The sequence below is a fragment of the Rhinopithecus bieti genome, unplaced genomic scaffold (genome assembly GCF_001698545.2).
Source record: "Rhinopithecus bieti isolate Rb0 unplaced genomic scaffold, ASM169854v2 scaffold_44159, whole genome shotgun sequence".
Classification (NCBI taxonomy): domain Eukaryota; kingdom Metazoa; phylum Chordata; class Mammalia; order Primates; family Cercopithecidae; genus Rhinopithecus; species Rhinopithecus bieti.
Window position 1 is genome coordinate 283169 of NW_016818573.1, and position 67012 is coordinate 350180.

At 52.4% G+C, this 67012-nt stretch overlaps 5 protein-coding genes across 7 annotated transcripts; 4 read left to right on the top strand and 1 right to left on the bottom strand.

The window, feature by feature from the left end:
- Nucleotides 1–1492: 1492 nt before the first annotated feature.
- TSGA10IP (testis specific 10 interacting protein) lies at nt 1493–12918 on the top strand. The gene is made up of 8 exons (XM_017857298.1): nt 1493–1668; nt 2751–2887; nt 2981–3705; nt 3874–4021; nt 8928–9098; nt 11835–11934; nt 12143–12267; nt 12772–12918. The coding sequence occupies exons 1-8, from the start codon at nt 1522–1524 to the stop codon at nt 12893–12895; spliced, it is 1677 nt and encodes a 558-aa protein (XP_017712787.1). The 5' UTR covers nt 1493–1521; the 3' UTR covers nt 12896–12918.
- A 1570-nt stretch (nt 12919–14488) lies between these two features.
- On the top strand, nt 14489–31861 carry SART1 (spliceosome associated factor 1, recruiter of U4/U6.U5 tri-snRNP). Of its 2 annotated transcripts, none has more exons than XM_017857299.1 (20): nt 14489–15097; nt 16812–16869; nt 17569–17624; nt 18147–18273; nt 18397–18502; nt 18759–18836; nt 18953–19052; nt 19142–19284; nt 19416–19622; nt 20315–20439; nt 20527–20642; nt 20736–20878; nt 29057–29230; nt 29310–29420; nt 29660–29747; nt 30238–30328; nt 30440–30575; nt 31237–31326; nt 31431–31552; nt 31658–31861. In XM_017857299.1, exons 1-20 carry the CDS (start codon nt 14785–14787, stop codon nt 31674–31676), a joined length of 2403 nt encoding a protein of 800 aa, XP_017712788.1. In that variant the 5' UTR covers nt 14489–14784; the 3' UTR covers nt 31677–31861. The 2 variants fall into 2 exon arrangements, with proteins under 2 accessions (XP_017712788.1, XP_017712789.1); XM_017857300.1 differs by having other exon boundaries at nt 14838–15097; nt 18106–18273.
- An 18060-nt stretch (nt 31862–49921) lies between these two features.
- Nucleotides 49922–53448, bottom strand: EIF1AD (eukaryotic translation initiation factor 1A domain containing). 2 transcript variants are annotated; one of them, XM_017857318.1, is made up of 6 exons: nt 53028–53448; nt 51802–51980; nt 51558–51666; nt 51062–51170; nt 50848–50895; nt 49922–50239 (listed from the first exon to the last, which is right to left on the bottom strand). In XM_017857318.1, the coding sequence occupies exons 2-6, from the start codon at nt 51886–51888 to the stop codon at nt 50095–50097; spliced, it is 498 nt and encodes a 165-aa protein (XP_017712807.1). In that variant the 5' UTR covers nt 51889–51980; nt 53028–53448; the 3' UTR covers nt 49922–50094. The 2 variants fall into 2 exon arrangements, with proteins under 2 accessions (XP_017712807.1, XP_017712806.1); XM_017857317.1 differs by having other exon boundaries at nt 52898–53448.
- A 46-nt stretch (nt 53449–53494) lies between these two features.
- Nucleotides 53495–55356, top strand: BANF1 (barrier to autointegration nuclear assembly factor 1). Its single transcript, XM_017857321.1, has 2 exons — nt 53495–53512; nt 54637–55356. Exon 2 carries the CDS (start codon nt 54708–54710, stop codon nt 54975–54977), a length of 270 nt encoding a protein of 89 aa, XP_017712810.1. The 5' UTR covers nt 53495–53512; nt 54637–54707; the 3' UTR covers nt 54978–55356.
- Nucleotides 55357–62565: 7209 nt separating this feature from the next.
- On the top strand, nt 62566–64570 carry CST6 (cystatin E/M). Its single transcript, XM_017857322.1, has 3 exons — nt 62566–63365; nt 63891–64016; nt 64382–64570. The coding sequence occupies exons 1-3, from the start codon at nt 63102–63104 to the stop codon at nt 64463–64465; spliced, it is 474 nt and encodes a 157-aa protein (XP_017712811.1). The 5' UTR covers nt 62566–63101; the 3' UTR covers nt 64466–64570.
- The last annotated feature ends 2442 nt before the right edge of the window (nt 64571–67012 follow it).

Sequence of the window (67012 nt, forward strand, 5' to 3'; positions counted from 1 at the left end):
GATTAATTAATAACAGCAACATGGCCCAGGGCAGTGGCTCACGCCTATAATCCCAGCACTTCGGGAGGCCAAGGCGGGTGGATCACAATTGAGTCAGGAGTGTCAAGACCAGGCCTGGCCCAACATGGTGAACCCTCTCTCTACCTAAAAATACCAAAAATTAGCTGGGCATGGTATGGGGTGGGCGCCTGTAGTCCCAGCTACTCAGAGAGGTCTGAGGCGGAGTAATGGCGGTAACCTGGGAGGTGGAGCTTGCAGTGAGCTGAGGCATCCAGCACTGCACTCCAGCCTGGCGACAGAGTGAGACTCAGTCTCAAAAAAAAAAAAAAAAAAAAAAAATATATATAGTAATTAATATAGTAGTATTTGAAATGGAGTCTCACTCTTTTGCCCCAGGCTGGCAGCTCACTGCCACCTCCGCCTCCCGGGGATCAAGAGATTCTCAGTTGCCTCAGCTCCCGGTAGCTGGGGATTACAGATGCCTACCACCACACCCAGCTAATTTTGTATTTTTAGTGAGATGGAGTTTCAGTCCAGGTGGGAGATGGAGTTTCACCATATTGACCAGACTGGTCTCGAACTCCCGACCTCAGGCACTCCACCTACCTCGGCCTCCCAAAGTGCTGGGATTATAGCCACCGCCTGGCCTGGGGTAAGCTTTCAATGTTTTAACTCCCTCCAGAACCTCATGGCCCATGAAGATGGCCAGGTGGGCCTGGGCCTAGGCTCTGAATGGCCTGCTGCCTCTCTCCTGGACACAGTGTTCGACTTCCTGGCTGGGGCTGGGAGTGCAAAGATTTATTTGTTTATTTTTTCTTGAGGCAGAGTCTTATTCTGTCGCCCTGGCTGGAGTGCAGTGGTGCAATCTGGGCCTGATGCAGCCTCTGCCTCCCAGGTTCAAGTGATTCTCGTGCCTCAGCCTCCTGAGTAGCTGGGATTACAGGTATGCGCCACCATGCCTGGCTAATTTTTTTTGCATTTTTGGTAGAGATGGGGTTTTGCCATTTTGGCCAGGCTGGTCTTGAACTCCTGGCCTCGAGTGATCCACCTGCCTAAGCCCCCCATAGTGCTGGGATTACAGGCGTGAGCCACCACTCCCAACTCGGGAGTGCAAGGATTGAAATAAAATCTTGTGAATCAAGTCCCTGAAGGAGCCATATCTCAGTTTGGCTCCTTCAGGGACTTGGCCAGGCCTGGGGCGCAGCACAGGAGACAAGCTAACTCCCCTGTACAGATGGATGGGGAAACACAGGCGGAGTAGGGACAGAGGACTTACACCAGGTTACATGGGGAGCCTGTGGATGAGGCAGGAGCAGAGGCAGAACTTGGGCCTGGTTCTCTGCACTGAACGACTCCTGGGCACCCTGCTGAACTCTCCCTTAGAAGGAGATTGGCCTCACATACCCCACTGACCCCTTCCTAGTATGCTTTTTGCCAGACCCCTTGAGACTGGCTGAGGACTGGTTGCCATAGAGATGGCCTGTTGGGCAGTTCCACGGTGGGGATGGGGGATGAGGCAGGATGGGGCAGGACACCAATATGCTAAATACCTACCAAGAGTTGGTTAGGACCCCGTTGGCGCGACCAGGGCAGGACATGCGGCTTCAGGCTCCAGGAACCAGCACCGGGCTGCTCAAGCTGCTGTCGACCATCTCTCAGGACAAGCAGGTGAGGTAGGCCCAGTGGGGGCACTTCCAGCTGCCCAGAGCCAGGTGGGCTGCCTTGGGTCAGGGAGGCCTGAGCTGGGGAGGCCCTTGAGAAGCCACGAGACCTGAGCTGAGGTCCACGTGAAAGTCAGGGAGGCAGGAGTGGGACAGGGACCACATGGAGGCCTAAAGGTCTTGGGAGAAGCCGAGGGATGATGCCCGGGGGTGACTCCCTGGGATGATGGGGTGATTTAGGGAACACTGTGGGAGGAGCAGGGTTTCAGGAAAGATTAAAACCACCTTGATGAAAATCACCTTGGTTTCTGCCTTGGCTGTAGCAGGTCCAGGGCCCAATGGGACATTTGGGAGTACAGTCCAGGGCCCAGAGGCGGCCTAGTGCAATGGTAACAAATCTGGGCTCCACCACTTCCCAGCTGTGTGACCTCAGTTACTCAGCTTCTCTGAGCCTCAGCTTTCTCCTCCAAGTGATGGGGGTGATAATGAGTACCGGCCTCCTAGGGTCCTTGGGAAGGTGTGTTTATGCATGAAAGTCCTGAACACACAGTAGGTGCTCAGCAGGTGGCGGCTGTTGCTATTTTAATATGCAGAATGGAGGTGGTGTTCAGTCGGGTTTTTTTGTTTTGTTTTGTTTTTTGTTTTTTTGAGACGGAGTTTTGCTCTTGTTGACCAGGCTGGAATGCAATGACGCAATCTCAGCTCACTGCAGCCTCCACCTCCCAGGTGCAAGCGATTCTCCTTTCTCAGCCTCCCAAGTAGCTGGGATTACAGGTGCAGGCCACCACACCCGGCTAATTTTTTTTTTTTTGTATTTTTAGTAGAGACGAGGTTTCACCATCTTGGCCAGGCTGGTCTCAAACTCCCAGCCTCAGGTGATCCGCCCCTCCTTGGCCTCCCAAAGTGCTGGGATTACAGGCGTGAGCACCACACCCTGCCCTGTTTTGTTGGTTTTTACGGTAACGAGGGCCCAGAGGGGCCCAGCCAGGCCCAGCCAGGTGCACAGAAGAGGAGGGCACCCGGGTGAGGTGCAACACAGTCCAGGAGGCTGCTTGAGCTGGCTGCTCCTCCCCTAATGTCTCTGCCCAGGGCCGCCTGGGGAGTGGTGATGGTGTGCCAAATCAGGACCTGCAGCGGAGGTCTCAGAGCTCAAGGCAGACAGCAAAGAAGGACCGCAAGTCCAGGGGCCAGAGCAAGAAAGGACAGGGCTCTGAAGAGGCTGAAGAGTAAGGAGCAGTGGGATGGGTCAGGAGGGTGCTGGGGGTCAGGGCCCTCTGGGGGCTGGTGCCGACCCTGACCCCCACCCTGTCCTTCCTCAGTCTCTTCCGCCTTTCTCCTCGGAAGCCCTCCTTTCCCTTCCAGTGGGCCTGGGAGAGCATCGCCACAGATATCCGGGCTGTGCTTCAGCCAAGTTCCCCAACCCCAGGCCACCGAGCCCTGCCCATGCCCTCCTCGTCCTCCCAGCGCCAGTCCAGGCGCAAGTCCACGGCCAACCTCCCAGAGGCCTATGGCTGCTGCCGGAAGACAGAGGCGCAAAACCTGAAGGCGAGACAACAGCTGGGAGCCTGGGGTGGTGTCTCCATCCCTCCTGGCAAAGGGGAGCTAGGACCGGAACCCCCCCGTGAGTGTGGCCTCCAGCTGCCTGGGAGGAGGCCAGGATCAGGATCGGCGTCCGACAAACAGGTCCAGCTGCAAGGCCCGGGTGCTGAGGAGGCTGAGAGGGGTCTGAGTTCTGGGGAGCTGCCCCAGTGCTGCAGGAGGGGGTCCATCTCAGAGGAGGAGCAATTCTCAGAGGCCACAGAGGAGGCTGAGGAGGGAGAGCACAGGGCTCCCTGCAGGAGGAGGGCTGGTTGTCAGAAAAAGGGGCAGATTTCCGGAGAGGAGGCCTCGGATGAAGGGGAACTGCAGGGCCAGAGCCAGGGGAGCAGGCCCAGCTTCAACAACCTCCAAAGGCCACAGAGGAGGAAGACAAGGGCCAGGGAGCTGCAGGGGCCGTGGGACCTGGAGAAGCTGCACAGGCAGCTACAGAGAGACCTGGACTGTGGTGAGCGTGCGACTCGGAGCCCGGGTTCCCCCAAAGCTACACTGTGGGGACAGGGAGCGGTCGAGGAGGCTGGGCTCAGGCAGGCTGGGCTGTGCTCTGAGTGCTGGGGGGATTGCCCGGTGGCCTGGGAGAGAGAGGCAGCACCTGACTTGGTCCCACTGTGGGCAGGCCCCCAAAAGCAGCCCTGGAAGGCTTTGAGGGCTGCCTTCCAGGCCTCCAGGCAGAATGGAAAGGCCTATGCCTCAGAAGATGATGAAACTTTCCTGTCTGCCAACCTCCCCAATCGCACCTTCCACAAACGACAGGAAGCCACCAGGTAAGAGGGAAGAGAAGGGAGTGGGAGCCCACGGTGAGAAGTAGAGATGGAGCTGGTTCTCCAAGAGATGCTTAGGCATTTGAACTCTCATTCATTTCTTTCTTTATCCATTCACCAAACTTTTGGATCATCCATCCATCCATCCGACTACTGATAACATCCATCAACCATTCACCCATCTCTCTGAATACCTGGCCAATTATCTACTGATACAGCCACTTTTATTTCCCATCTTTTCTTCTATCCATCTGTTAAACTATTAACTAAGTGATTAATCCAACATTTATTATCTACTCCTAGGCCCTTAGGATGTAACTATTAAAAGACTTGGAATTAGCTGGACACGGTGACACATGCTTGTAGTCCCAGCTACTCAGCAGGCTGGGGTAGGAGGATCTCTTGAGCTCAGGAGATCAAGACTGCAGTGAGCTATGATCCAGCCACTGCACCCAGCATGGGCAACAGAGTGAGACACTGTCTCTAAAAAAGAACTTAAGGTGCCGGGCGTGATGGCTCACGCCTATAATCCTAGCACTTTGGGAGGCCAAGGCGTGCAGATTGTCTGAGTTCAAGAGTTCAAGACCAGCCTGGGCAACATGGTGAAACCCTGTCTCTACTGAAAATATAAAAAAATTATCCAAGTATGGTGGTGCGTGCCTGGAGTCCCAGCTACTTAGGAGGCTGGGACATAAGAGTCACTTGAACCTGGGAGGCGGAGGTTGCAGTGAGCCGAGATTGCACCACTACACTCCAGCCTGGGTGACAGAGTGAGACTCTGTCTCAAACGAACAAACAAACAAAAAACCCAGTCTGGTCAACATAGCGAGACCCCTGTGTCTACAAAGGAAAAAAAGATTAGCCTGGCTTGGTGGAAAGTGCCTGTAGCCCCAGCTACTCTAGAGGCTGAGTCAGGAGGATCTCTTGAGCCCAGGAGTTCAAGGCTGCAGTGAGTCATGATCACATCACTGCATTCTAGTCTGAACAACAGAGCAAGATTCTGTTTCTAAAGCAAAGGAGATAGTGGGAGCTGAAGGGGAGACTGGAGGCCGTGAGGAGACTGTTGGCAACACTGAGGTGAGGAACCATAAGGACCTGAACAAGGAGGCCCTGTGAATGGAGGGAGGGGATCCATTTAAGAGACACTTAGAGGCTGGTTCAATAGGCCTTGGTGACTGGTGACAGGTGGCATGTGAGGGTAGGGGAGAGTTCATTCAGCATTCTTTTTGTTTTTTGAGATGGAGTCTTGCTCTGTCGCCCAGGCTGGAGTGCAGTGGCGTGATCTCCACTCACTGCAAGCTCCGCTTCCCGGGTTCACGCCATTCTCCTGCCTTAGCCTCCCGAGTAGCTGGGACTACAGGCGTCCGCCACCGCGTCCGGCTAATTTGTTTTTTGTATTTTTAGTAGAGACGGGGTTTCACTGTGTTAGCCAGGATGGTCTAGATCTCCTGACCTCGTGATCAGCCCGTCTCGGCCTCCCAAAGTGCTGGGATTACAGGCATGAACCACCACGCCCGGCCTCATTCAGCATTCTTACGCACCCCACAATTCTTTTTTTTTTTTTGAGACAGAGTCTTACTGTGTCACCCAGGCTGGACTACAGTGGTGCAATCTCGGCTCACTGCAACCTCTGCCTCCCGGGTTCAAGTGATTCTCATGTCTCAGCCTCCTGAGTAGCTGGGACTCCAGGCACACACCACTACACCTGGCTAATTTCTGTATTTTTAGTAGAGACGGGGTTTCACTATGTTTCACCAGGGTTTCACCGGGTTTACACCATTCTCCTGCCTCAGCCTCCCGAGTAGCTGGGACTACAGACACCCGCCACCATGCCTGGCTAATTTTTTGCATTTTTAGTAGAGACAGGGTTTCACCGTGTTAGCCAGGATGGTCCCTATCTCTTGACCTCATGATCTGCCCACCTCAGCCTACCAGTGTGCTGGAATTACAGGCATGAGCCACCGCGCCCGGCCGCTGGCTAATTTTTAAATTTTTTTGTAGAGATGGGGTCCTGTTATGCTGAGTTTGACTTTTTTAAGATTTGACACGTAAGGGAGATTATATGGTATTTGTTTTTCTGTGCCTGGCTTATTTCACTTAACATAGTGTCCTCCAGGTTTATTCATGTTGTTGCAAATGACGGGATTTTCTTTTTGAGGCTGAAGGATGCCATTGTGTATATATACCACCTTTTCTTTATCCGTTCATCTGTTGATGGAATCTTAGGTTGATTTCAGATCTTTGCTACCGTGAATATTCCTGCAATGAACATAGGAGTGCAGCTACCTTTTCAACATACTCATTTCATTTCCTTTGAATATGTACCCAGAAGTGGGTTGCTGGATCTCATGGTAGTTCTACTTGTAATTTTTTTGGGGAACCTTGATATTATTTTCTATAATGACTGTACTAATTTATATTCCCACCAACAGTAAACAGAGGTTCCCTTTTCTCCACATCATCACCAACTCTTATCTTTCATCATTTTTATAATAGTCATTCTAACAGGTGTGAGGTGATATCTTATTATCACTTTATTTTGCATTTCCCAGATGATTAGTGATTAGTGATGGAAAAGACATTTGTATGTCTTTTTTTGAGAAATGTCTATTTGGGTTATTTGCTTATTTTTTAATTATTATTATTATTTTGAGATGGAGTCTCGCTCTGTCACCCAGGCTAGAGTGCAATGGCACGATCATAGCTCACTGCAGCTTTGAATTCCTGGGTCCAAGTGACCCTCTCACCTCAGCCTCCTGAGTAGCTGGGATTACAGGTGCATGCCACCACATCCAGCTGATTTATTTTTATTTTTATTTTATTTATTTATTTATTTTTTTGAGATGGAGTCTTGCTCTGTCGCCCAGGCTGGAGTGCAGTGGCCGGATCTCAGCTCACTGCAAGCTCTGCTTCCCGGGTTTACGCCATTCTCCTGCCTCAGCCTCCCAAGTAGCTAGGGCTACAGGCGCCTGCCACCTCGCCCGGCTAGTTTTTTGTATTTTTTTGGTAGAGATGGGGTTTCACTGTGTTAGCCAGGATGGTCTTGATCTCCTGACCTCGTGATCCGCCCGTCTCGGCCTCCCAAAGTGCTGGGATTACAGGCTTGAGCCATCGCGACCGGCCCAGCTGATTTATTTTTTAACTTTTTATTTGTAGAGATGGTGTCTTGCTATGTTGCCTGGGCTGGTCTCCAACCCCTGGCTTCAAGCAATCCTGCTGCCTCCACCTCCCAAGGTGTCGAGATTACAGGTATGAGCCACCACGCCCTGCCTCTTTGCCTTTTTTTTTTTTTTTTTTTGAGATGGAGCCTCACTTCATCACCCAGGATGCAGTGCAGTCGCATAATCTTGGCTTGCTGCAACCTCCACCTCCCAGGTTCAAGCAATTCTCTTGCCTCAGCCTCCTGAGTAGCTGGGATTACAGACAGACACCACCAGGTCTGGTTAACTTTTTTGTATTTTTTAGTAGAGACAAGGTTTCGACATGTTGGCCAGACTAGTCTCGAACTCCAGACCTTCAATGATCTGCCCGCCTTGGCCTCCTGAAGTGCTGGAATTTCAGGCATGAGCCATCGTGCCTGGCCTTTGCCCATTTTTTAATTGAGTTATTTGCTTTCTTGTTACTGAGTTATTTGAGTTCACATATTTTGGATATTAACCCCTTTTCAGATGTATGGTTTGCAAATATTTTTTCCCATTCTATGTCATATCTGTTGATTGTTGCCATTGCTGTGCAGCAGCTTTTTGGTTTGATGCAACTTCATTTGTCTATTTTTGCTTCTGTTGCCTGTGCTTTCTGGGTCATATCCAAAAAACCATTGCCCAGACAAGTGTCATTAAGCTTTCTGTGTGTGTGTGTGTGTGTGTGTTAGGGTCTCAATATGTCGCCCAGGCTGGAGTGCAGTGGCTCAATCATGGCTCACTGCAGTCTTGATTTCCTGGGCTCAGGCGATTCTCCCACCTTAACCTCCCGAGTAGCTAGGACTACAGGTCTGGGCCACCACGCCTGGCTAATTTTTTGTATGTGTAGTACAGACGGGGTTTCATCACGTTGCTGAAGCTGGTCTCAAACTCCTGGGCTCAAGCGATCCACCTGCATCAGCCTCCCAAAGTGCTGGGGTTACAGATGTGAGCCACCACGCCCAGCCTTTTATTTTATTTTTTTTGGCTCAAGATTGCTTTGGTTGTTTGGAGCATTCCACGGTTCTATATTAATTTGAAATTATTTTTTCAATTTCTGTGGAAAATGTCATTAGAATTTTGATAGGCTTGCATGGAATCTGGAAATTGCTTTGGATAATATGGACATTTTAACAATATTAATTTTTCCAAAGCACCCTTCATTTCTTTTTCTTTTCTTTTCTTTTCTTTCTTTTTTTTTTTTTTTTTTTGAGATGGAGTTTTGCTCTTTTTGCCCAGGCTGTATTACAATGGCGGGGTCTCGGCTCACTGCAACCTCTGCTTCCCGGGTTCAAACGATTCTCCTGCCTCAGCCTCCTGAGTAGCTGGGATTACAGGCATGTGCCACCACGCCTGGCTAACTTTTACATTTTTAGCAGAAACGGGCTGTCACCATGATGGCCAAGCTGGTCTCGAACTCCTGACCTCAGGTGATCCACCTGCCTCCACCACCCAAAGTGCTGGGATTACAGGCATGAACCACCGCGCCTGGCCTGCAAGCAGGAGACTTCTAGAACGAGTAGGGAAAGGCCTTGAGCTGGGCCTGAGGGCTGAGCCTCCAGGGCAGTCTCTGTCATGGACTTCCATGACAAACCCGACTCCCAGGACACTGGCTCTGGACCCTGCAGCCCCTCCCCACAGGCTCCCATATTCCCTTATCCAGCCCCTGGCCCTCTGTGGGGCTCCTGCTGCCCATAAACCTCTCATTCCCCTTCCCTTTCTCACCCAAGGAGCCTGCTGCAGGCCTGGGAGCGGCAGCGGCAGGAGGAGCAGCAGCAGGCCGAGCTGCGGCGGGCCCGAACACAGCATGTACAGCGGCAAGTGGCCCACTGCCTGGCAGCCTACACACCCAGAGGGAGCCGGGGCCCTGGGGCAGCCCAGCGCAAGCTGGAGGAGCTGAGGTAGGGAGCCTGGGCTTGGGGAGGCCTGGCTGGGAGAAGGCAGGGAGGCCGTGCCAGGTCTCAGTCTATAGGACTGAGGAGCACCAGCCCTTGCCTTCTCTGGGGCTGGCCAGGCCACTTCACTGTGTTTCCAGATACGGACGCTGAGTCATGGAGAGAAGGGGTCCATGGAAGGTCACCCAGTTAATAATGACAATCTCTGCAGCTGTTGAATGGTCAAGGTTAAAATATGCTTCATGTATGATTACCCTTTTTCAAATCTTCATTTCCTGATTTCCAATGCCAGACATGCTTGTTATAAAATTTCAAAGATTACAGAAATAATGCCTGGAGAAGGTGAATAGCCCTGTGACTCCACTCTGGGAGAGAGCCATTGTTCACAGTCGGCTGAAGAGTCACATTTTGTTCTCTTCCTATATTGTGACCATTTTCTGTTTGTTTGTTTTTTTTTCAGACGGAGTCTCGCTTTGTTACCCAGGATGGAGTGCATTAGCACGATCTCGACGCACTGCAATCTCCACCTCCCGGGTTCATGGCATTCTCCTGTCTCAGCCTCCCGAGTAGCTGAGACTACAGGCGCCCACCACCAAGTCCAGCTAGTTTTTGTATTTTTTAGTAGAGACGGGGTTTCACTGTGGTAGCCAGGATGGTCTTGATCTCCTGACCTTGTAATCCGCCCGTCTCGGCCTCCCAAAGTGCTGGGATTACAGGCTTGAGCCACCGTGCCCGGCCAAGTGTTTTGTTTTCATAGTAAGGCAGGAAGTGTAAGGTTCAGAACTCCAAGTGGCAGGTGCAGCAAGAGTGATTTAACCTCACTCCTTTTACTTTCTATTTGAGAGGGTTAAGGCATAAGTAGATATCTCCCATGCAGTCTCTCAGCCCTTACAGCCTGTGAACTTCGCTGTCTGAGCGGAACAGGAGACTATGTCTTGCCTAGGAAGGGCGGCACAAAAGAGGTTGTCCTGTGGGAGGGAGGGATGTGTCTTCCTTCCATTCTGAGATGATGCACGGGGCTGACACCCACAGGCACCACTTCCCTTTCTGCTCAGGGCTCCTGTCACTATTTTTCTGAGACAAAGTCTCACTCTGTCGCCAGGCTGGAGTGCAGCAGTGCGATCTCGCCTCACAACCTCCAACTCCCTGGTTTAAGCAATTCTCCTGCCTCAGCCTCCTGAGTAGCTGGGATCACAGGCGCACGCCACCACTCCCAGCTAATTTTTGTATTTTTAGTAGACAGGGTTTCACCATGTTGGCCAGGAAGGTCTCAATCTCCTGACCTCGAGATCTGCCCGCCTTGGCCGGCTCCTGTCACCTCTAACAGAAATAGCATAAAGCATCCAGCAGGAAAAGTGCACAAAATATCACAGAAAAGATAGGGACTGCCAGCTCATTTCCCACCTCCCCTTGTAACTGCCATAAATTCCTCCCTAAATAGTGAAAGCCCTTTTTTGCAGTAACTTGTGTTTCTGGCCATGGGTTTTCAAATCCATGTATTTTTCTCAATGGAGGACAGTTCCCTCCCTGGCACAGGGCCAACGGGCATGGCCCAGCAAGGCTGCGTTTTTCCACAGGGCCAAGCACACTCGCTGAGGTCCCAGCACAGGTCTTGGGGTCTTATCTGCGTCTCCCCTCCCTTCCTGTCCACAGGTGCTGCCTCCACACCTCAAGGCCTCTCTTATGTGCTTCACAGATGGATGCCTGGTCCCATGTGGGGTGTGGCCCGAAGGCCCTTCTTGCTGCTAGGGTGCTCTCTTCATGAGTGGCAGTGACACTCAAGTTTGTCAAGCAGAGACATTTATGACAAGTGCACAAACTGGGTTTTGGGTTTTTTGAGACAGGGTCTCCGCTCTGTTGCCCAGGCTGGAGTGCGGTGGCACAATCAGCTCTCTGTAGCCTAGACCTCCCAGGCTCAAGCGATCCTCCCACCTTGGCCTCCCAACTAGCCAGGACTACAGGGGCACACCACCACGCCTGGCTAATTTTTGTAGAGACAGGATTTCACCATGTTGCCCAGGCTGGTCTCAAACTCTTGGGCTCAAGTGATCCACCCTCTTTGGCCTTCCAAAGCGCTGGGATGGCAGGTGCGAGCTGCCGCACCCGGCCATGCTGGGTTTTTAGAAATGAAAACTGTGCTTCCCCAGTGGAACCCGGATCTCTCCGGGGTGTGTTTTTTAAATTTGAAATATATATATTTTTAGTTTCTCTGTTCCATTTTCCAAGCTGCCTGCTTATAAGAACCAGAGAGAATGCTGGCAAGCTTGTCCGATCCCTGCTCTATAGCACAGTGAAATAAACTGAGCCAAGAGCCCCGAGAGAGGCCTCGCCCAAAGTCACACAACCAACAACCAGAGCCCCCCCTCAAGGGGAAGAGGATGGGGAGGGAAGGCTATGTAAGCAGGTGTCTAGAAGCTCAGAAGCTAGCACTGGTCCCTTTCCCATGGGGGTGGCACAGGAAGATTGGCAAGCCCTGGCTGCACAGGGCTCGGCCCCTCACTTCCCAGCTGCACAACTTTGAACAAGTCCCTCAACCCTCCTGAGCCATCAGTAAACTGGGTGAATAATTTCCACCCTGGCTGACTTCACAAGGAATCCAGGCCAGAATGGGAATGAAATAGCTTTGTAAAGGTGAGGGTGAGGACGTGAATATCAAGTCTTTAGTGAAGATGAGCCGGCTCAGGAGCGGAGATCAACAGTTGTGTCCATGGTTAGCTGCACAAAGGCCTGTCTCCCCTGCAGGCGCCAGGAGCGACAACGCTTTGCTGAGTACCAAGCGGAGCTGCAAGGCATCCAGCACAGGGTGCAGGCCCGGCCCTTCCTGTTCCAGCAGGCCATGCAGGTGAGGCTGGCACCTGGACAAGCACACAGCTGCCCCCTGTGAAGAACTGGCTGAGTGGGTTAGGGAAGCAGGATGCGAGTAGGTCCCTACAGATAGGATCCCAGGGCCGCTGCCCTCTGGAATCCCTGGGACTCCCTCAGTAAGCAGAGCCCCACCTTGCCCTTGGCAGCCCTGGTGCAGCGCGAGAAGCCCTCTTCTCTCTCCTCAGGCCAATGCCCGGCTCACTGTCACTCGGCGCTTCTCCCAGGTGCTGTCAGCACTGGGGCTGGATGAAGAGCAGCTTCTGTCTGAGGCAGGAAAGGTGGACAGAGAATGCACCCCCAGGAAACCCAGGTGAGTCTCCCTGGCAGGTCAAGAACTGGCCCTGCCATGCTGCTGTGGGAAGGGGCGCCCACACCAGCACTCTGGGCTCTGGAGGGCCCCCCTCAGGACAGGCAGAGAGCCCAGAGGAAGGCAAGGCCAGGGTTGTCATTCCTACTTCTCAACGAGGAAACAAAGGACCTGGGGGAAGGGCCATGTTTAAGGACACAGGAGCGAACAAGCAGCAGAGCCAGTCTGGGACTCTGCAACCACATGAGCAGCCACACACCAAACTCTCATTAGGGGCTGGCACCACCACGCTGGTCACCCCATGTCTTAGAATAACCTGGTACAGAGCAGGGATTATGAAGCCCACTTGGCAATAAGGAAAGTGAGACTCGAGAAGGGAGAGTCACTTTGCTCAGGATCACACAGCAAGCCAGTACAGGAGCAGGGTTTGAAGCCACATTGTCAGTGGTTTTCTTGGGCATGGGGGTGAGAACTGCAGAGCCAGGGGCCTCTATCTGTGTCTTGAAGGAGCCACAGGTCAATGGGGGTGAGAATGGAGCACTCTCCTCAGAGGCCCCCAAGGACAGAACCCACCGGCAGCCAGCCTGACAGGCACTACAAGCCCAGCCTGGACCCGGAGTGCAGTTCCTGAGATAAAATTAAAGGCTTTATGGCAAACACAGTGTGGGATTTCTGCTGGTGGTGGTGGTGGAGGAGGCTACGGGTTGGAAGTGGGAGGTGACAGGTAGGTGGGCAGCAGGCTTAGCTCTGTCCCCACACCCCCTCCCCTCCAGGAGCTCTGGCTCTTTTGGTTCCCCCCACACAGCACACACAGCCCCTTCTCTGCTCCTGAGGAGTGGGGACATCTCGAAGAGCAAGAGCTGTAACTTCTCCACCCCATCTCCAATGTATATGTTGGTTCCTATAAATTCAAGCGTGAATAAGATGGAATGACTCCTGCCTCTGAGGATACCCAGTGAGTGGGAGAGGGAGTGGGCCCTTAAACGGGTGCATACAACATATCCCAACCCACGCTCACATCCCAACACACGCTTATATCCTAACACACACTCATATCCCAACACATGCTCACATCCTAACACACGCTCATATCCTAACACATGTTGAGTTGTGCCAGGCAGGGAGCCATAGACTGAGCAACCGTTGGGTGAGGGGAGGGGTTTCAGGACAGATTGGGATTGTGTGCACTGGGCTTTTTTTTTGAGATGGAATCTCGCTCTGCTGCCCAGGCTGGAGTGCAGCGGCTTGATCTCGGCTCGCTGCAAGCTCCGCCTCCCGGGTTCATGCCATTCTCCTGCCTCAGCCTCTTAAGTACCTGGGACTACAGGCGCGCGCCACCACACCCAGCTAATTTTTGTATTTTTAGTAGAGACGGTGTTTTACCGTATTGGCCAGGATGGTCTCGATCTCTTGACCTCGTGATTCACCTGCCTCGGCCTCCCAAAGTGCTAGGATTACAGGCGTGAGCCACCGCGCCCGGCCTGCACTGGGGTTTTAAGTCCCAGTAGTTTTAAGTTAGGGCTCCTCTCTTCAAGAAAAAAACTCATACACACAGATGTGCCACATTTTGCATTCAATTTCAGGGGTTCCACGGATACACTGACGCTCATGTGGCGCTCCTTCAGTCTTAACAGTTCACGGGGCGCGGGTTTAAAAAATCCAATCCAGGGTTGGGCGCAGGGGCGCATGCCTGTAATCTCAGCACTTAGGGAGGCCAAGGCGGGTGGATAGCCTGGCCTCAGGAGTTGGAGACACCCCCCTCCCATCTACAAAAAAATACAAAAATTAAAGGGGCGTGGTAGCGTTCACTCGTAGTAGTCCCAGCTACTGGAAAGGCTGAGGGGGTAGGATCACTTGAGCCCGGGAGGTCGAGGCTGCAGTGCGCCGTGATCGCGCCACTGCACTCCAGCCTGAGCAACAGAGTGAGATCCTATCTCAAGGGAAAAAAACAAAACAAAAAAACCAGGGAACGTGGGAACGAAGCGTTCCCTGACGATACTGGTTATAGCGGGGTCGGAAACTGGGCTGTGGAATTGGAGATAACGGGAAAACAACACCCGTTGAAGCCACGACCCTAGGAGTCCACTAAGCGAGCACCCATTGTAGGAGGGAGGTGTCTACGGAAAGGCCGTGAGGTAGTGAACACCCCGTTGCCGCTGAACTGCAAGCGCAGCGATGCCGGGGAGGAACTTCCAGCCACGAAGACACTGGCTTAAGGTCCTCTAAGTCCTTCCGGTTCTGGGATCCCATCTCCGGGTTAATTCCGCTTCCCTTGAGGAGCGCATGCACAACGGGACCACTGGCTCAAAGAACCCACCCGACCTGCGACGGCGCGAATGTGCAGGGGAGCTGTGATCCCGGTTTTCCCATGAGTCTCTGGGGCCGGCTCCAAGGTGAGCGACGGAAGCAGCCGCTCTTAGTTTCCGGCAACACGACAGCGGCTGACGAGCGACCCGGAAGTATTCCCATTTTGCGTTGTCTGGGCTCGGCGGCAGCCCGGCTTGGAGTGGACGTGCCACTATGGGGTCGTCCAAAAAGCACCGCGGAGAGAAGGAGGCGACCGGGACGACGGCGGCGGCCGGCACCGGGGGCGCCACCGAGCAGCCGCCGCGGCACCGGGAACACAAAAAACACAAGCACCGGAGTGGCGGCAGTGGCGGTAGCGGTGGCGAACGACGGAAGCGGAGCCGGGAACGTGGGGGCGAGCGCGGGAGCGGACGGCGCGGGGCCGAAGCTGAGGCCCGGAGCAGCACGCACGGGCGGGAGCGCAGCCAGGCAGAGCCCTCGGAGCGGCGCGTGAAGCGGGAGAAACGCGATGACGGCTATGAGGCCGGTGAGGAGGCGGGGCCTGCGCAGGGGCGGGTCGGGCAGGGGTCCCGGAACGCGCGGGTCTGGGTGTGCGCGCAGTGTCAGCGAAGCTCTCCGGGCCAGGAAACCCCCAGGCTGTCTGTATCAATTCTTATTAAATAGTCGTTCTACGGGATCCCGTGAGCCCAGAAGTTAGAGGCTGCAGTGAGTTGCGATCCCGCCAATGCGCTCCAGCCTGGGCAACAAAGCGAGACTCTGTCTCAAAAAAGCTTTTCTACAGTTGTTTGGGATTAGAGGTAGACTGTCTCCACCTGGCTCCTTGAGGACAGAGGGCTTCCATTTTCCTCAGTTGTCTTGTACAATCACAGATTCTCAATAAATGTGTTGAATGAATGAATGAAGTAGTGTCAGCGTATGCAGAGGCAAGAAAAACCTGGTATTTGACTAATCGTATTGGACGAATCTTGTAGGGCTCATGGTAGAGAAAGGAAGGAGTAAGATAGGCAGGGATGTGAACACAAAGGACCCTGTACTGTAGGCTCTGTTAAGAAATGTAGATTGTCTTGAGGGTAGTAGGGAGCCATGGCTGTGAGTTGAGGAGTGAGTTGCTCAGATCCGTATTTTGTAAACGTTACTAGATTGAGAACTTAGTCAAAGGTGGTCAGGATTGGAGACCAGGAAATCAGGAGGGCTACAGACCAGGCGAGGGCTGATGGTGGCCTGCACCAAGGCAGCAGCAGTGGGGTGGAGAGAAGTGGACAGGTTGGAGAGGTGTTTTGGAGGAGAAATGAACAGAACTCAGCACTTGTATGAGGGTGGGAAGGAGAAGGAATTGAGGATGACTCCTTGAATTTTGGCTTGAGTAGCCAGATAGGTAGTGGGTGTCATTTCTGCTGAAATTGAGGAGTAGGGAAGAGAAGGAGATTTGGAGCGGGGTGGGGGAAGATAATTCACTTTTGGGGTTGTCAAGGTTTATGTGCATGGGGAAATCCAGAGATTGGACTGGATAAAGCCACTGGGAGTCAGTGTCTGGGTGGCCAGTGAATTCCCCTGAAAGAATGCGACATGAGAAGCCAGAATCAGGAATAGAACCTGAGAAATGTCCTTATGTTAGTAGTAGGCAGAGAAAGATGTTACCAAGAAAAGGAAATAGAGTAACCAAAGAGGCAGGAAAACCTTTGTGTCATGGGAACTTTGGAAACAGAGTATTGTTAGAAGGAGGGAGTGATCAACAGTCCCACGTACCACAGGAGATCAAGCAAAACCAGAACTGAAAAGAACCCGTTAGATTAGAAACGAAGGAGACTGGTGACTTTGGGGAGCCTGAAGAGAATGGGATCCAGGGCCCAGGTGGAGGGTGGAGCCTTTAAGATACAGGATGGGAATGCAGGAAAGGAAGAGGTTTTTTTTTTGAGACAAAGTCTTGCTCCATCTCTTTAAGACACCTTGTCTCTTAAAAAAAAAATGAAAGAAAAAAGGAGAGGGCAGAATGGTGACTGTAGCAGTTTGGATCTCTTGGGTCAGGAAAGGAAGGTGCGCAGAAGAGGCAGGGCTCTGAGACTGGACTCGGGCAGAGGAGCTGCTGGGGAGCTTGGGTGGAAGAAGCTGCTGTTTTCTGCTGTTTCATCAGGCCCAGGTGCTGGTGAGGGGCCCTCATCTTTGATCCTGCAGTTGGAGCCGACGATGCTGGCTTCTTGGCCCTATGTTCAGCTCCTGAGCCATGCTTCTTCTTCTTCCAGCTGCCAGCTCCAAAACTAGCTCAGGCGATGCCTCCTCACTCAGCATCGAGGAGACCAAGTGAGTACTGTCTCCCTTGTTTCCACTTTGTTTTCTTTTCTTTTTTTTTTTTTTCTGAGTATACAATGCTTTATTTATTTATTTATTTATTTTTTTACCTGAATATGCNTCACTGCAAGCTCTGCCTCCCGGGTTTAGGCCATTCTCCTGCCTCAGCCTCCCGAGTAGCTGGAACTACAGGTGCCCGCCACCTCGCCTGGCTAGTTTTTTTGCATTTTTTAGTAGAGACGAGGTTTCACCGTGTTAACCAGGATGGTCTCAATCTCCTGACCTCGTGATCTGCCCGTCTCGGCCTCCCAAAGTGCTGGGATTACAGGCTTGAGCCACCGCGCCTGGCCCCACTTTGTTTTTCTAAGATAGGTGGCTCTGGGGCCAGCCCTGGGGAGGCTTTCTCACATGAAAGTGTGCTAATTGGAGTTGGAAAGTTTGTATAAATAATTTTAGCCAACAGTAAAGTTATAGAAGAGGAAACTAATACCTAAGAGTAAGGTGGCATTCACCAGTTAGATGCAGACCAGGCTGGCGCCCATGTTTCCTGCTTTGGAGGCCAGGGCCCTTCCCAGTGTCCTAGGCTTCCTGGGGCAGACCGTGTGTTTGGGACCGCTCACTCCCACCCTGTTTCTCCTCCTGTCTGTCTGGAAATGCACATGGCGCCCTGTGTCTTTGATAGCCCCTAACACTTGTATCTCTTGTTCTCAGTAAACTCCGGGCAAAGCTGGGGCTGAAACCCTTGGAGGTCAATGCCATCAAGAAGGGTGAGTATGGGGCTGAGGATGGGGTTTGGGAGAAAGGGCTATCTGAAGGGGTCTTTGAAGAAGGTGGGATTAGAGGGCAGGTTCAGCACGGTTTAGTGGTCTTACACATGCATATTTGCCGGAAGGCACGAGGTCCCTTCTTGCTGTTATAATGGGGACCTGGGACTCTGCTTGTTCTCTGAGTTAGAGCCGTGGCCGTCGCATACTCACTCTGGCTGTGAGGTGTTGTTAGATGGACTGGAAGACGTGCACACTTGCTGCAAACTGGGCTGTGCGGGGGTGGGTCTGTTGTTTTTCTTTAAAGCACGATTTGAGAAGCTTTGGAGCCACAGAGGGTCCTGTTGTGCTGCGTGGGTTGGCCAGGAGTGTGGGGACGAAGTGGGAGCAGGGAGGTGAAGGATTGTTCCTTCCTGTCCTGACCCCTTCTGGCCCCCTGAGCTGGAAGGGGGCAGGGTGAGTGGCTCCCTCCTCTCCCCACCAGCCATGGGCGGGCATAGCCTCACGTCTGGGCCCCCCTTCCAGAGGCGGGCACCAAGGAGGAGCCCGTGACAGCCGATGTCATCAATCCTATGGCCTTGCGACAGCGAGAGGAGCTGCGGGAGAAGCTGGCGGCTGCCAAGGAGAAGCGCCTGCTGAACCAAAAGCTGGGGTGAGGGGTCCTGGCCAGGGCAGGCAAGGGAAGGGCTGGGGAGGCCACCATCCTTGGCTGCCTTTTGAGTGGGGTTGGGAGCAGGAGCTGGGCTCCTCGAGCATCACTTTCTCCCCTCTTCAGGAAGATAAAGACCCTAGGAGAGGATGATCCCTGGCTGGACGACACCGCAGCCTGGATCGAGAGGAGCCGGCAGCTGCAGAAGGAGAAAGACCTGGCAGAGAAGAGGGTGAGCACCTGGGCAGCATGGGGTGTTTGCCCAGTGCTTCTGGTGGCCTGACTGGGCACTGAGGCAGGGGCCGACCCCAGAGAGGTGAGACGGGGTTCGGAGAGAGGACGGGCTGTGGTCGGTAGCATCCGCTTTGGATTCTCAGCAACTTTCCTGCAAGACCTGCTCATTTTGCACTCCACGTGGTTGAGCCCTGAGTGTTTTCTGGTGATGCTGAGTGGCCTGGGGTCCTAGGTCACCCCTCCCTGTCCCATAGGCCAAGTTACTGGAGGAGATGGACCAAGAGTTTGGTGTCAGCACTCTGGTGGAGGAGGAGTTCGGGCAGAGGCGGCAGGTGAGGCTGCGGCAGCCGGGGCAGGTGGTGCAGGGCGCACTGGCGGCCTTGCTACCTGGAATCCCAAGGTTGGGCGCATGGAGGGAGGTTCCTTACTCGCCTGATTCTTCCGTTAGGACCTGTACAGTGCCCGGGACCTGCAGGGCCTCACCGTGGAGCATGCCATTGATTCCTTCCGAGAAGGGGAGACCATGATCCTCACCCTCAAGGACAAAGGTGACGCGAGCTGGGTGCCTTGGGTCGGGGCACAGCCTCTGCTGAGTTGCGGACAAGTGTGAATGGCCACTGCTCTGTGCTGCCCGCAGGCGTGCTGCAGGAGGAGGAGGACGTGCTGGTGAACGTGAACCTGGTGGATAAGGAGCGGGCAGAGAAAAATGTGGAGCTGCGGAAGAAGAAGCCTGACTACCTGCCTTATGCCGAGGACGAGAGTGTGGACGACCTGGCGCAGGCACGGCCTGAGCAGGCTGGGCGGCGGGGGCTGGGGTGGAGAATGTCGGGAATAGGGGCTCTGAGGAGGTGGTGGCTCAGTGGCTTTTCAGGAGCCACCCTAGGTCCCAACCTGTACCTCTTGCCTTGCAGCAAAAACCTCGCTCTATCCTGTCCAAGTACGACGAAGAGCTTGAGGGGGAGCGGCCGCATTCCTTCCACTTGGAGCAGGGGGGCATGGCTGATGGCCTGCGGGAACGGGAGCTGGAGGAGATCCGGGCCAAGCTGCGGCTGCAGGCTCAGTCCCTGAGCACAGTGGGGCCCCGGCTGGCCTCTGAGTACCTCACACCTGAGGAGATGGTGAGCCTTCTTGCACCTTATACTCAGGGTCACGATTCTCTCTCCCCCTGGGGCTCCTGCGCTGCCCGCAGGCACTGGGAAGAGAGGGCAAGTATTTGTGTTCACAAAGCGCTTGGCCTCGCCGGCGAGCAGTAAATGGCAACCTGGGGAGGCACCAGGTGTTGACGGGTCAGTGCTGCTGAGCCAGATAGGCCCCAGTTAGTGTTTCCGCTCTGCCATGCTGCCAGCTTGTGCCTTGGGTAAGCCATCTGTGAGTCTGGAGTGCCCCATCTGGAGTGGCAGTGATAGGAGCCACTTCCTGAGGTTGCTGTGAGGAGTGACAGCATGGGTGAGGGGTGACTGGAAAGGTGTGCCTGGATTCTGTCTGCAGAGTGACTGTGTGAACGTGAGGTAGACAGCTGGTGTAGTAGGCGTCTTGCTCAGTGGGTAAGAGCAGGACTCTGGAGCCAGACTGCCCGGCTCTCCCACCTAGGAGCTGGGCGACCTTGGGGAAGGTACTTAACCTCTCTGTGCCCCAGTTTCCCTAGCTCATCAGTGGAATGGAGATAGTAACCACCCCACGTGTTGCTCATGTGTGAGAAGTGCCCAGGACACTGGCTAGCACAGAGGAACACCAAAGAAGCGTTCATCCTCGCGGGCTTGTGGTGGCCTGCGTTTCCCCGCCCCACCCCACGCCTCCCTCTTCCCCTCAGGTGGCCTTTAGAAGGACCAAGCGGAGGGTGAGGAAAATCCGCAAGAAGGAGAAGGAGGTCGTAGTGCGGGCAGATGACCTGTTGCCTCTTGGGGACCAGACTCAGGATGGGGACTTTGGTTCCAGGTGGGCTTGGACACCGTGGTGGGGCAAGAGGGCTGGGCTGGGGTGGCCCGGGGGCCAGTGCTCACCAGAGCGGCCTCCTTCCCTCAGACTGCGGGGACGGGGTCGCCGCCGAGTGTCTGAGGTGGAGGAGGAGAAGGAGTCCGTGCCTCAGCCCCTGCCGTCGGATGACACCCGAGTGGAGAACATGGACATCAGTGATGAGGGTGAGGGCCTGGCCAGGGGATGGGAGGGGGCAGGGACAGGAGCCCCAGGTTGGAGAAGATGGTCTGAGCAGGCATCCCCTGTGTTTCCCCCAGAGGAAGGTGGAGCTCCACAGCCGGGGTCCCCGCAGGTGCTGGAGGAGGATGAGGCGGAGCTGGAGCTGCAGAAGCAGCTGGAGAAGGGACGCCGGCTACGACAGTTACAGCAGCTACAGCAGCTGCGAGACAGTGGCGAGAAGGTGAGGCTGGGCATGGGCAGGCCTGGGGCTACCAGTGCATCGGCAGTCACCTGTCCTCACGAGCACATGTGTCATAGAGAACAGCCACATTCCTGTCTGAAACCTCTTTTCCATTTGTTTTTTGTTTTCTGGGTTTTTTTTTTTGAGACAGAGTTTTGCTCTGTTGCCCAGGCTGGAGTGCAATGGCGCGGCCTCGGCTCACTGCAGCCTCCGCCTCCCTGGTTCAAGTGATTCTCATTCCTCAGCCTCCTGAGTGGCTGGGATTACAGGTGCCTGCCACCACACTGGCTAATTTTTGTATTTGTAGCAGAGACGGGGTTTCACCGTGTTGGCCAGGCTGGTCTCCAACTCCTGACCTCATGATCTGCCTGCCTTGGCCTCCGAAAATGCTAAGATTACAGGTGTGAGCCACTGCGACCAGCCCTGGTTAAAGTCATGTTTTCTGTTTAAAAGTCATGTTTTGCAAAAGTTTGTAGATGCCTGCTTTAGTAGGGGATCCTTTCCTCGCCTCTCTCTTCCTGTGCATGTTTGTTGAATGCCTGCTGTGAGTAGTGCATTGTTCTTGGGCCGAGAAGGGTGAACAGGACAGCCACGGGGCCCTGGACTCAGGGAAGTGGCTTTCTAGAGTGTGTGGGGGAGAGCTTAGGGAGCAGCAGTGACCTTGTGAACGCAGGAACGGTAATTTCTGATGGTGACGGGAGCTGGGCACTCAGTAGACCAATATAATGTGTTGGGGGTTGGGATCTTAGACGGGGGAGTGCAGGGAAGACCTTTCCAAGGTACTAGTTCAGCTGAGACTTGAGTCACACAAAAGAGCCAGCCTTGTGAGGGATTAGGGGTGGCAGCAGGTGACAGGCTGACGTTTAGGCGGTAGACCAACCAGCAGGTATCTCAGGAGAAGAGACCTTAGAGTGCCTGAAGGCCAGGGAGGCCAGAGCAGAGCAGAGAGTGAGGGGGTGGTGTGAGCTGAGACGGAGAGGTCAGGAGGCCAACGCAGGGGGAGTCTTGAGCCCATGGTCATCGCTGCCCCACAGGCACAGTGTGCCAGGCACTGCCCGCATGCTCTGTATTTGTTGATTCATTCCATCCTCCCAGCAACACTCTATGAGGAAGGTTCTGTCACCTCCGTCATTCCAGAGGCCACATTTTTAGCCCGACCCCACACTTCTCACCTAGGAAGAAGCCAAGAAAGGGTGTCCAGGAGAGGGAGCAAGGGAGGTAGGCTTCTGATACCACTGGGAGGCAAAGAGGGAATAGTTGCAGTGGATTCAAGACCGGGAGGACAGGGGAGTTGAGGAAGTGAGGGCTGCACCTGGGACAGAGGCTGGTCCGGACTGGAGAGGACATATTTGAGGTTTAAAGGGCTGGAGAGGGCGTATTTGAGGTTTAAGGGCTTATGGTCTCTGTCTGGCACCTTGGGTGCTCTGCTGTTGTAGGGAAAACAGCCAAGACAGTCTGTAAATGAGTGGGCGTGACTGGGTTCCAGTAACACTTTATTTCTAAGAACAGGTGGTGGGACATAGTTTGCATGGCCTGGCTCTAAAAAGGAACAGATAAATGGGGTGATAGGCTGACAGGGCTGTTTTATGACTGAAATGAACATAAGGGTTATTAGTCCCATGGATCTCAGCCTGCCTGAACATTAGACTCACCTAGGAAGTTGTTTCTGTTGTTGTTGTTTTAAGAAACAAGGTCTCGTTCTGTTGCCCAAGCTGGAGTGCAGTGGCGTGATCATAGTTCACTGCAGCCTTGAACTGCCGGGCTCAAGGGATCCTCCTGCCTCAGCCTCTCAAGTAGCGGAGAGCACAGGCATGCGCCACCACACCTGGCAAATTTGCAGAATTTTTGTAGAGGGTCTCAGTGTGTTGCTCAGGCTGGTCTCAAATTCCTGAGCTCGAACAATCCTCTTGCCTCCACCTCCCAAAGTACTGGGGTTACAGGCTTGAGCCACCAGGCCCGGTCTAGCCTAGAAAGTTTTTGTTGTTGTTTTTTGAGACGGAGTCTTGCTCTGTTTCCAGGCTGAAGTGCAGTGGCACGATCTCGGCTCACTGCAACCTCCACCTCCCGGGCTCAAGCAATTCTCCTGTCTCAGCCTCCTGAGTAGCTGGAACTACAGGTGCACACCGCTACACCCAGCTGATTTTTGTATTTTTAGAAGAAACGGGGTTTCACCATGTTGGTCAGGCTGGTCTCAAACTCCTGACCTCATGATACACCTGCCTCAGCCTCCCAAAGTGCTGGGATTACAGGCATGAGCCACTGTGCCTGGCCACTTAGAAGGTTTTTTAAACATATGAGCCACACCCCACATACTGTGCAGGCAGAAAAGTGGAAAGCCTATCACAGTGAACACCTTTGTCTTCTAGAGTCAGTAATTATAAATATTGTTACAGTTCTTTCTCTTCTTTTTTTGCTGACCACTGCAAGTTGCAGATATCACGATACTGCATCCTTAACTACTTCAGCAGGCATCTCACGAAATCAGGGTCTTCTCCCGCATAGCCACACTGCCCTAACAAGCCCATAAATGCTGTAAAACAGCAGCTCGCATGCCCAGACTTTCCAGTTATCCCCCAAAATGTCTTTTTAATTTTTTGTTGTAAGCAGCATCCAATCAAGTTTCACACCCGCAAAGGAGCCTTTTTCTGACTAATGGAGATTCTAGAGTATGTGGGAGAGACAAATTTATGACGGAAGAGGAAAAAGATTTTGGCAGGCAGTGGTGGAGCCTAGAGTACAAATGGAGGGTGGGCTTGAGCGAAGCCAGCTCGTGTCGTCATTTATTTCGGGAGGGAAGGTGGGGAGGGCACGGCAGCTGTGGTGACCTTGGTTAGGGGAAGTCAAGGCAGCCCATGTCCGATTGCTCCGGTGTTCTCGAGTGACGAGGAGGCAGGGGTGGTGGTGCGAAGAGACGGGAGATACTGTTCTGGAGAGTGGTGGGCAGACATACCATTGGAGAAGAGCAGGCCTGCCAGGCAGCGTGGATGGTGGGATTAATGGGCTGAGGAGGGGGATGGTGGGATTAATGGGCTGAGGAAGGGGATGGTGGGATTAATGGGCTGAGGAGGGGGATGGTGGGATTAATGGGCTGCTGAGGAGGGGGGTGGTGGGATCAATGAGCTGAGGAGGTTGATGGTGGGATCAATGAGCTGAGGAGGGGGATGGTGGGATAAATGAGCTGAGGAGGAGGATGGTGGGATTAATGAGCTGAGGAAGTTGATGGTGAGATTAGTGAGCTGAGGAGGGGGATGGTGGGATTAATGAGCTGAGGAGGGGGATGGTGGGATTAATGAGCTGAGGAGGAAGATGGTGGGATTAATAGGCTGCTGAGGAGGGGGATGGTGGGATTAATGAGCTGAGGAGGAAGATGGTGGGATTAATAGGCTGCTGAGGAGGGGGATGGTGGGATTAATGAGCTGAGGAGGAAGATGGTGGGATTAATGGGCTGCTGAGGAGGAGGGATGGTGGGATTAATGAGCTGAGGACGGGGATGGTGGGATTAATGAGCTGAGGACGGGGATGGTGGGATTAATGCCCTGAAGCAGTAGATGGTAGGATTGAGGATTGGGTTTTCTAGGGAGGAGGGACAAGGCAGTTAAGCGTTTCACAAAGGAGAGGTTCTGTTGTTTTCCCCCGAGTCTAAACTGGGTACTGAGGGACATAACAGAGAGTGATGGGTGTGAGGACAGGGCCTGGAGTCGTGATGTGGTTGAAGAATTACTAGATTGAGGTTAATACAGTCAGTGAACTACAAAGAAAAGATGGAGAGGACAGAGAGGATCCTTGGAATTGAGGGATTGTTTTGTTTTGTGACAGTGTCTCACTTTGTCGCCCAGGTTGGGGCGCAGTGGCTCCTATTAGCTCACTGCAATCTCCACCTCCCTAAAGGTACTCTGTCCACATACAGTCATTGGGGGTTAGGGCTTCCCCATATGAATTTAGGGGCTACACAGTTCCTAGATAGGACAACATATTGTCAAGATGTCCATATCATGTAGTTCATTTCTAGGTTAAATGCAATTCCAGTAAAAATCCCAGTAGGGACTGTTTTCGAAGCTGGCAAACTGATTCTGAAACTGGATAAAGTAGGGGCATTGTGGCAGTGTGAGATTGCATAAGGATAGACTAATAGGACAGAGAGACCAGACAGAGGGGCCCCGAGACGGAACTGTGTCCCGGTGGAAAGAGATGCTCATCAGTGCAGTGAGTGGGCTTGGGACAGTCAGTTATCTGTTTGGGGAAAAAGTGAAATTGGGTTTGTACCTCACACCTCGCAGATAGATTAAGAACTTCAAAGTAAAAACATAACATTTCGGAATCAAACTAAGGAAATTACATTTCTAACTTTTTGGTAGAAAAGATGTGTTTAAGGCCGGGCGCGGCGGCTCACGCCTGTAATCCCAGCACTTTGGGAGGCCGAGGCGGGCGGATCACGAGGTCAGGAGATCGAGACCATCCTGGCTAACCTGGTGAAACCCCGTCTCTACTAAAATACAAAAAACTAGCCGGGTGTGGTGGCGGCGCCTGTAGTCCCAGCTACTCGGGAGGCTGAGGCAGGAGAATGGCGGGAACCCGGGAGGCGGAGCTTGCAGTGAGCTGAGATCCGGCTACTGCGCTCCAGCCTGGGCGACAGAGCGAGACTCCGCCTCAAAAAAAAAAAAAACAAGATTTGTTTAAGTCGTTAGCATAGCCAAAGCAAGAGAATTGCTTGAGGCCAGGAGTTCGAGACCAGGCTGGGCAACATAGCAAGATTCCCCCCTGCCCAACCCATCTCTAAAAATGTGTTTTTAGTTTGCTGGGCATGGTGGTGGGCACCTGTAATCCCAGCTATTTCGGGAGGCTGAGGCAGGAGAATCACTTGAATCTGGGAGGCAGAGGTTGCGGTGAGCCGAGATGGTGCCATTGCACTCCAGTCTGGGTAACAAGATTGAAACTCTGTCTAACAACAACAAAAAAAAATACAAAAAAGAAAACAAAAACAAATAGCTGGGCATGGTGGTGGGCGCCTGTAGTCCCAGCTACTTGGGAGGCTGAGGCAGGAGAGTAGTGCGAACCCAGGAGGCGGAGCTTGCAGTGAGCCGAGATCGTGTCACTGCACTCCAGCCTGGGTGACAGAGCGAGACTCCGTCTCAAAAAAAAAGAAATTGGAACATAAGGTTTTTTTTTTTTTTTTTTTTTTTTTTTTTTTTTTTTTTTACAAAACATATGAAGAATGTAAAAACACAGATCAAAAAAAGAAGATATTTGCCCATATATACAACCAAGAATGGGTTGATGTCAAGAGTATACCAACAGACAAAACAAATCAACAAAACAGAAAATAGGCAAAAGATGTAGGTAAGACAGGCAGTTCACAGAAGAGAAAGCCTAACTGACCACGAAAATACCCGGTGAACCCAGCTTCAGGAGGGATCACGGAAAGCTGAGCCAAAACAGTGAGGCACCTGCCACCCCCAAACAATTCTGCAGAAAGGTCCAAGCCTGACAGTAGCAAGTATGAGTAAAGACGTGGAGCAGCCAGAATCCTCAGCCACGCTGCTCACAGCCACAGGCAGGAGTCTAATCAGACAAGAGAGGGAACGTGTGTATGCCCCGGGCTCACCCCACACCTCTCCTGAGTGTGCCCACCTGCACCAGGACACAGTGTCAGTGGGCCTGCAGCTGCAGTACTTGTGACAAAAAAAGTCCGTCCTTAGTGGGCTGGAGATCGAGGAGCATCCAGCTCACGGGCTGTGATTCCATAGGGGAAACTGATGAGCTACAGCCATGTGCATCAGGGTTACTTTCAGAGGCACGGATTTTTTTACAAAACAAATTACAGAAGAGTCGTACAGTGTGGCTCAGGTTGTAGAATACTTAATACACAACAAAATAACTGTTCAGGGGCAGGTCCTTAGGTGCCAAAGCCATGAAGACAAGCCAATGAGTCATGACCACAGATGGGGAGGGGACGCTCAGGTCTGAGCAGGGCGTTAGTGATGCTGCCCCAGCCCAAGGCAGAGGGACATGGGTGTGTGTTTAGTTACTGTTTTAAAAAGCATATCAGCGGCCGGGCGCAGGGGCTCACACCTGTAATCCCAGCACTTCGGGAGGCCGAGGTAGGTGGATCACGAGATGAGATCGAGACCATCCTGGCTAACATGGTGAAACCCTGTCTCTACTAAAAATACAAAAAAAAAATTAGCTGGGCATGGTGGCGCATGCCCGTAATCCTAGCTACTCAGGAGACTGAGGCAGGAGAATCACTTGAACCCGAGAGGCAGAGGTTGCAGTGAGCCAAGATGGTGCCACTTCACTCCAGCCTGGCCAACAGCGAGACTCTGTCTCAAAAAACAAACAAACAAAAAAAACCGCATAGCAGCTGGGTGTGGTGGTTCACGCCTGTAATCCCAGCACTTTGGGAGGCCAAGGTGGGTGGATCGCTTGAAGTTGGTTTTGGGACCAGCCTGGGCAACATAGTGAAACCCTGTGTCTACTAAAAATACAAAAATCAGCTGGTCGTGGAGACATGCACCTGTAATCCCAGCTACTCAGGAGGCTGAGGCAGGAGAATCACTTGAACCTGGGAGGTGGAGATTACAGTGAGCCGAGATCACGCCATTGCACTCCAGCATGGGTGACAGAGTGAGATGATCTCAATAAATAAATAGCATATGATGCGGCCGGGCGCGGTGGCTCAAGCCTGTAATCCCAGCACTTTGGGAGGCCGAGGCGGGCGGATCACGAGGTCAGGAGATCGAGACCATCCTGGCTAACACGATGAAACCCCGTCTCTACTAAAAAATACAAAAAACTAGCCGGGTGATGTGGCGGGCGCCTGTAGTCCCAGCTACTGGGGAGGCTGAGGCAGGAGTATGGCCTGAACCCAGGAGGCGGAGCTTGCAGTGAGCTGAGATCCGGCCACTGCACTCCAGCCTGGGCGGCAGAGCGAGACTCCGTCTCAAAAAAATAAATAAATAAAAAATAAATAAATAGCATATGATGCATTAGATGTACCCCCTTTTATGTTTACAATGAAATTCATTAAAAAGTAAATGTTCCTGGATGTCCTGGAAGATTTTTTTTTTTGGGGGGACAGGGTATTGCTCAGCCCAGGCTTGAGTGCAGTGGCAACATCACGGCTCACCCTAGCTTCGACCTCCAGGCTCAAGCGATCCACCCACCCCAGCCTTCCCAGTAGCTGAGACTACAGGCGTACACCACAATGCCTGGCTGATCTTTGTATTTTTTGCAGAGACTGTTTCACCTTATTGCCCAGGCTGGTCTCAAACTCCTGGGCTCAAGTGATGCTCCGGCCTTGGCCTCCGAAAGCGCTAGGATTACAGATGTGAGCAACCATACCCAGCCCCTGGAAGATTTTTTTTTTTTTTTTTTTTTTGAGACAGGGTTTCACTCTGTTGCCCACTCTTGAGTGCAGTGGTGTGATCTTGGCAGCCTTGATCTCCCAAGCTCAAGCAGTCCTCCCACTTCAGCCTCCCAGTAGCTGAGACTATAGGCGTGTGTGACCACAATGGCTAATTTTTATATTTTTTGTAGAGATGGCATTTGGGCATGTTGCCCAGGCTGGTCTCCATCTCCCAAACTCAAGCAATCCACCCGCCTCAGAAGTTTTTTTTAAAAAATCAATGTAATATAAAATGGAAGAGGGGTGCAGAAGTGGACATAGTGACTCGAACCTTCACTAAGGAGTGAGGAGTTTGCTGTTGGGGCTGCAGGGTTGAGGGAGGAGTTTTTTTAAGAGGGGAGATAGTGGGTAATCGTTGTGTGTGACTGGGCATCTGCGACAGGGGGGATAGCAGAGGGTGCTGGTGCCTGTGTGGGGGTCGCTGGATTCAGTGCTGGCAGCACGAGTGAGTTCTCTTCCTGTGTCACGGAATCTGCTTTCTTGGTGAAGCAGGAAGCAAGAAGCTAGGCTGTGGGAAGTCAAAAGAGTGGGCCACCTCACTGCCCTGCGGGTTCTAGAAGTGCTATTCAAGTCCCATTGACAGGTTTGGAGCAGAACAGTGACCGCAGTGAAAGAGGTGCAGAGTGGAGTCGGGAGGCAGAGAGCAGCTGGGCCTGCATGGGCTGTGGGCGTGGCCTGTCTTGCTGCTGCCAGGGAGGACCCTTGGGTTCCTGGGTCTCAATGGCATCACCCCAGAAACTGCTGGGTTTGCCCACAGCTGCTCCCTCCCCCAGGTGGTGGAGATTGTGAAGAAGCTGGAGTCTCGCCAGCGGGGCTGGGAGGAGGATGAGGATCCTGAGCGGAAGGGGACCATCGTGTTCAACGCCACGTCCGAGTTCTGCCGCACCTTGGGGGAGATCCCCACCTACGGGCTGGCCGGCAACCGCGAGGAACAGGAGGAGCTCATGGTGCGTCTGGGGCGGCCCCACCCTGCGCTCCCCTGGGCTGGCTGGGTGCCTGCACCAACCCTGGCCTTTTGTGCCCCAGGACTTTGAACGGGATGAGGAGCGCTCGGCCAACGGTGGCTCCGAATCTGACGGGGAGGAGAACATCGGCTGGAGCACCGTGAACCTGGACGAGGAGAAGCAGCAGCAGGATGTGAGGGCTGCGCCGCTGGCGGGTGGGCGTGGGGGTGGCGCTCAAGCTGGGGATGAGCACTGGGCTCAGTGTCCAGAGCCTCAGCCAGAGTGGGCTCTGCAGAGCTCCCAGGGCGATCTGAGGAGTAAGTGAGGAAATTAAATGTTGTGGAGGCCTGGTGCCTGGCGGGTGGTGACCAGTGGGTGGGGCTGAGAAGAGCCAGTATGGCCTGCTAACCACCCCTGTCACGTGTCCCCTAGTTCTCTGCCTCCTCCACCACCATCCTGGACGAGGAACCCATCGTGAATAGGGGGCTGGCGGCTGCCCTGCTCCTGTGTCAGAACAAAGGTAGGGAGCTCAGGGCAGCCCTGACTTGGGTGGGCCTGGGTGCTGCAGCAGGAAAAGGGCTGCTGAGGGCCTGCGGTGCGGCAGGTGCAGGCAGGGTCCCCTCCGGTCCCCTCTGCTGCCCCTTTCAGTTCCAATGCTGGAGCCAACTCCCTGGCCCAGAGCTACTCCTTCCCCTCCACCCCGGCATCTGTCCGTCTGCTCTGCCTTGGAGGCTCCACACCTGCTCCAGGAAGGAGAGGGGAGTTGAAACTGTTCCAGCTGTGGCGCAGAGAGCCCTGGTATTAGGACCCCAGCTTTGCATTTCCCTGGCCAGTGGCCCTTGGCATGGGGCTCATTTCTGGCATCTTTGCTTTGCCTGTAGAACAGGCCTGATGGCTTTCTAGAGACAAGGAAAGGGAGGTGCCCCCTCAGGGCCTGCTCTACCTTCTCAGGCGGCCCTGGAGCTGTGGCCCTAAAGGGGTTGGGAGTCTCACAACCCCTCTGTCCCTAGGGCTGCTGGAGACCACAGTGCAGAAGGTGGCCCGGGTGAAGGCCCCCAATAAGTCGCTGCCCTCAGCCGTGTACTGCATCGAGGATAAGATGTGAGTGTGGCGGGGTGTGTGCAGGGCTGATGGGCCTGTGCCAGCTCGGAGCTGCGGGAACACAGCAGGCAGCAGCTCCTCACACTAAGACCCCCCTCTGTCTCGGGCCAGGGCCATCGATGACAAGTACAGCCGGCGGGAGGAGTACCGAGGCTTCACACAGGACTTCAAGGAGAAGGACGGCTACAAACCTGATGTGAAGATCGAATACGTGGATGAGACAGGCCGGAAACTCACACCCAAGGAGGTGAGCAGGGCCTTTTGCAGGCGGAGGCCCAGCCTGCCACAGGAGGCCAAGCCCAGGGCCATGCAATGCCCCAGGGTCCTGGCTCCATCAGCCTCTGGCTGGGGCCTGGGGAAGTGCCACGGGTGGGGAGGGGCCTCAGGGCCGAGAAGGGCTGTGCCTCAGTTTGTCTCTAGTGGGCACAGCAGTCCTTTCGCAGGCCTGGCAGGAGGGTCCAACAGGCACTCGGGACCTCTGCCCTCCTGTCCCCACCCGTGTGAACCCTTCAACAGCTTTCCTGGCCTGCAGGGCCATTCCAGCATCCAGACCCTTCCATCACTCTTGTAGGCTGCCCGACCCTCCTGCCCCACCACTCAGCTGCCCCCATGCTGTCTGCGGTGTCTCCCTCCAGCCCCAGCGTCCAGGCCCCGCACCTGCGTGGCAGGTCTCCAGGTTCCCTGTACTCTGCCACCATGGCAGCACATCCGCTAGCCAAGCTGGTCTCCCGGCCTCTGCTGGGGCCCTGCAGAGTGCCAGGGTCTGTGCCCTTTTCCTATCCCCTTCCCACCACCCCAGGCCTGGCATTGGGGTGAATCAACACCTGCCCTATTACACACCTTGTGGGCACAGGTGGCTCCGGCCCCAGCCAGGGCTCTGCAGCTCCCCTCATGCCCTGTGTCCCCAGGCTTTCCGGCAGCTGTCCCACCGCTTCCATGGCAAGGGCTCAGGCAAGATGAAGACAGAGCGGCGGATGAAGAAGCTAGATGAGGAGGCGGTGGGTGCTCTTGGGGACGTGGGGGGGCCTTGCGCCTGCCGGGGCAGGGGTGGCTGGTGTGTGGGGCCTGCTGCAACCCTTGTTGAGTGGCCCTGACCCCGCAGCTCCTGAAGAAGATGAGCTCCAGTGACACGCCGCTGGGCACTGTGGCCCTGCTCCAGGAGAAGCAGAAGGCTCAGAAGACCCCCTACATCGTGCTCAGTGGCAGCGGCAAGAGCATGAACGCGTGAGTGACTCGAGGCTGGTGGGGTGGGGTGTGTGGGGTGGGGAGGGGAGGGGTGGCGTGGCCTGTGCCCCCCTCTGCAGCCTCACGCCCTGTTCTTCTCTGCAGGAACACCATCACCAAGTGACAGCGCCCTCTCTCCCCGGCCCCACCCCAACCTTCATATTAAATAAAGCTCCTTCCTTATTTTTTCCTCCCTGGTTGTGGTACAGATTCCAGGGTTAGATCCTCGGTTGGGTGTGGCACAGAGTCTGGCTCCTGCTAGGTGAGACCCGGCCATCAGATGACACAACTAAACGACGGAAGAGAGAGAGCGAGAAGGGTCCTCTAAGGCTCCTTCCTTCTTCCCTGGCTGTCGGTCACCTCTCTGCAGGGCTGGCTCTCTGATAGAAAGTGGAAGGCGGTTTTAGAAACTCATCACCCTGCTCTCTCCTGGCCTTGGGGGCTGCACAGGTCACTGTCCTGTAATCTCTCCCTGTCAGAGAGCCCAGGGTAGCCCAGGACTGCCCAGCCTGGTGGGCTGGGGATTGGGTTTTGGGCAGGGTACAGGTGCCACCTTCTGTCTTGGCTGTCCTGTGCCACTCTGGTCTATGTCTAGAGGAGTGAAATTCCCAAGGTTGGACTGGGAGTGTTTTGTGCACGTGGTGTGGGGAGGGCTGAGCCCAGTGCCTCCTGGGAGACTTGCCCCATGTGCAGTGACCCAGAGAGATGGGATCCTTGGCCTGAACTCTGTGATAGAGCTTGACCGAGCTGCTGGGGGACATGCGAGCCTCAAATCCATAGAAAGACAAACGGCCACCTTGGGTGCCCAGGACACTGGTGCCCGGTCCCATGTACACTCACATACTTCCCAGGTGGCTCCCACGTTTTAAGATTTTAAAAATGAAACCAAAAAATAAATTGACGAAAACTGTGAACTTTAAAAAATAATCAGCTGGGCACAGTGGCTCACGCTTGTAATCACAGCACTTTAGGAGGCTAAGGCAGGAGGATCGTTTGAGCCCAGGAATTTGAGACCAACCAGAGTAATGTGGCAAAACCCCATCTCTACCAAAAATACAAAGATTAGCCAGGCGTGGTGGTGAGTGCCTATAGTCCCAGCTACTTGGGATGCTGAGGTGGGAGGATCGCTTGAACCCGGGAGACAGGCTGCAGTGGGCCCTGATTGAGCCACTGCACTCCAGCCTGGGTGACCCTGTTTCAAAAAAAAAATAAAATAAAAATTTAAAATAATCTTGGGGTGAGAAAACTGTAGACAAGGTGCAAAACCCAGTAGCCTGAAAATGCACAGTTGGCATTGACGCCAAGTGTGTTTGTGTGGCTGGAGCTGCAGGGCTGAGTCTTCGGGTGCCCTTCCTTGAGCTGTGTATTCTCTGTAGTTTGACGTCTGACTCTTGATTCTGTTTTCATCTTGGCTGCTTCCTGGGCTTCTTTAGGAAGGGTGTCCTGGGGTGTCTAGGCTGGGACTAGGACTTGGGGCAGTTTCAAAAGCCTAGGAGGAAGCTGGGAACACTGGCGCACGCCTATAATCCCAGCCCTCTGGGAGGCTGAGGCGGGTGAATCACTTGAGACCAGGAGTTCGAGACCAGCCTGGCCGACATGGCAAAACCCCATCTTGACTAAAAATACAAAAAAAAAAAAAAAAAAAAGAACATGGTATGATGGTGGGTGCCTGTAATCCCACCTACTCAGTAGAATCGCTGGAGCCCAGGATGTGGAGATAACTGAGCCGAGATGGTGCCACTGTACTCCAGCCTGGGCAACAGAGTAAGACCTTGTTTCAAAAAATAATAAAGGAAGCCTAGGAGGTGCTTTCAGGGTTGGGACCGGGCAGTCAGTTGTCCCTGGCATGGACCCCAGGCCCCGGCCTAGCGTTCAAGTCACACCTTGACATCTGCAGGAAATGGTCCTTTAGGAGGCTGTCAAAGCTGCTGTCACAGCTGAAAATGACCGCAGCGTGGACTGGAGCCCAGGTGGAGCCAGGGTAGAACAGGCTAGCTTCAGCTCTGAGGCTTTCTGGGCCTAGTAACTGGGCAGAGTGCGTGGTGGGCCAGGGGCCGCCTCGTTTGCGCCATCTTGTGGTGGACCAGGGGCCGCCTCGTTTGCGCCATCTTGTGGTGGGCCAGGGGCCGCCTCGTTTGCGCCATCTTGTGGTGGGCCAGGGGCCGCCTCGTTTGCGCCATCTTGCTTCCTCTCTGCATCTCTGGCTCTTGGTCCCAGTCCAGAGACTTCCCTTCTCTGCCCTGGCATACTCTACTCCGCTCCCCAGCTGTGTCCTGCCCATGTGCCCAGGGCTGGGAGTGGCTGGGAACTACCAAATCCCTGGAGGCCTGAGCGCCCGGGGCAGACAGAACCCAAGGCGGCTTCCCAGCTCTGCTGCTCAGTAGCCGGACACCAACAGTGCTTCCCCTGCCCTCAAGTACCTGAGGGGCAGTGAGCCCTCAGCCAGGACCTCAGGAGCCAGGCGGGTGGCACTCAGGGAGGAGAGGGTGCTTATGTTTGCCCTCTGCGTTTCCCTTCACTGCTGCCTGACCTGGGGCAGGTCATCAAGTCTCTTGTCTCACCTACAAAATGGCAGGGGGAGGGGGTCGTGATCTCAGACTTCTAGGGCCACCCTACTGTACAGTTGAGGACCGATCCTTCCACAACTTCAACAAAAATGTGCTTAGCATTGGCAAGCACTGCCTAAGAACCCAGAGCAAAGCCGGACAGGCTACCTGGGCCCGTGGGGCTTGGTCCTAAGAGCAAGCAGCCACTGCGCAAGGGCATAGCCAGGTGTGAAGGATGGGAGGAGGCCCAGCTCCTGCCGTCCCAGGGCCCGTCTCCTCCAGATGGGCCTTCCGGGTTGGTGATGCTGACCCCAGCCCACAGGCCAGTGGTCCAGTGCTGTGTGGCCTTGGTTTTGAGCAAGGCCAGGACAGGGCCCCCCTCTTGCTCTTTGGGCCTGCCCCCTCCTATGCCCACATCCTACCCGGGTCCTCCAGGCTCCTCCAAGCCTCAGCCTGTGGCCCCAAACCTGCCCCACCCAGCCCCAGGCAGGGCCCTGCCTCTTCCTCCACAATTCAGAGATGCTCTGGAGGGCCCAGGCAGGCTTCCTCAAGAAGGGCTCAGCCCAGGTGTACATTGGGCAGTGGCTGAAGGTGACAACCAGGGTGAGGACCTGGCTCTGCTGGTGTGGGGTCTCTGGGCTTCAGTGCCATGGGTGGGAGGGGCAGGCTGGTCCCAGGAAAGTGGGGATTTCACAGTAAGAGTCCCGGAGGAGCAGGACTGATTGGCCGGAGTTCCCAGAGAGATCCACCAGCAGTCATGTGGACAATGGAGAGCAGGGTGGGGCTGAGGACCCTGGCAATGCAGAGATTGCTAAAAAGAGTTTCCGAAACTGTGATACTGTTTAGAACCCATAGGAAAAGTTGCAAGCAATACAAGGTGTTCCCCTTGAAGCATTTGACAATCACTGGACAAGGGGATTCCGTACTGCCCCAACCAAGTGTGTGTTTCCTGCAGACAAGGGCGTTCTCCCACATAACGCCACCCAGGACATCGGGAAAAGTACCACTGATGCATCACTTCCACCTCATTTTAGACCCCAACTGTCCTAATGTCTATTTTTTTTTGAGTCGTGACCTTATTTATTTATAAGCACTGGGTGAGTCCCTGGCCACCCCCAGGACAGAGCAATCCTACCCAGCCCCAGCCCAGTTAAATACTACAGTTGGGAGCTAGGGGGCTCGAGGGAGGAATTAAGGGAAATACAGGCCTAGGGACACGTACTCTGTTAAATGGTCACATATAGGCCAGATCCTGTGGTCTGCAGAGCCACGGCTGTCACCACCCCCACACCAGGACGTGGAAGGTAGGGAGAAGAGCCTGAGGGAGCCGAGGCAGGCCCAGGGGTGCCCACCTGTCGTGCTCTGGAATGTGGAAGGGACAGGAATGGCTCTCGGGGAGTGTATGGGAAGGACGAGGTTAGAACTGTCTTCTTGTGGGACTCAGTGTTAGGAACAACACCTGGTTTGCTTCTCTGTAAACACAGCAGCCTTGCGGGAGCGGCTGGCCAGCAGAGGCTCTGCCTACCCCAGACCCAAACACAGCCCGGCTCCTTCCCACCTCTACCCAGAAAGGATGGCAGCTGCTGGCTCCCTGCTCCGTTGAAGGGGCCAGGCACAGTCTGTGAGTCCTCGTGGGGCTCAGGAGAAGCTCTGGACAGGGTGGCTGACCTTTAGGCAGGCCCAAAAGAGGGCCAGGCCCAAACACAGCACAGCCAGCAAAATGACAGACACCAGGCTGTGTGGAGGCCTCTGTGTCGCCCTGCGTGCTTCCTTGCACCAAAGTAGGCAGCAGATATGTCACTTCCATGGATGTCTGCACCGGTAGGTGACACTTTCCTGCAGCGAGGGTGACATGTGAACTCTGTCCACGGAAGAGTATTCCTGCAGTGCCCATGGATGGCCCTGACACCCACCTGAGGTTCTGGACCCCACAGTGATGATTCCTTTGCAGCAGGGCCGAGGTCAGGTAACCCTCTGGGAAGTCACTTTGCAGACGAGACAGCTATGATGACTTCAGACATATTTCTCCCCGGGGTGCATTCTGGATTGGAGCAGCTTTGTTGCCGGCCACTGCATTGACTACAAGCTGATGAGTCCTGCCTTCCACCTTGATGAGCAGTGGGCACGCTTGCTTGCCGGGCTGGGCAGTACCTCATAGAAGGGGGTATGCCTGGGGTGGGGCAGGTTTACTGGCTTCACTCAATGGTACAAAGGGGGTCAGTTCCTCTGGGCCCAGCCCCACCCCCATCCCACCCCACTAAATCATTGCCAAGGGAAGCCTCTCCATCTGCAGCCACCATTAGCAGGTCACCAGCCTAGTAATGTCCTTTTCACTTTTTTTTTTTTTTTTTTTTTTTTGGACGGAGTTCTGCTTGTGCGGCCAGGTGGGGTGCAGTGGCCGGATCTAGTCTCAGGCAAGCTCCGCCTCCCGGGTTCCGCCTTTCCTTTGCCTCGCTCCCGAGTGCTGGGACTACAGGCGCCGCTGCGCCGGTGTTTTTTGTATTTTTGTAGGACGGGGTTTCACCGTATTAGCGGAAATGGTTCATGCCTGCCCTAATCGCCCGTCTCGGCCTCCAAAGTGTGGTTACAGGCTTGGCCCAACCGCGCACGGCCGTATGTCTTTTTCTTTTTTTAGAAAGGTCTAACTGTTGCCCAGGGTGGGTGCGTGGTAGTACTGGTGCTGCGCTTGACCCTCTGGCTCAGGTGTCCCTCCCACGTCGCCTCCTGGTGTGGGACCAGCCACTGTGTCATGGTCTGGCTAATTTTTGTAATTATTAATATTTTTTTTTAATTATTTTTATATTTTGGACGGAGTCTTGCTCTGTTCGCCCAGGCTGGGTGCAGTGGTTGCCAAATCTCGGTTCACTGAGCTCCGGCCTCCCCGGTCGTTCCGCCTTCCTGCTCAAGCGCTCCCGCGTGCTGGTACAGGCGCCGCCCCCCTGGTAAATTGTTTTGTATTTTGTGGCGGGGTTCAACCTGTGTTGCCGGTGGTATGATCTCTGACCGATCTGGCCCGGCCTCGCCTCCCAAGTCGCTGGTTGGGCATGGCCCTACGCCTGGCCTTGTCTGGGCTATTTTTTGCAAGATAGGTCTTTGCTATGTTGCCCGGCTGGTCTATTCTGGGCTCAGCATTCTCCGCTCAGGCTTCCCAAAGTGCTGGGTTGCAGTATAAGCCACACCCAGTCGATATCTTTTTAGAAAAGGATTCAGTTCAGGCAACTGTACCATTGCAGTTCTGGGCCGTGGCCACACATGCAACCGATTATCAAAAGATTTTACGATTAGATATTTTGCTCACATCCCTAGTAGACTGTTATGATATTTTGACCTCAATCCCTATTTAGAATGTCTATTAAAATAATTTTTTAAATTAAATAATGAATTCTTAAAACATTTATAGTCTTATTGTTAGTAATAATGATGATGGATATTGGGCTGTGGCATGCGCGACTCGTGATGTATTGCAGCAATTGGGAGGCTGAGCAGGGGGGTTGCTTGAGGCCAGGAGTCAAGGACCAGCCTGGGCACATTGTGAGATCCCACTCTACAAAAAATTTAAAAATCAGACAGGCGTGGTGACATGCACCTGCAGTCCAGCTATCATGAGTTGAGGCAGGAGGAGGAGTTGGAGGGCAGTGTTTAGGATCATGCCAGCCTCACTTCCAGGCTGGATGACAGAGCAGGACCATGTCTCAAAAAAATCCCCAAAAAATACAAACAAAAGAAAACTGGAAGCTGGGTAACAGGTACAGGGGTTCATTATTCCATTCTGTCTGATTTTGAGTATGTTTGAATTTCCATTTTAGAACTTTTGTTTAAAAAGACGAGAGCAGAACCATGTTGGCTTGCAACAGAAAAGTATAATATGTTCAGCAAAGACATGAACAGAATGTCTTACGCACTATTTATAACAGCCAATGGAAACAACGCAGATGTCATTAACAGAAGAAGAAATAGCCGGGCATGTTCTGTGCTGGTGAATCCCAGCAACTCGGGAGGCTAAGATCCCTTGAGGCCAGGACGTTCAGACGCGGCTGCACCACCTCTAAAATAATATATATTTTTTTTTTTTTTTGAGACGGGTCTGCGTCTGCTCGCACTCGGGCTGGAGTGCAGTGGCGGATCTCAGCTCACTGCAGAGCTCGCCTCTCCGGGTTTACCGCATTTCCTGCCTCAGCCTCCGAGTAGCTGGGCAACTACAGGCGCCGCCGCCTCGCCCGGCTAGGTTTTTGTTTTTTTTAGTGAGACGGGTTCACAGTGTTAGCAGGGATGGTCTCGATCTCCTGACCTCGTGATCGCCGTCTCGGCCTCCAAAGTCTGGGATTACGGCTTGAGCCACCGGCGCCGGCCTAAAGAATATTTTTTAAATGTTAGCTGGGTGTGGTGGCTCTGCCTGTTAACTGTAGTCCAGCTACCCAGGAGGCTGAGGGCAAGGTGCTTGTCCTGGGATTTGAGGCTAAGTGAGCTATCCTACACTTTGAATGGCCACTGCACTCGCCAGCCTGGGTGGACCCTGTTTCTCTTAAAAAAAAATCAACAAAGGTAGACATTCATATACGAATGGTAACATGGATGAACCCACAGATGAATTGTACCTCCTGTTGCTTCCATTTAATACAAAATGGCACAGTATTTTATTCTGTTAGAAACAGTATAGAAGGCCGGGTGCGTCACTCATGCTGTAATTCCAACCTTTCAGAGGCTGAGGTGGGAGGATTGCTTGAAGCCAGGAGTTCTAGAGCTGGTCTAGGTAACAAAGCAGACCGTTTACACAAAATTTTAAAATTAACCCGGGCGGTGGTGTGTGCCATGTCCCAGTACTCAGGAGGGTGGACGGTGGGGGAGGATTTGCCCGAGCCCGGAGGTTGAGCTTGCAGTGAGCTCTGATCACCCACTGTACTCCCACTCTGGGTACCAGAAGAGACCCAGTTCTTAAATATAATAATAATAATAAATAATTATAATAATAATAATAATAGGGGTTTGGGGCAGTAGAGAGTGCAAAACCTCACAGGGCTTTCTTTGGGAGGCTGTTTTGTCTCTTGATCTGGGTGCTGGATAAGGGAGTGCTCACTTTGTGAGAATGTATTATTTGTGCACTTTCTTGTATACATAACAGTATTCAAGAAAAAAAATTGATGTTGAGTTCATGTTAAGATATAACAAGCATTGGCTGGGTGCAGTGGCTCACGCCTGTAATACCACCACTTTGGGAGGCCATGGTGGGCAGATCACTTGAGGTCAGGAGTTCGAGACCAGGCTGGCCAACATGGTGAAACTCCATCTATACTAAAAATACAAAAATGAGCCGGGCTTGGTGGCACACACCTGTAGTCCCAACTACTCAGGAGGCTGAGGCATAAGAATCACTTTAACCTGGGAGGTAGAGGCTGCAGTGAGCCGAGATGGTGCCATTGTACTTCATCCTGGGCGACTGAGTGAGGCTCTGTATCAAAAAAAAAAAATCAAGCATCATTTTACATAATGACATAAATATAAAAAATGGCCAGCATGGCTGGGCGCGGTGGCTCATGCCTATAATCCCACCACTTTGGGAGGCCGAGGTGGGCGGATCATGAGGTCAGCAGATCAAGACCATCCTGGTTAACATGGTGAAACTCCATCTCTACTAAAACTACAAAAAATTACTTGGGTGTGGTGGTGGGCGCCTGTCGTCCCAGCTGCTCGGGAGGCTGAGGCAGGAGAATGCTGTGAACCTGGGAGGCGGAGCTTACAGGGAGCCGAGATCGCGCCACTGCACTCCAGCCTGGGCGACAGAGCAAGACTCCGTCTCGGGAAAAAAAAAAAAAAAGGCCAGCATGAGAATGAGTGAAAGTTCATAAACTCTTCCTATGGTGACTCACATATGACATAAGGAACTAGCTCACTGGTTTTGCCTTCTCCTTCCTCTCTTCTCTAAAGTTCTTCATTTCCTAGGCCTGTAACTTGCTGTCTTCCCACTACAGTGCCTTCTAATAAAGAGCTATCCATTTTCCAAAGCTAAAAACAATGTAAATCTTTGCTGTGGTTATTTTTTGACACACCAAAAAAGGCACCAAGCCTAGATGTTTTTAAAACTTCAAAAGTTTATTGACCGGCACGGTGGCTCACACCTTTAATCCCAGCACTTTTGGAGGCCAAAGTGGGCAGATCACCTGAGGTCAGCAGTTCGAGACCAGCCTTGCCAAAATGGGGAAACCCTGTCTGTACTAAAAATACAAAAATTAGCCGGGCATGGTGGCAGGTGCCCGTAATCCCAGTTCCTCAGGAGGCTGAGGCAGGAGAATCACTTGGGGTCTGGGAGGCGAAGGCTACAGTGAGCTGAGATCGTGCCATTGCACTTCAGCCTGGGTAACAGAGTGAGACTCCATACCAAAAAAAAAAAAAGTTTATTATCTAAAGGCTTTACCTTTAGACAATACACCATTCAAATGCTATTTAAACTACTCCAGATCAGACAAAAAGATGGTAAGCGCTCTTAACATATTTTGTGATATTAATAAAATACTGATAGTCAAATCTTTTCATTGTTTCTGAAGTTTGTTTCCTTCTGTCTGTTGGTGATAAACTCCTATATTCTGTTGGTCTGAATGTCTTCACTGTGGTGTACGGAGGAGACAGCCGTCCTGGCCCCCACGGCTATGGTGAGAATCAGTGCTGTCCTGCCTTGGGCATGTCTCCAAAGCCCAAACACGCTGGGAAGACGGAGTTGGCCCCACTCAGGGTCTCCACTCAGGCCAGGCTGGGTCCCACTTCCCTCTCCCTGAGCCCCAGACACACCAATGCTGTCATTGCATGTTGATTCTCTGAGTCCCTGAGCCCCGTACCTCCTGGCCTTAACAAGCCTTGCCAGTGTCCTCCCCACCTCACCCCTGCCCAACAGACACAGCATGCCACCTGCTCTGCCTCGGGTCCCAGACCTTTCCCTCCCCAGGCACCTGTTCAGGGGGAGTGAGAGAAGCAACACAGCCCTTCTGTGCCAGTGCACACTCCACCTGGGGGAGGAGGCAGAGAGGAGGGGTCCTCAGAAATGGCTGATTTGTCAACCCTGGACAAAATGAAACGGAGAAGCAAGAAGCAGGAGGACAGATGGACAGGTCTCCCTGCGGCCCCACCCCCACAAAAGGAATGTGTGGGCTGGGTGCAGTGGCTCATGCCTGTAATCCCAGCACTTTTGGGAGGCTGAGGCGGGTGGATCACCTGAGGTCAAGGGTTCAAGACCAGTCTGACCAACATGGTGAAACCCCCTCTCTATTAAAAATACAAAAAATTAGCCAGGCATGGTGGCGGGTGCCTGTAATCCCAGCTACTCAGGAGGCTGGAGAAGGAGAATCTCTTGAATCCAGGGGCTGGAGTTTGCAGTGAGCCTAGATCGCAAAGCAAGGAAGGGAGGGCAGGAGGAAGGAAGGAAGGGTGTGGCCACAGATCATGAGTAGAATCGATAAGACAGACCTCCATTCCCGAAAGCTGAATTATGGCAGACATGAGGTGCCTGGGGGACCCATGTGAAAGAAGGCACTTGGAGCCTTCAGAGAAGAATGCAGGGAGGCAAAACCCCCAAAGGCCTGAAAGCTTCAGCAGTCACTAGAAGAGGAGCAGAATACATGTGCTGAGGGGCGCTGGGGAGAGGATCCCTTCAGAGGCCACAGTTCTTAGGTCTCACCAGCCCCTCCTTGCTGCCAACCTACCAGGTCCCAGGCTCCCTGAATCCTCAGACAATAACTACAAGGGTACCTCATCCTTGTCCAGATACCGATACCGCCACGTGAGTCCTCCTGCACCTCAATTTGGGTGCTTTCTAACTGAAAGACCAGGGCAGCCGGGCACAGTGGCTCACGCCTGTAATCCCAGCACTTTGGGAGGCTGAGGCGGGCAGATCACCTGAGGTCTAGAGTTCGAGACCGGCGTGACCAACATGGAGAAACCCCATCTCTACTAAAAATACAAAATTAGCCAGGCGTGGTGGCACATGCCTGTAATCCCAGCTACTCGGGAGGCTGAGGCAGGAGAATCGCTTGAATCCAGTAGGCGGAGGTTGTGGTGAGCCATCGTGCCACTGCACTCCAGCCTGGGCAACAAGAGTGACACTCAATCCCCCAAAAAATAAAAAAAAAAACAAACCAGGGCAGTTCCCCACCACCCTCCAAGCACTGTACTCCAGCTTATAAATGCTGCTGGGGAGGAAAGCGACTTCTGACCATATCCGGTGAGTGAATCCATCTCTGAGTGAATCCATCTCTGCGGGCATGGAGCTTGTGTTCGCAGTGTCCTAACTGCTGCTAGGGCATGTGGTTCACCACAGTTAGGACGCTAGTGGTTCACCAGCGTCCTAACTGCTTTTAGGGCATGTGGACCTTTTGATTGGACCAAGGATGCAGCTCCCTTAGGAGACTGTGTTACTAGGTTCGATATTTTAGGGTTCTGTAGCCCGAGGCAAGGTGCTGACTTGCTGGTTTTACGTGCTTAGGGTGACCTCTGCTGGTGGCTTCTCTAAATGTCAGTTGAATACACAGCCAGGAACTGCCTGTACCTTCTTACATCAGCCAGCAGTTGGAGCCACATTGCTACCAGGAGGAAAAGACAGTGCTCTTCTCATACAAGAGTTATTAAAACAAAGTGATGCCCCAATGCTGTTCAAGAACGAACAGCCTGGTCTGGTTAGTAACAAAGGATTCTGGTACTTGGCAACTTTTTGTGGATTAGCAAGGATTAAATAACAAAGTGAGTATTCTATCGTCATGAGAATCTATCACAATAACTGAAAGAATTGCTGCCAGTACTGGCACCTGCTGTACAGCCCTGGGCACTGCTATTTTTTTTTTTTTTTTTGGATGGATTCTTGCTCTTGCCCAGTCTGGAGTGCAGTGGCGTCATCTCGGCTCACTGCAACCTCTGCCTCCCTTCCTGGGTTCAAGTGATTCTCCAATCTCAGCCTCCCGAGTAGCTGGGATTATAGGTGTGCATCACCACACCTGGCTAATTTTTGTATTTTTTAGTAGAGACAGGGTTTTACCAGTTGGGCAGGCTGGTCTCGAACTCCTGACCTCAGGTGATCCACCTGCCTTGGCCTCCCAAAGTGCTGGGATTACAGGCGTGAGCCACCACGCCCAGCCTCTACCGCTAATTCTTCATTCTTCAGTGTCACCAGGTGAGGCATGCCGCATGCCTCCACACCTCCCACAGGGACTTTTGGATTCTCTTGCAAATGTCGCCATTTGCAAGCGACAAACACTTTGTGGATCAAACACACACACAGCATGAACCGCTGGTGGTGTCCGTGGGCAACTAGAACAAAACTCCATCTCAAAAAAAAAAAAAAAAAAGTAAAAACTATGCATGTGTGCATGTGTAGAGAAATAGAACATGGCAAAATGTTCAACTGGTGACCCTGCTGAAAGGCAAACAAGACTTACTTCACAATTCTTTCACCTTTTTCTTTAGGTCTGAAAATTCTCTAAAATAGTTTGGGGTGAGGGGGAGGTAAAGCTGAAAAGTAACCAAAAGGGTCAGAAAAAGAACCACAGGGGTTGGGCGCAGTGGCTCACGCCTGTAATCCCAGCACTTTGGGAGGCCGAGGTGGGCAGCTCACCTGAGGTCGGAGTTCGAGACCAGCTGGCCAACATGGTGAAACCCTGTCTCTACTAAAAATACAAAAATTAGCTGGTGTGGTGGCAGATGCCTGTAATCCCAGCTACTTGGGAGGCTGAGGCAGGAGAACTCCTTGAACCTGGGAAGCAGGGGTTGCAGTGAGCTGAGATCACACCACTAAACTCCAGCCTGGGTGACAGAGCCAGACTCTGCCTCAGAAACAAAACAAAACAAAAGAAAGGAGAAAGAGGAAGAACTACAGGATAAACCCAGAGGGGCTGGTTTGTTTCCCACTGGTTATGAGAGAAAAACAAAAACAAACAAAAAACAAAGGGAGTATAAATGGGAAATATGGTAAGAGCAGCAATTAATGAAATACCAATGACAAAGAATGACAACAAAAAGCTGGTGCTTAGAAAAGACTAATAATGACCTTCTGCCAAGATTGACCAGGTATAACAGAGAGAAATCACAAATAAACAATATTACATATAAAAAGGGGGACATAACTTTGGATACAGCCAAGATTACAAACATAAGGCAATCATACAAATAACTCTGTACCAGAAAATTTGAAGCCATAGCAAACATGAGAAGATATGGGGGCTGAGTGTGGTGGCTCATGCCTGTAACGCCAGCACTTTGGGAGGCTGAGGTGGACAGATCACCTGAGATAGGGAGTTTGAGACCAGCCTGGCCAACATGGTGAAACCCTGTCTCTACTAAAAATACAAAAATGAGCCGGGCATGGTGGCGCACACGTGTAATCCCAGCTATTTGGGAGGCTGAGGCATGAGAATCACTTGAACCTGGGAGGCGGAGGTTGCAGTGAGCAGAGATGGTGCCACTGCACTCCAGCCTGGGCGACAGAGCAAGATCCTGTCTCAAAAATAAATAAATAAATAATATAAAAATTTTTTCCTTGAAAAGATGACTGAAGAACAGAACACCTGAGTAATCTATCACCACTGACAATTTAGTTTCAACCTACCTACCCACCCACCTAAAAAAAACACCAGGCATGGTTGGTTTTACAGCAAGCTTTACCAAAAATTTTAGAAATGCAAAATTCCAATCTTATACAAACTCTTGTAATGAAAATAAAGGGAAAACACTTTTCAACTTATTTTATGAAGCTGGTATAACCTTGATACAAAACAAAGGGTGGGGGCACTACAGAAAAGGAAAAGCTTAAACCATTTCACCTATACACCTGGATGCCAAAATACCAGAGAACCAAATCCGGCAGTATAGTAACAAATCCATCATGACTATCTTCTTCCAGGAATGCAAGGATATTTTAACGTGAGAAATTTATATTCCACCACATTTACAGATTAGAGGAGGAAATCCATGTGGGGAGCTCAGATTGCCATCTGTGCTCCTTGGCACACACACAGGGGTGGCTGGGTGGCAAGGGAGGAAAGTGCACTGGGCCACACGGGGAAGCCGTGGTGGAAATGACCTGGCTGTAGAGGTTAGTCCTGAAGTGACAGAGGTGCAGGGTCTGAAGGGCCACAAAGTCTCAAGCATAACTGCAAGAGAAGCCAGTAAGTGCTATTAGGCAGCCAGTCACAGGGACTGGCCATGACATCGGGACAAGGGGCTCTTAACGTCAGATCTCAGCTCACTCTGGGAGATCTACTCATACATGGTTGGATCCCACCATTCCGTTGGGAGAACAGAGGTGGAATTCAGCTTCAGAGAATGACATAGGAAAGTATCGTGCAGACTACAAGGACCCTGCCTCCATCAGGACCCTTAGTTACAGCCCACAGAAGCTGAATGGCTGGTAAGAGATGAAGTGGAAACAAAAAGGTTTTAGGGGAAAAGAAAGATGTTACTACGTAGATCACAGTATCACTGAGACAGCTAAAGAAAAACATAAGACCAAGCTTACAGATACAAGGCCAAAAAAAACACACACAAAGTGGGCAACAGAGGACTATTCAGAGGAAAACGTATAGCCCTGAATATATTAGAAAACAAATTGAAATTAAATTAGCTAAGCACACATCTCAAGAATCCAAAATGAGCAAATAAACCCAGGAAACGAAGGAAAAGGCCAGTAAGGAAGACCTCTTGCAAAGCTAGCCAAATAAAATACAAAATATAAACATGTGTTTCTTGATTTCACCTGCCCTCACCCCTTGCCCCACTTTTTATGGTAATAGAACCTCTCTATTCCATGGGAAACATATAAGAATTACTTGTGGCTCATCCTGCCCCACCCCAGTCCTCCACACCCTCCTACCCCCAGCCCTGGCTGCAGTGACTGCTCCAGCACAGCAAGTGACCTGAGGAAGACCCACTGCTCTTCACTGAAATACAGGGATCCTCAATTAGGACCTCTGTGTATAAACTCAAGCTTCCTACAGAAAACATCTGTAGGAGGGAAAGACATTGATCAGCTGGGAGCAGAGATGACAGAGATACATGAGAGAGCCTGGGGAATCGTGCTGCTGGCATTGGCTTACCCTGTCCGAAGCGTGCCACTCAGAGACCTCAGGTCAACGAGCCTTGTTTACTTCTAATTTAAGTTCAATTTTGTCATTTAGAAGAAAGTTCCATATAGGCCAGGCATAGTGCCTCACACCTGTAATCCCAGCACTTTGGGAGGCCAAGGGGGGGCCAATCACCTGAGGTCAGGTGTTCAAGACCAGCCTGGTCAACATGGCGAAACCCCATCTCTACTAAAAATACAAAAATCAGCCGGGCGTGGTGGTGGGCGCCTGTAATCCCAGCTACTCGGGAGGCGGAGACAGGAGAATCACTTGAACCCGGAATGTGGAGGTTGCAGTGAGCCGATACTACACCACTGCACTCCAGCCTGGACAACACGGCGAGACTCTGCCTCAAAAACAAAACAAAAACAAACAAACAAAAAAAGAAAGTTCCAAATAATACAAATATTATGGAAGACCTTTTGCCCAAAAAGTTTAAATATATATGAAATACGATCCTAGAATGATACGAATTATCAAAATTGACTCAAGGATAGAAAACTGTAAACAGAACACAACTGAATAAACTAAAAGGCAAAGATCAACCCCTGAAAAAAGTATCCAGCACAGATGTTTTTGTAAACAAGTTCTACAAAACGATGAAGAAACAAATGCCTGGTCTATAAACAATTCAAGCCTGAAGAAAAAGATGTCTCCAAACCCATTTGCAAGGCTAGCATAAAGCTAATACCGAAATAGAACAGGAAGGTCATTTTTTAAAACAAGGGAGGGGATTGGCCCAGGGACAGAGACAAAAACTCCCAAGTAAATAAGTAATATACTGTAAAACTAATCAAGGTTTATATCAGAATGCAAGGTGCGTTCAACATTAGGAAACCTATTACTGTAACTCAGTACAATCACACAATAAAATCTTTTGATTTGCTCCATAGACATCAACATTCATCACTGTTAAACAAAAGGGAAGGGGAAAAAAAGAAAAAACCCAATAAGCTAGAACAGAAGAAAACATCTTCAGCCTAATGAAGATCATCTACTGGAAGCCCAGAGCAAGCGTCCTACCTCAGGATGCAACGTGAAAACCATTCCCACTGAGAAAGGGGCAATCAAGGGTGCCATGCAACCTCACACTGGAGGTCCTGGCCTCCAAGATTCACAAGAAATAGACATGAGTGTAAAGGAGGAGATGAAACTGCCATTAGTGGGATACGATTTGGCCATCTAGAAAGCCACAAGATCAACTGAAGAACTGCGCATTCAACAAGGTGGGCAACACAAAGATGGACACACAGGTGGATGCCAGGGATGGGCAAAGGTGATTTCCACAGATCCTTCATTACCAGTAACTAGGACTTTCATAAAACTCCGAAGACTAAATCAAATTGGAAGTAAAAGCCCATTTGAAGACCACACCACCTTCCCAAAGAACATATCTCATTTCTGAATAGGAAGATGAAAACCGCTAATTTTCTACAATATTTATTTAAAAATAAAATAAAATAAAAAATAGGGCCCGGCATGGTGATTCACGCCTGTTATCCCAGCACTTTGGGAGGCCAAGGTGGGCGGATCATGAGGTCAGGAGATCGAGACCATCCTGGTTAACACAGTGAAACTCCATCTCTACTAAAAAAATACAAAAAATTAGCCAGGCGTGATGGTGGGCGCCTGTAGTCCCAGCTACTTGGGTGGCTGAAGCAGGAGAATGGCATGAACCTGGGAGGCGGAGCTTGCAGTGAGCCGAGACTGTGCTACTGCACTCCAGCCTGGGTGACAGAGCGAGACTCTGTCTAAAAAAAAAAAAAAAAAAGGTATTTCCAGTGAGCAAAGAATGAACCATCCAAGAAATAGTATAGGGACAAGTGACTTTCCCTTTAGGAGAAGTTTGCTACCTCTCAGAAAAAACAACTTCAGATGAATTATAGATACACACACATACATATCTTTAACCCATATCGTCTATTTTTTGTATATACATCTATATATTTTATACATGTATATTCATACATACTACATATATACAGATGTATATATGTTTAAAGCCACACTATAAGAGGAAGTAAATGAGAAACAGATAAATGAAGTGATAGCTGGAAGACGTGGGAATTAGTACAGGTTTTCACGCCTGTTTCTGAAATGGGAGATTCTACAGCACGCTTGGCACTAACACATCATATCCAGTAGACAGGATGGCCAAAAACACAAAACAAAAAAACAAAAGAATCAAACACCCAAATCCAAACAGAACAAAACCCAACAACACATATACCTGACCAAAGTCTTTAAGAAAGCAAAAGAGGCCGGGCACAGTGGCTCACACCTGTAACTTCAGCACTCTAGGAGGCCGAGGTGGGTAGACCACTTGAGGTCAGGAGTTCGAGACCAGCCTGGCCAACATGCCAAAATCTTGTCTCTACTGAAAATACAAAAATTAGCCAGGCATGGCGGCACGCACCTGTAATCCCAGCAGTTTGGGAGGCTGAAGCAGGAGGCTCACTTAAGGTCAGGAGTTCGAGACCAGCCTGGGCAACATGGCAAAACACCATCTCTCCTAAAAATACAAAAAGTTAGCCAGGTGTGGTGGTGCATGCCTATAGTCCAAGCTACCTGGGAGGCTGAGGCAGGAGAATTACTTGAACCTGGTAGGTGAAGGTTACAGTGAACGGAGACTACACCACTGCACTCCAGCCTGAGCAACACAGGTAGAATCTCTCTCAAAAAAAGTAAGGTTTAAGTCCCACTGGCTTACAACAGGAAGGTATGTGAGCACATCTGCAGAGTTGGTAACGGGGAGGCAGGTGTTCCCTCTGATAGCTGCTGTTTCTTAATGAGGCATGGGTTGTGGTAACTACCACAAGAAGGGGGAATTGATAGATAAGACAGAAGTTTTGAAATAGACATCCCAGAGTAGATCCACTGGGCAGTGCTTAGTGTCCATCTGAGGTTTGTAATGATAAACTTAAGGTACAACGGGTGGCCAGGCTGGCTGTTTTCTCACCTAATGACGGTGACTTGGGTTTGGGCAGAGGTGAATGACTGGGTTTACCCAGGGTTAGGGTTTTACTAGCTGAACAGAATGGAGGGAGACTGGGGTGTAGGGTGGACCATGGAACTGATGCTACGCAAGAGGGAAGTGAAGACAGAGGTTAATCATGAGAATGTCAGGGCTGGTTAGAAGGATGAAGGGTGAGGGTGGAAAAGCAGCCTCCATTTAAAAGGTTACAAGACAATCAATGTCCTCAGGGAATAATCAGGTTTCAAATAAAGTCAGATGGCCGGACCATTCAAAACAAAGGTAAGGATAGAGAGATTTGCCAGCCACCTTCTGGAGGTGATGGATGGTGAAGAGCGGTGGGAGAGACGGGATGGCATGTGGGGACGGACACAGTGGCTGGAGGTGAGCACTCCCGTACGCAGGGTGACTAGAAAGGCGGGGAGCCCACGAGGCACCATGGGCTCCTGAGCGTCTCTTAGAGGCAGGTGGGTGTTAGGTCCTAGGGCTGTCATCCTGAATGCTTGAATCGGTATGAACTGCAAGCAGGCAAGAAAGCAGGAGTGCTCCCAGCTGTTACACACATGCAAGGAGGCCCAGTGCAAGGCCTGGCACTTTCTAAGTGCCCAGTAAGAAAGAACAAACCACCTGGGAAAGACTCCAGCCATTTCCCATTTCCTTCCCATTCAGCCCATCCAGTCACAAGGTCTCTACCACGGAGCAGCTCTTCACTTCACCACAAGTCTCCGTCCCCTGAGAGAGCCACTCAGACACCAGAACAAGTCACCAACCCACCAGGGGTTTAATTCTCCTAATCAAAACATCAGTTCAGAGAGGGGCCCTGCTTTGTCCTCACCCGGGGTGAAGATCTGCAGAGCACCCTGGGAATGTCCAAGCCCAGATGAGCCAGGGGCCAGTCCCTGAGCAAGTGGAAAAGTGGATCCTGGAGTCTCAGGCGGCCTCCTCCTCTTCGCTCTCCTCCTCACTCTCATGATACTGTCTGCGGTTTGTGTTAACAAACAGGTCAGAATCATCTTCTGAGCTGGACTCCTCTCCTGATAACTGTGGCTCAGCTGGGAGTTCTGGTTGAGTTTGTCTGCACGAAGGGAAGAGAGCAGAGTTAGCCCAGCACCTTCTGAGAAAACCAGATCTACAATCAAGGAGTTCCAAAAAAAGGAGGACCATCCGGCCCAGCAGTCAGGGCCCTACAGCACCCTTTAAAGACTAAAACAAGGGACAGAGACAGAGCAAACAGTGGGGAAACTTGGCTAGAGAAACAGGCTAAAGACTGAACCCACTCCCCAAACGTGTGCCACAGCCATTTGTTTCAGTCAGGAATAATAATTCTATGACCACCAACTAATGCTTAATGAACCCGCATCACACACCAGATGCTGCACTAAGCAATTTTACAAGCCATCCACTTCTTTAATCCTCACAACGCTCCCATTTTATATATAAGGAAAATAGAGTTTGAAGGAATTAAATGACGTGCTTAAAGTCATTCAGCTTTAAGTGGCAAAGTCAGGATTTTAACCCAGAGAATCTGACCTTCAAGCCACATTCATAACTATGTACCACATACGTAGGAGCGCTCAACAGATACCCTATGTAAGGAGGAAAAAAGGCTCTATTTTTCCCTCAAGGCACCAAAGCATGAACCCCCCATTTTCCATGTGCCCCACCGCAAGGCTTGTTCCTCACCTGTTCCTGTTGTTGTGTTTCTCAGCCACTTCAGAGAAGGCCTCAGGCCTATGCCAAGAGATGAGCAAAGTCAGGGAGGACAAATCAATTTCTCACAAAAGAGCTGTTTCCAGCTGTCTCTGCCTGGGATGCCATGACCTTCCCTCCCCTAATTCCCAAGCTAGGAAAGCAATGCCTTCAGAAGCCAGAGTCAGTGATCAAGGGGACCACCTACCAAAAGCCCTCCTTCTGCAGGGAGCGCACGTGGTCCTTGCAGAGCACAAACGAGATCTCAGCCTTCACCTTTTCTCCCTCTTCAATGGGGTCAACAATGAGAAAGTCCCCTGTAGGTAAGAAGAGAAAAGGCAAAGTCAGGTCTGCCTGCAATAAGGAAAGCCAAAGCTATAGGAAGTGGTTCTATCTCCTAGAGAGGGCTGCCTCTCTCATCTCCCTCTCTTTTTTTCTTTTTTTTTTTTTTTGAGACAGGGTCTTGCTCTGTTGCCCAGGCTGGAGTGCAATAGCATGATCATAGCTGACTGCAGCCACCACCTCCCAGGCTCAAGTGATTCTCAGGCCTCAGCCTCCCGAGTAGCTGGGATCACAGGCACGTGCCCAACTAATTTTTTACTTTTTGTAGAGACAAGGTCTCATTATGCTGCCCAGGATGGTCTCAAGCGATCCTCCCACCTCAGCCTCTCAAAGTGCTGGGATTACAGGAGTGATCCTCTCACCTCTCTTGATCCAGATGTTCTTGCGGTATTTGGAGGGCATGCTCACCAGGAAGCGCTGCCCTTGGGCTGTCTCCACCTCATGCAGATTGTTCCCTGGGGTCCTGAGTACCTGGTTCAGGAGAGACCAAGAATCAGTCTCATTGGTCAAACACTCTCTCAGCCACGCGCACCCTGCCACCATCCCAGGGGCCCTCCAGGGCTGGAGGGGTGGGGAGCAGAGCAGCTTGTGCCCAAAGCCACTCACCCTGACAATCTGCTGCTGGTCGGAGGGCACGATGTGCTCCCCCAGCACCTCCTTCACCACATGCTTCCTCTTGGTGGCCTGAGACATGCTGAAGTTGTCCCAGAGTGGTTAGGAATGAAGAGACTGTCAACTCCTCCTCCTGAGTTCCTTGGATGGCAGGCTCAGAACCCAGGACTGTTCTGAAGATGGGGAGGGGCCTTTTACTGAGGGGTGACACGGTGTCTTGGTTAAGAACATGGGCTCTGAAGTCTAACTGCCTGGATTCAAATCCTACCTTCGTGTATTTCCTAACTATTCAACTTCTCTAGGTCCCAGAAAAATAACAGCTAACTCAGCACTGTTACAGAATGGGACAATACAGTGCATGTCATGTAAAAGTAACTCCAGCAGGGAGCGGTGGCTCACGCCTGTAATCCCAGCACTTTGGGAGGCCGAGGCGGGCGAATCACGAGGTCAAGAGATCCAAACCATCCTAACACGGTGAAACCCCGTCTCCACTAAAAATACAAAAAATTAGCCGGGCGTGGTGGCGGACGCCTGTAGTCCCAGCTACTTGAGAGGCTGAGGCAGGAGAATGGCGTGAACCCGGGAGGCGGAGCTTAGAGTGAGCCAAGATCGTGCCACTGCACTCCAGCCTGGGCGACAGAGTGAGACTCCGTTTCAAAAAAAAAAAAAAAAAGTAACTTCTACAATCTTACGTGCTGGTGCAATATAAAACTATAGGCATGTTCCAGAGAAATCATCCTGACAACCTCTCTGGAAGGAGTTTGAAATAAACCGTATCTTTCTCAACACGCTTGTACACCCCAAGTGTGGCATAGTCACACAACAGAGAAGTTGAGTCTGGCAACACACTACAGCCGGAGACAAATTAGGTGGCCACCGTGACGGTCCAAGCCAGGAACTAGTTAATTAAAGGTTGAGGTGAGCAGGCTTGTCTGCGACATCTGCATTTTTCTGACTTGCGTACTTAGAAGACGAGGGCCAGTACCCTTAAGACTGATGGTTTCCGAAGGAAACACTGTCATCTCTAGTTGCCGTTCTCCTTCCTCCTCCCTGTCTATCCCGGAGAAAAGACCCTCAGAGAAACACCCACACTCAGTCTCTGGCCCTGGGCTCCCAGGAACGCTGCCGGAGCAACCCCGCTGTCCAGGCTGGACGCTGAGAGAGGATCGTCCACGACTCACTTCAAGGCTGAGCCAAGAAAACACAGTAAAGGAACTTGCCGGCGGCCGCGACGGCAGCGTCACCTCGAAATCAGGTCTCCAGCGTTCCCCGTTCCCACCGGTCCCACTGCGAGGAGTGCGACGTGAGTCTGAGTCGAATCCCTCCGAAAACCGTCTTCCGGCGCTGTCTCAGAGGCCTCCCGGCCACCCGTCCCCTCCCTTGTCCGTCTTCTAACTCTTCCCCACGCCAGGTCGGTCAAGCCTAAGTCCTTGAGTTCCGGGTCCGGGCAGCACAGAAAGGAAGTTCTCTCCCTGGAGGCCTCTCTCCCTCAGAACTGCTCGAGGAGCGAGACCTTAGAAGACAGGGCTTCCCGCGAAGAACCGAAAAGGAGCGCCTACTAAGGACGCCGTCGAGGTCCGTGGCGCCTCAACTCTATAGCTCTAACTGGCTAGAAGGGCCCAACGTGGAAAGTTTTTTTTTTTTTTTAAAGGCGGCTGAGGCGACCCGGAAGCGGAAGTGGAAGAAAGTTCTAGTGGCTTGACGTATCCGCGGGAGCGGCAGGGTGGCGGGAGGAACCGTTAGGGGAACTGAAGCTGCCGGTGAGCGCGAGCCGCGGAGCAGGGCCCTGGCTGGAGGCCAGAGGGATTGCGGGGAGAAGGGGAGGAGAGGGGCCGCAGGCGCTGTGGCGGGCCCTGGGGGAGAGCTTGGCCGCGCTGCGGGGAGGGGGCAGGGTGCGGCGCGTGNTTAGAGTTATCCATAAAGAAAGGAAATGCTACGCCTGTTACTTTTGCAATTCTCAGTCGTTCCAATAGAGAGATTAAATATTCTCTTGGTTTTTCTGCAAAAGAATAGTTCCATCTCTTTCTGATACAAAATTAAAATATGTCACAAATAGAAGTAGTCATTTAACAATTATTAAACAGCTATAGCAAAGGCACTGTACTAGGCACTGGGGACACAGGCCTTACTTTTCATGAAACAGTCCAACAAGAAGGTAAGACATTGAATACTTAAATAATTACATATACAAATGCCCTTTCTCAGATGATTGAATACAGGGACTGGACCTGGGCATTTTTTAGAGAAACTCCCCAAGTGACTATAAGTTGCAGACAGGGTTGAAAACCAAAAAGATAAAGGAAACAGCATAATGCAGGAAAGAAGTTGGACACCTAAAGAATTGATAAGATATAAATAGTAGGCTGGGCATGGTGGCTCATGCCTGTAATCTCAGCACTTTGGGAGGCTGAGGAGGGTGGATCACCTGAGGTTGGGAGTTTGAGACCAGCCTCACCAACATGGAGGACTCTCATCTCTACTAAAAATACAAAGTTAACCGGGCATGGTGGCGCATGCCTGTAATCCCAGCTACTCCGGAGACTGAAGCAGGAGAATCACTTGAGCCTGGGAGGCGGAGGTTGCAGTGAGCCAAGATTACACCATTGCACTCCAGCCTGGGCAACAGAGCAAGACTGTGTCCAAAAAAAAATTTTTTTTAAAAATATATGTATATATACACACACACATACACACATACATACATATATATAATAAAAACAGACTGATAAATATGGTCCTGTAATTAGGAAGCATATGTATTCATTTCTAACATAAAATCAATTTGATAAATATTCTGTAGTTTAAGCAATTTTAAAAATGAAAAATCAGATCCGCGGGAGCGGCAGGGTGGCGGGAGGAACCGTTAGGGGAACTGAAGCTGCCGATTAAGCCTGATCAAGATGACAACCTCCCAAAAGCACCGAGACTTCGTGGCAGAGCCCATGGGGGAGAAGCCAGTGGGGAGCCTGGCTGGGATTGGTGAAGTCCTGGGCAAGAAGCTGGAGGAGAGGGGCTTTGACAAGGCCTATGTTGTCCTTGGCCAGTTTCTGGTGCTAAAGAAAGATGAAGACCTCTTCCGGGAATGGCTGAAAGACACGTGCGGCGCCAACGCCAAGCAGTCCCGGGACTGCTTCGGATGCCTTCGAGAGTGGTGCGACGCCTTCTTGTGATCCTCTCTGGGAAGCTCTCAATCCCCAGCCCTCATCCAGAGTTTGCAGCCGAGTAGGGACTCCTCCCCTGCCCTCTACGAAGGAAAAGATGATTGCTGTTGTCGTACTCGCCTCCGACGTACTCCAGGGTCTTCTGGGAGTTTTCTCCCCTAACCATTTCAACTTTTTTGGATTCTCGCTCTTGCATGCCTCCCCCGCCCTTTTTCCCTTGCCAGTTTCCTGGTGACAGTTACCAGCTTTCCTGAATGGAGTCCTGGCCCCGTCCCTCACCCCCGACCCTCACTTTCAGTCCGTTTGATACCATTTGGCTCCTTTTTGGGCAGAACAGTCACTGTCCTTGTAAAGTTTTTTAGATCAATAAAGTCAGTGGCTTTCATGACTGGGCTTTGTGCACTGAAAAGCAAGTGGGCTGGGAGTTGCCTCTCCTCCAGGGATGGACCATGTCTCTCTCATTCCTTATCAGTAGAGACCGAAACTGGCAGCTTCCCTTCCACTCCCAGAGGGCAGTCACCCTAGCCATGTAGGCCTCAGGCAGATGACTTGTGTCTCAATCTCCGAGCGATGTGGGAGAGGGTGTGGGTGGATCTTTTCCTGGGAGCCAGATGGACTGTGCTCCAGATGTCAGTTAAGTCAACAGCTGGGCTAGGCAGCACGTGGTGGAAAAGTCAGTGGGAGTCAGAGGTACCAGACAGGGTGGGCCAGATGTGGGTGAGAGTTCACCTGCCAGTCATCATATCATCTGCTCTCCTGGCCTCGGCAAGGGTGGGCAGGGCGCTTGCCATCTTCCGTGATCTCTTAGGTAGGAGAAGGAGCACAGGCATCACAGCTGGAAAGATGTGAGGGGAGTACACCTCAGTACATTTTAGTCCTGTTCTTTTTGTTTACTTTTTAACTTAATAGAGATGGCCCTTCTGTGTTACCCAGGCTGGCCTTAAGCGATCCTTAAGCCTCCCTAAGCGCTATGACTATAGGTGTGAGCCACCATACGCGGCCAGCCCTATTATGTCTTGAACGCTTAGTAAGAACCAGGCTTGAAGCTAAAATCTTTGCAAACATTTTTTTCTTTCACAATAATAATTATTTTCTCTTTTACAGGTGAGGAAACTTGAGGCTCAGAGAGGCTAATTTGCCTGTGAACTTGCTCCTGGGAAGTAGCCAGACTGGAACTCAGAACTAGCTTGGGAACGCATGGACCGGGCCATGTGTTCCTTGGTCATGTGGCTTATCCTCTCTGAGTCTCAGTTTTCCCACTTGGAAAATGAGGTGGTTGTAGGGAAAGGATATTTGCAGCAGTATAAACAACAAAGGAGTATTTCCGTAGCACAAATACAACTGTAATCAAGAAAAAGGTGGACTGGCTGGGCGTGATGGCTCACGTCTGTAATCCCAGCACTTTCAGAGGCCGAGGTGGGTGGATCACCTGAGGTCAGGAGTTCAAGACCAGCCTGGCCAACATGATGAAACCCCATCTCTACCAAAAATACACAAAATTAGCTGGGTGTGGTGGTGCACGCCTGTAATCCCAGCTACTCAGGAGGCTAAGGCAGGAGAATCGAATTTGGGAGGCAGAGGTTGCAGTCAGCCAAGATCATGCCATTGTACTTGACAAGGCAGGGTGACAAGAATGAAACTCTGTCTCGAAAAAAAAAAAAAGAAAAAACAGCACAACAGAAAAATAGGTAGAAGACCTAAGATAGCCACAGAAGAAGTTTCCCTCCCAGTAAATAAGCACAGGAAAGGTGCTCCATATTGCTAGTAGTAAGACATCACATGCCATTAACACCCATCTGACTTGCAAACACTTTTAAGTTGGACAATACCAAGTATTGATGAGATAGTGAAGCAACAGGAACTGATACCCAGCTGGTGGGAGTATAAATTGGTCTAAACAATTTGGGAAAACAGTTGGGTGTTATTTAGTAAAACTGACACACCCTGTGACCAAGCAGTTCCGCTCTCAGGACTGCTTTGAAGAAAGTTCCCCAACACCTGCAGCAGGACCGAGGTGAGTTCGCAGCTGCAATGTTGGGAGCAACACTAGCAGCTGTTAATGCTAGAGTAGATAAATACACATTCATGCCACCGGGCACTGAACAGAGGTGAAAATGATCAAATGATAGCTGTGTACAACACAAATCTCAATAGCAAATGAAGCCAAACAAATTGGTAGGAATTCCTACATAGATGGTAAAACTATAAGGAAAACAAAGGAAATGATTATGGTAAATGGTAAAGGAAAAAGTCTACAGTGATTATCTTTGGGGGAGGATGTGGAAGAGCTTAAGGGTAGGCTTGGCCTACCCTGACCTGTGTTTCTGGCCTGTGGGGTGGTGGTACAGGCATTGACCAAAAGAGTGTTTTGCACCCTTTTCTGTGTATTAGCTACATCTCAGAACAATAAAAATATAAAAGGAAAACCAAAAATAAAGCCCTGAGGCTGGAACGACCATGTGATAGGTCAGAAACTAAATTGTTATTTGTAGGGATGAGAGTTCTGGGCAAGGCTGGGACCGGGAGGTGCGAGTGGCCCAGCCTGAAAGGGACACTGGGTGGCTGCAGCAGGGCCTAGCATGTGCTTCCTGCCGCTTCCTGGGAGGCTGCTGGTCTGAGGCCTGGCTGAGGTCACGAGGGCTCTCTCTTGAGTTTCATACTGTTTCTGATGTCTTCCTGGATAAGTCCCCTCAGCCTTGACCCTCATGTTATGATGCTGTCGGAGGCCTGGTGTGCTTAGGTGGGGACTTTGTAGGGCCCTGGCCTCACCCACACCTCAGCCCTGATGCTGCCAGATTGTTGCTGGTGCTCTGTGAGGTCATGGAGACTCCCTCCTCCTCCATGAAGCCCTTGCCTGGGCTCCTGCCCACACTGGCCTCCTGATTTGGCCTCGCCTGACTCTGGCACTGGGAGCCTGCTGGAAGCCTGGAGCTCATGCTGTCTGCTTTATTTCCTTGTCATCTGCCTTTCCCAGCTCACCCACAGGCTTTGCCTTAGAAGGGGCTTGAACCTGCCTTCTCACCTCTCCTTTGGGGTGCAGGCAATGCATACACCAGGTGGCAGACCACAAACCCTTTATCAGGACTCCATATTGCATCCCACACAAGTTCTTGGCTCTGTCCTGGGACGGCAGTAGACAAAGGGTATCTAGAATGTATCTTGTGACAGTGTGGCTTCTCAGATCCAGCCCGACTCAGCCAGCAGGACAAAGGGACCACAGCTTGGAATACTGGCGCAGAAAGCAGACCTGGTGGTGAGGGGTGGGAGTCAGGTTGTCTAAGTGTCAGCCCATGGTGCCCAACAGGGCATGCCTGGCCATCCGCTAGCCTGGGACATGGGTGGGCCCGGAAATCAGCAAATACTGACCCCGTGCCCCCATGCCCTCACACCCAGCCAGAGCTTGACATCCCTCAGCCGATCTAGTCATGAGTGCTCAGAGCCAGCCTAGAACCTGGTGTGAACACAGCCCATGCACTCCGGGGTCCCGAAGGGCTCCTACTGCCCCCAGAAAGGAAGTAAGGGGAGGCTACCTGGACCACCACAAGTCCTGCCCCACGGGAGCCTGCTGAGCATGGGAGGCTCCCAGCAGGTGCTTGTGACGGCTGATCCCCTTCCAGGCTGGCCCCTCCCTGCAGGGCCCAGGGCTCTTTCCTGTCACTCCCAACCTTGACTGGTGGCAGCCTTGAAGAGCCAGCCAGGCCCGATTCTGGGCCTTTGCTCCCCATGCAATCTGGAGCAAGTTGCTTCACTCCCCTGAGCTACAGCCTCCTTGCCCGCTGGTGCAGGGTTGTGACGATTCAACCAGTGAATCAGCAGCGCTTAGGAGCGCGTCTCCCCAGGGGGGAGCTTTAATCCCTGTTGGATTACAGGTTTCCTTGCCGAAAGATCGCCTTTTCAGGATATGGAACTGCAGAGCCCTGGGGGAGGGCAATATCTTCTGCCCAACTGAAGGTTCAAGGAAGAGGGTTCTGGGGGAAGCGCCAAGGCCTTGGAGGGCCTGATCCCAGAGGGAAGGAGATGTCAAGAGCCTGCCCTGGGCATTTCTACCCATCAGGCCAGGGGCAAGAGAGAGGTGCTGTGGACAACCTGGGTTGGGATGTCTGGGCCACTGCAAAACTGGAGGCTGTGCCCTGTGGCCAGTACATTTGACCGGCACCCACCACTACCCTTCCCCTTTGACCTCCCATTTCCTCCTTGTAGGAAGAGGTAATAATCATTGCCTCTGCAGAGCTGCTATGGGAAAGAAAGAACATATATTGAATCCCTGGCGCAAGGCCTGGCACACAGCAAGAGCTCTTATCATTGTTAACCCCACCCCCCACCTTTTCTCACCAAGATACCAATTCTAGCTGTGTGACCTTATACAAGTGTCCCGACCTCTCTGATTAACTTTTTCATCTGCAAAGTGAGGATAATGTGCACTCTCTCAGGGTGCTTGTGAGAATTAGTGGGTGAAAAGTGCTCGGAAATTGCTAGGTTGTACTGCAAAAGAGTCCTTGGCATCAGCACAAAGCAGTGGCAGGTGGGGTGAGTGCCCTTGGTGAGTCGAGTCGCAGACAGGCCTTGGCTAGTTTTTGAGAGAGTGTTGGAGGTACCTGTGGCTATGGCTAAGCTCCAAGTGATGAGACGGCAGGCCTAGGGGAGCTGCCTCTCCCACTTCGCCCCTGTGGCACAATCCTGGGCCTCTTCCTCTACCCCTCCCAGGCTCTCAGCTCAGAGTCCTGGCCAGGCATCATCCTCCTGATCAACTCAAGCTTGGCCAGCACTTCCACAAACTGGAGTCTGTCCCTTTAAGCCAGAGACCCGAGGCCACCAGGAACTTGTGACGGTTCCTTGGAATCCCAGGAAGATGGCAGAGTTGGTTTTCCACAGCTGGGCTGAGGAAGTGAGGCAGGTAGCAGGCTGGCAGCTGCCCTGGGCAGTGAGTGACTGCTCTGGTCTAGGTCTCTGTGTGGGAAATCACTTCCTTTTGTGGTCCTGGAATTCTAAGGCCCAGAATCAGGAAGGGAGGGTGACACACTCGATGCCTATACACAATATCCATCACAGTGAGGGCTGCCAGCTGCTCTTTACGTACTGTGACCTAGCACCTCTTCCAAGCCCCAGTGAAGCCCCTGGAGGCTCTCTAAGCACTGCAAGATCTTAGTGGCCCAGGGACAATAAGCCTCTGCCCCCCAGCAACATGGAATTACAAGTACAAACTACAGTGAACTCTAAAATGCAGACAAATAATTCCAGCAAGGCCTGCCTATAATCCCAGCGCTTTGGGAAGCTGAGGCGGGAGGATCTCATGATCTCTTGAGGCCAGGCATTCGAGACCCACCTGGGCACTATAGTGAGACCCCCATCTCTACAAAAAAATTTAAGAATTAGCCAGGTGTGAAAAAAATTAACCAGGTATGGGGGCATGCACCTGTGGTTCCAGCTACTTGGGAGGCTGAGATGGGAGGATTGCTTGAAGCCAGGAAGTTGAGGTATAGTGAGCTATGATAGTGCCACTACACTCTAGCCTGGCTGACAAAGCTCTGTCACACATACAGAAATTTTTTTTCAACAAAATCCAGACTTTTCCTGCGTTGACTACTTCAACACTGCTTTTCATCTGTTTTTTTTTTTTTTTTTTTTTTTTTTTTTTTTTTTTTTTTGAGACAGGGTCTTGCTCTGTCACCCAGGTGGAGTGCAGTGGCACTATCACTGCTCACTGCAGCCTCAACCTCCCAGACTCTAGTAATCCTCCCACCTCAGCCTCCCAAGTAGCTGGGACCACAGGCGTGCACCACCATGCACAGCTAATTTATTTTAGATTTTTTGGTAGAGATGAGGGCTCACTATGTTGCCCAGGCTAGTCTCAAACTCCTGGCCTCAAGTGATCCTCCTGCTTCTGACTCCCGAAGTCCTGGGATTACAGGTGTGAGCTACTGTGTGATTAATTGATCACCACATGATTAACAGATCACCACCCTGATCTATTAATTATTGGAGTCTTTTTTTTTAAGATGGAGTCTTGCTCTGTCACCCAGTCTGGAGTGCAGTGGCGTGGTCTCAGCTCACTGCAACCTCTGCCTCCCGGGTTCAAGTGATTCACCCACCTCAGCCTCCCAAGTAGCTGAGACTACAGGTGTGCACCACCACACCCAACTAATTTTTGTATTTTTAGTACAGATGGGGTGTTGGGAGCCAAAAAGGCCAAAGAGATCGTGACCAACTCGGCATTCCACTGAAGGCTATATGATCAAACAGCAAACTGTTTATCACGAATGCAGGATGTGGGCAAACTCCCACATCCTGCCACCAAAAGGTTTGCTGAGGGCCTCACTCCCTTGCATTGTGCTCCTTCAAGTTATCTACTGAGAAAATTAGCGCCTATTGTTCAAAGGATGCAGTCTGGAAAGCCTGCTATGGGACAAATGGCTGACTGACAACTACCTGACATACCCGACAAACATCCCCCCTTTCTTGCTATCTCTTTTGCCTAATAAATACAGAGGGCTGGGTAAAGCTCAGGGCCCTTGTCCACTAGAGGCAAGGTGCCCCCTGACCACTTCTTCCAAATACTCTTTTGTCTCTTGTCTTTTATTCCCGCGTTTGCCTGGCTTTGTTCAGTCCCCCTAGGTCCGTGCGGGCTACAATGGGGTTTCACCATGTTGGCCAGGCTAGTCTCGAACTCCTGTCCTCAAATGATCTGCCCACCTTGGCCTCCCAAAGTGCTGGGATTACAGGCATGAGCTACCGTGCCTGGCAATTATTGGAGTCTTTAAAACTTTAAAAACACAGTCATGGGCCTTGTTTGCTGGTACCTCCAGCACATGCTCACTGTATCTACAGGAGAGCCAGATTCGAAACATCAATATCAGAACAAACTTAGGAGATAAGGTGTCTTTCAGAGGAGGACACAGAGGCTCTGTCTGGGAGGCTGAGGGACTTGCCCAAAGCCATGTGGTAAGATGGCAGACCTGACATGGCTGACACCCCCTCCTTCTGGGCAGTTTGTGTCCTTTGGGCTCAGTCTGGTTTAAGATCACAGATTTGACTTAGACTGCCAGCACACCGAAACCAGTGTCACCATTTATTTTCCACCAGTGTCTCTGGGCAAATCCATTTTCCCTTCTCTGTAAAGTGGAGACTTTTTTTTTTTTGAGACAGAATCTCTCTCTGTCACCCAGGCTAGAGCGCAGCGGCGCCCTCTCGGCTCACTGCAACCTCCGCCTCCCAGGTTCAAGCAAGTCTCCTGCCTCAGCCTTCTGAGTAGCTGGGATTACAGGTGTGCACCTCCACGCCCAGCTAATTTTTGTACTTTTAGTAGAGAGGGGGTTTCACCATGTTGGCCAGACTGGTTTTGAAATCCTGACCTCAAGTGATCTGCCTGCCCCAGCCTCCCAAAGTGCTGGGATTACAAGCGTGAGCCCTCACACCCGGCCCTCTTTTTTTTTTTTTGAATCAGCATCTAGCTCTGTGGCCCAGGCTGGAGTGCAGTGGTGAGATTGCGACTCACTGCAGCCTTGAACTCCCTGGCTCAAGTAGTCCTCCCACCTCGGACTCTCAAAGTGCTGGAATTACAAGCATGCCTAGGCACCTGGCCAGGTGGAAACATTAGTCACTCGCGCTCCAGGAAGGTTGTCAGGCAGCGCTGAGCAGTAATGTGTCCTACTCACCTGCTGTTTATACAGCACCAGGCCTCTTCTAAGAACTTCACCTGTTTCAGCTCACTGAATCCTCACAACACCCATTGTACAGAAGAGGAAACTGAGGCAGCGAGTGGTTAAGTGACTTCTCCGAGGTCACACAGCTAGGAAATAGTGGCAACAGTAAGGGCCCATGAAGAGCTGCGGTTGGTAGTTCATTCTGAACAGCCCTCCCGTGAACCGTCCCTCTACTGGCACTTGTTGCTGGGGACCTTCGTCGTCCTCTCCCTCCCTGGGCCAGGTGTGTCCCGGAGGGCAGGGAAGCGTCTTGGCACGCGGGTGCGCGCCGCCCCCTCGACCTCCTGGGCTCCCTGAACCTCGCAGGACCCCGGAAACCGGCAACTTCGAGCCCCGCCCCAGCTCCGGGCCGCGGGGGCGCACTGCGGGCGTTGGGTGGGGCGGCCCAGCAGGTAAAAGCTGCGCGGCCACGGGCTCCGCACTCACGGCTCTGATGGCTCCGATGGCACTGACGGCCATGGCGCGTTCGAGCCTCCCGCTGGCGCTGGGCCTGGCCTTGGTCGCATTCTGCCTCCTGGCGCTGCCCCGCGACGCCCGGGCCCGGCCGCAGGAGCGCATGGTGGGAGAACGCCAAGACCTGTCGCCCGACGACCCGCAGGTGCAGAAGGCGGCGCAGGCGGCCGTGGCCAGTTACAACATGGGCAGCAACAGCCTCTACTACTTCCGAGACACGCACATCATCAAGGCGCAGAGCCAGGTGCGGCGGGCGGGGTGCTGGCAGGGGATACTGGCCCAGGCGGGGGAAGCCACAGGCGCTGCCTGGGCTTGCATGGAGGGGGCCCCAAAGCGCTACCGGGATGTTTTCATGCAATATTTAAAAAATCGAATTAATGCCAAAACTCCACAATGGGCAACCATCTAAATTTCAAGGAAAGACATCATTCAATCCTGTATTGCACTACCTGCCTTCCTGGCTTGCCTGGTCCTAGTCTCTGCCCTGATGGGGTGGATCTGGGAGAAGGAAGGCAGATGGGGACAGTGGGCAGTTCCCCAGGTGGGGCATGTCTGATGTCTGCCTAGGCTGCTGGTGGGGCTCAGCCTCCAGGCCTCTCCACCCTCCACACCCACCAGAACTTCCACCACCCGCGACCCCAGGTCTGAATCATCCCTTCCCTCTCTCTCCCCACCTGAGTGCCTGGGGGCAACAGGAGAATATGCTGGGAGGTGAGAAGTGAGGATCAAGGGTTAAGACCCCCGACCTGCCCCTACCCTATGTCCCCAGCTGGTGGCCGGCATCAAGTACTTCCTGACGATGGAGATGGGGAGCACTGACTGCCGCAAGACCAGGGTCGCTGGAGACAACGTCGACCTCACCACCTGCCCCCTGGCGGCTGGGACGCAGCAGGAGGTAACAGCTGGGCTCCTCCAGCCCCAGCCCTCCCCAGAGCCTCAGGCACTCAGGTTGTCCAGCCTGAACTGGTTTGGCTGGACATGCAGATGTCTAGATGTCTGGCTGAACCTGTCGGCCTTCTGGATGAGTCAGCCTCTGGGCCAAGATGGGGTGCAGAAAGGAAGCTGGGGCTTCCTCGGGGAATGGGGAAGTTGGCTACCAAGATCTGGCATCTAGTCCCGGCCATGTGGCTTGACATCCGTTGGGTCAGTGATTGCCCTTCTCTTGCCCTGGACTGGCCTGGCAGGCAGAGGGCTGGCTATTGGGAGGAGACAGGTCGAGGCTGGGCTCACCCCTCCTTCTCCCCTATATTCTCTGTACAGAAGCTGCGCTGTGACTTTGAGGTCCTTGTGGTTCCCTGGCAGAACTCCTCTCAGCTCCTAAAGCACAACTGTGTGCAGGTGTGATAAGTCCCTGAGGGCGAAGGTCATTCGGTTTGGGACCACGGTGGAGGGTACTTCAGGTCCATGGGCCATATCTGTCACAATAAATGGCCAGTGCTGCTTCTTGCATTGGTTTCTTCTCAGTGCTTCACTTCTGCCCCATCCCCACCCCACTTCTGGCAGCTCCCAGCTCCCCCGCCCAAGCTGAGAGGTCACCCTGCCACCTGCAGCAGAGCTGCTGCTGTCCCAGCCCAGACAGTGCTGAAGGTGCAGGGCTGAGCCTCCAAATGTGGAGCCCCCCCAAACACCCCAGCATCACAGGCATAGAGGAACAAACCTTGGAGCCCCCACACACAGCCAGAGACTCCTGATATTCTCAGAGGTAAGCAGTGGGGGCAGACTCACAAAGCGGGGGCGATGCCCTGAGATAAGAACAGGGTCGGCTGCCTGGGAGCACTCCGAGGAGGAGTCTGTGCTCTGCTCCTGCTCAGCCCCAGGAGGAGCTCATGGATGGCATGTGGGGCTTCAGGCAGGCAGGGTCCTCACCCAGGAGGCTGAGCTCCCAGCCTGTAAGATTCCTCCACCTGCATATGGGCCAATGATGGCAGAGTCCCTGCAGGCCAAGAGACCATGAAGGCTAGGACAGTGCTTCTCAGTCCAGGCTGTGGGCTCCACACCACAAGGACGCCTCTCATGCCTTGCCCTGGGCAAGATGCCTGAAAGGGGCTAGACTGGGAGCCCTAGAGGTACAGAGCTTGTCTGCCGCCCACAGGAGGGGTGAGGGGACAGATTCAATGTAATGTCATTTAAAGAAAACAGCATTGTGGCTGGGTGCAGTGGCTCATGCCTGTAATCCCAGCACTTTGGGAGGCTGAGGCGGGTGGATCACCTGAGGTCAGGGGTTCAAGACCAGCCTGGCCAACATGGTGAAACCTTGTCTCAACTAAGAATACAAAAATTATTTGGGTGTGGTGGCAGGCCCCTATAATCTCAGCTATTCGGGAGGCTGAGGCAGGAGAATCTCTTGGATCCAGGAGGCAGAGGTTGCAGGGAGCCGAGATTGCGCCACTGCACTCCAGTCTGGGAGACAGAGCAAGACTCCATCTCAAAAAAGAAAGCGGCATTGCAACATTTGCACACCTGAATTTGTGCCTGCAATTCATACTCCCCCATACATATACACACGCACACACCCAAAGCACAACACACCAGACATACACACACAGACACCCACAGCACACACTCAGATGCTGGGAGATATCACACGCATACCCAGAGAAACACAGCCTAGCAACTCATGAGCACAGAAGCAACACACCCTAGAGATACAACCTGGAGATGTACACACAAAACCCAAACCCAAGGACCCACATGCCACACCCAGGGGTGTTCCTCAGATGCACCAGCACACACCCACACTTGGGATATGGGCCTTGGGGGTGCCAGGTGTCGGCATCATCAGGCCCAGGCAGGCAGCACCACAGTGGCTGTGGAGAGCATCCCACAGCCCTTCCTTTCTGACAAGGCCTCACACCCTGCTTGTGCCTGCCTAGTCCCCTGCCCAAGGCTAGGGCCTAATGAGCAGCAGCCCCAGCTCCCAGGCCCTGCCACCTGCCTTTGGAGCCCATATTGGGGTAGGGATGAGGAAACAGGAAGTAGATCCTGGGTCCCACCTGGGAGTGAGAAGCTGAGGGGTGGCATTTGACAGGAGCTGGGGACCCGGGAGACGACATCCAGCCCTGTTTCTGCTCAAGCTTGTCAGATGTGGCAGCTCAGACAGCCCAGGGTGTGTGGGGGGCCTGCTGCTTAGAAGGGCTCCCATGTGCCACCAAGCAGGGGCTCCCAGCATGGGGCAGGCACAGGGTGGGTGGCAGGAAATGCCTGCTGAATGAATGTGTGAGGTGTCAGGTGGTGGAGAGAAGCAAGGCCCAGAGACACCTGCCCGGTGACCTCTCTGCCCCGGCATCTGTTCCCAAATCCCATATGGCATTTCCTCCATACAGTCTATTCCTGGGTCCTGGGCCAGCCAGTGCCTTCAGCCAGACCAGGGAAGAGAGGTGCTTATTCTGTCCTGGGGCCCTGGAAGCTACAGCACTGACTGGTCTGGCCCAGAGATGGGAGGCTTGGCAAAAAACTACTGCCCTTCAGCTCCCACTCCTGACTCCCTCTGGCCTGAACTGCACCCTGGATTCACCTCTACTAGAGGTGAGGTGGCTATTGTAGATAATGGAAAACCCTCCACTCAAGGAGAGACCCCTGGGGCCAGGGCAAGGCTTGCACTTTACTCAGTGCTAGGTCTCCAGCACCCAGCATAAGCCAGTGTCCCACTGTCACCCCCAGCCATGGGGACAGGGGCTCTGGACATCCAGCCTAGGCTCAGGCTATCAGTCCGGGAGGTCATCTAAGTCCTAGAGCAGGCAGTGGGGCGCAGCCTTCAGCCTCATTCCCTGCTTCCCTCTCCCAGCAGCAGGGTCCTCCACACATCCCTGCCCGCCCCTTGCCCTGAGGCCAGAAGGACTTGAGAAGCCCCAACTCCACCTCCCCTCAGTGGGTTCTAGAGTCTGACAGGAA

Bases quoted from the DNA above. Each gene is read 5' to 3' on its own strand.
- CST6 (XM_017857322.1), top strand. From the start codon at position 63,102: ATGGCTCCGATGGCACTGACGGCCATGGCGCGTTCGAGCCTCCCGCTG. The intron at 63,366-63,890 runs GTGCGGCGGGCG...CTATGTCCCCAG, and splicing joins TCATCAAGGCGCAGAGCCAG to CTGGTGGCCGGCATCAAGTA. The intron at 64,017-64,381 runs GTAACAGCTGGG...TTCTCTGTACAG, and splicing joins CGGCTGGGACGCAGCAGGAG to AAGCTGCGCTGTGACTTTGA.
- TSGA10IP (XM_017857298.1), top strand. From the start codon at position 1,522: ATGGGGCAGGACACCAATATGCTAAATACCTACCAAGAGTTGGTTAGG. The intron at 2,888-2,980 runs GTAAGGAGCAGT...GTCCTTCCTCAG, and splicing joins GGCTCTGAAGAGGCTGAAGA to TCTCTTCCGCCTTTCTCCTC. The intron at 12,268-12,771 runs GTGAGTCTCCCT...TGTGTCTTGAAG, and splicing joins TGCACCCCCAGGAAACCCAG to GAGCCACAGGTCAATGGGGG.
- SART1 (XM_017857299.1), top strand. From the start codon at position 14,785: ATGGGGTCGTCCAAAAAGCACCGCGGAGAGAAGGAGGCGACCGGGACG. The intron at 16,870-17,568 runs GTGAGTACTGTC...TCTTGTTCTCAG, and splicing joins CTCAGCATCGAGGAGACCAA to TAAACTCCGGGCAAAGCTGG. The intron at 20,643-20,735 runs GTGAGGGCCTGG...TGTTTCCCCCAG, and splicing joins CATGGACATCAGTGATGAGG to AGGAAGGTGGAGCTCCACAG.
- BANF1 (XM_017857321.1), top strand. From the start codon at position 54,708: ATGACAACCTCCCAAAAGCACCGAGACTTCGTGGCAGAGCCCATGGGG.
- EIF1AD (XM_017857318.1), bottom strand. From the start codon at position 51,888: ATGTCTCAGGCCACCAAGAGGAAGCATGTGGTGAAGGAGGTGCTGGGG. The intron at 50,896-51,061 runs GTAGGTGGTCCC...CTCTTGGCATAG, and splicing joins CTGCAGAAGGAGGGCTTTTG to GCCTGAGGCCTTCTCTGAAG. The intron at 50,240-50,847 runs GTGAGGAACAAG...CCCTTCGTGCAG, and splicing joins AAACACAACAACAGGAACAG to ACAAACTCAACCAGAACTCC.